At 42.2% G+C, this 72,089-nt stretch overlaps 1 protein-coding gene across 1 annotated transcript; it reads right to left on the reverse strand.

Moving 5' to 3' along the window:
• Positions 1-4,276: 4,276 nt before the first annotated feature.
• Positions 4,277-29,116, reverse strand: syap1 (synapse associated protein 1). Its single transcript, XM_060832959.1, has 9 exons — positions 28,864-29,116; positions 18,666-18,784; positions 17,184-17,250; positions 16,162-16,235; positions 12,506-12,645; positions 11,270-11,418; positions 9,732-9,790; positions 9,448-9,589; positions 4,277-5,888 (listed from the first exon to the last, which is right to left on the reverse strand). The coding sequence occupies exons 1-9, from the start codon at positions 29,036-29,038 to the stop codon at positions 5,764-5,766; spliced, it is 1,050 nt and encodes a 349-aa protein (XP_060688942.1). The 5' UTR covers positions 29,039-29,116; the 3' UTR covers positions 4,277-5,763.
• Between the last annotated feature and the right edge of the window lie 42,973 nt (positions 29,117-72,089).

The raw sequence follows: 72,089 nt of genomic DNA on the forward strand, positions 1-72,089 counted from the left end.
AAATTGTAATGGAAAAAAAATCGTTTAAAATAATATCAAATTAGTCCCTCTTAGCATGAATGTCATGTTGAAATGAAGGTCACATTCATGCAGTAAGACATGCACAGTCAGACTGCACCAGAGTGAGAAAAAACTGGGTGAGTGCTTGGGGAATTTGCTTAAAAATGGGAATTTGGTATATGGAGGAAAAAGGTGCTTTCAGTAAGGTTTATTGCAAGAAGTTAAACTCTGAGTGGAGAGTTCAGTGAAGGGATGGGGAAAGAGGTATTTCTTTACAAACAATTACTGTTTGATACTGTCTCAAAAATAAAAATAGTAAGAAAGTAAGACTACGAGAGTTCGGCCAAGAGTAATGCCAATCCTAAGGATGGGTGGGGACTTGCAGAAAATTCATGTGACCTTATGAAGCATGTACAGGAAGTGTTCACTGGCTGCATAAAGGTGAGCTCTGGGTTTCAAACTGAAGCAGCATTTGGAGTGACTGTGCTAGATCAGCAAGGCAGAGAACTACATGGACAGCACATTCAGAGAGAGGTAGGAAATCACACCACAGGATAGAGACATTCAGGCAGATAAAGTGACCCAGACAGGTGTGCACAAATTCCCTAAGGTCCTGCTCACTAACTAGTGTTCTGTTCTGGATAGTGAAAGTGGCAAGAGATCTTCAGATGGGTGCAGAAAGAACCAAGGTAGTGGCACCATGGACGGCCCATCTCTACTGGAGAGAAGAGCGAGCAATAGGAAAGCAGTAGTGATCAGGGATTTTTTTTAGTTTGGGGAAAGAGACAGATATGTCTGTGGCTGTATGCCTGACTCCAGGGTCGTGTACTGCATCCCTGGTGCCAGGGTCAAATTCAAGAATGTCGGAAAGAGATGAAACTCATTCTTTGGGGGATTTGGTGAGGTTAAGGGAGGTGTGGGTGCAGTGAAAAGTTGAGCTGCCAGTGGTTATGGTCCACATTCATACCAATGCATTCTTGCAGACAGAAATTGAAAGATAATTAACAGCACCATGTCACAAATAATAACTTCCTACAAATGAGTACAGAAGTAGGTGGATAAGACAGATGGACATAGGATGGAATGGAGGGAAGGCTTTAGTTCTTAGGACAAGCCTGGGGAGGGGAGGCGGGAGTGGGGTAGACTGCATCGGAACAGAACAAGTACTGAGTTCTTTGCGGGGCATCTTGCTCGTGCTGTCGATAATGGACAGTTGATTAGGTTTAAACTAATTTGGTAGTGACGAGAACCAGGAGAGGATATTGGAGAATAATTTGATCATGCAGAACTGTAAGTGTTAGAATAGAGATTAGTGAGTTAAATAGGTGGAGTTTTAGAAAAGAAATCTAGTCTACATCATTGTTACACTGCACATATGTGAATACACTGAGTACAGTCAACAACAGTGGAGAGTCACAGGGTCCAGGCTGTTATGTGGATACAATGTTGGACCTTAAACAGACTCTTGGCTCAGGAAGGACAGAATCGGGTGTGAAATTTTCCTGGTTACAATGTGTTCAGACAAGATAGGAAAGAAAAATGTGTTTGTCAGTATTAGTCAAAGAGAATATTGTTTAAAAAAAAGAATTTCCTACAGTAGTATGTGTTCCAGCCCAATTAAAAAAAAGGAGATACTGCTATACCTGATTCCTGGGATTGAGGCGAGCCAAGTAGAGCATGTGTCAACCATGGAGTATTTAAGGAACAATAACGATTGTATCATGAGGCTTAGGGTCATGGTGGAAAAAGGACAAAGACAATCCTGAGTACGAATAATTAATTGGGGGACAACAGAACTGGGCCTGATATCAGAGTCGGCATGAAAAAAAATGTAGCTGAAAAGGAGATGGTTTGGTATAGGCAAGGTATATTTTTTAAAATTGGAAAGGCATGGCAACAAACCCAGAGCTCCCTGGGTGAAAACTGAGAGATTAACATAAAAAAAAAGTGCACTTATGACATGTCAAGTAGAAAATACATTGGAGAACCGAGGTTAAAAATAGGTTCAGAAGGGAGTTATAAAAGCAAATTAGTGCCACACAGAGGGTCTTTGTAAAAGGACAAGCAGATAACTAAAGGCATTCTGAAGTTTTTCAAAGGCACAAAAACATTAAAATGGTGGTAAAATAAGGGATCAGATTTGGGAACAGAAAAAAAAAAGGGCTTACACATATGGAGGGAGGGAGCATGTTTTACATGTGAAATGAATACTTTTCATCTGTCTTTGCTCATGAAGGAGATGCTTCCCAGGTCATAGTGAAAGGAACACAGCTACTTGAAGGACTTAAAATTGATAAGGGGTGCTATTGCATGGGTGGTTGATAGTTACAGGTTAACAAGGTACTTTGACTGGATGAAACCATCCAAGAGTATTGAAAGAAATGGTGGTGGAAATTTCAGAGATGCTGATAATAATCTTCTAACCTTTCTTCCATTCGGCTGGTACAAGAGGACTGGAAAATAGCTCATGACAAAGATCAAAGATCAGTCAGTTTAACTTCAGTGGTGAAAAAATTTCTTGAAACAATTATTTGGTATAGAAATAATAGTCACACAGAATTAATTAAAAGCGGCCAGCACAGACATCAACAGAATATAATGTTTAAGTATCTTGGAGTTATTTGAAGAGCCATAATCTGTAGTAGTAGGCCATTTGGCTTATTGTGTCTCCTCTGCCATGTGATGAAATCCTCAACTTCACTTTCCTGCCTTTTGCCCATAACTCTTAATTCCCTTACTGAATGTAAAAACTGTATCTCAGTCTCCAGCTTCATTGGTCTTAGGCAAATAACAGAGTGCTGGTGAGTATAATATCATTGATGTCATGTACAAGGACTTCCTAGAAGGCACTTGAAGTGCCACATATTTATGAGAGAGGTTTATCTTATGAAATGAATGGCACAGTAACACCAAAGATACCAAAGAGGCTGGTGGAAGGTTTGCAGTGGAGATCCCCATTGATCGATTTTAGGATCCTTACTTTCCCTGATATAAATTTTAATGGTCTTGATCCATGGGACAATTTCCAAGTTTTCAGATGATGCAAAACTTGGAAACACTAAAACTGTGAGAAAGACTGTAAAATTGAAAGGACATAGATAGGTTGGAGGAGTAGATGGACAGATGGCAAATGAAGGGTGGCGTGGTGGCTCAGTGGTTAGCACTGTTGCCTCACTGTGCCAGGGATAAGGGTTCGATTTAAGCCTCGGATAATTGTCTGTGTGGAGTTTGCACATTCTCCCAGTGTCTGCTTGGGTTTCCTCCAGGTGCTCCGGTTTCCTCCCTTAATCCAAAGATGTGCAGGTTAGGTGAATTGGCCACACTAAATTACCCATAGTGTTCAGGGATGTGTAGATTAGGTGGATTAGCCAGGGGTAAATACAGGTTAGGGGAATGGGTCTGGATGGGTTAACTCTTTGGAGGATCGGTATGAACTTGTTGGGCCAAATAGCCTGTTTCCACACTGTAGGAATTTTAAGTTGAGAAGCACGAGATGATACATTTCAGTGAAAATAAAATGGAGATAAAGCATAAAATAAGCTGAGGGGTGTGCGAGATCAGAAAATACCGGAGTGTGTATATGTACAAGTCATACACTGAGCTGTTAATAAAGCATATAGTGTCTTAAGCTTTATTAATAGGGACATAGAGTAAAAGTGTAGGGAGATTCTGCCGAACCCAAATACAACACTTTAGTTCTGGGCACCACATTTCTGGAAAGATGTCAAATGTATTGGAGATAGTGCGGGAAAGCTTAACAAGAGTGCTCTAGGGATCAGAAACTCTAGGGAACTGCTTACTTTGGACAGGAGATCTGAAAATTTTCAAAATGGTGAGGGAGCTGGACAGAATAGAAAGTAAAAAGATCATAAACAGATAAATAATGAGAAAGTACAAATAAAAGGTAATTTTCAGAAGTAGTAAGTGGGACAGGATTTTTTTTGACATAGAAAGTAGTTTGGGTCTGGAACAGCTAGAAATTTGGAGGAGGCAGATTCAATTAGGACATTTAAGAAGGCATCAGATAATTATTTAATGGAAGCAATAGGTATGGGAAAAAGGCAGGAGAATGGCACCAAGTCATAATATTTATTCACAGATCCAGTGAACACAATGGTCCAAATAGCCTCTTTCTGCACTGTAACAATTCTGTGATTAATGTTGGGTTTACACTAATCTTTAAACAATATCTTGGGAAAAACTGCCAAATTTAGAACTATTAATTGATGTTTAAAATAAATCTACCTAAAAGAATTTGTAAGGAAATGTAAACAAATTAATTTTAAGGAGTGTCTAATTTATTAATATTTAAATGATACAAGAGAAATTCGTAAGTTACATTTAGCCTGGAAGAACAACTTTGTACAACTTGAAAACAAATCACATACTTAAGCATTTACTGTATTCCAAGCTGGCATGATAAAGTAAAATTGCAATTCAGTGAAATATCCCAAACTCTCAATTGTTATGAAGAGAGGTATACACAATCCAGACCTAGCAGCAAAGCAAGTATCAATCATTTTAGCAGCTTCAAGGGCCCCTGTATTCCAATCCATTTTGTAACAACTGGGAAGATCTAGCCTGACAATTTGTAGAACCTTTGTCACCTATGATTAAAAGGAGAGGCTGTTATTCCCAATCATAACAAGACATAAACTTCAAGATTTTGAATAAACATCAGTTTAAAACAGGGCAACAGATGAGAGTTTATGGGTAAATGGACATAGGAAATTTGGTCTGTGTGGTCTTTGGGAAAATAGATTGGTGAAAAATGTTTCTTTTTATCATTTTAATCAGCATCCAGAATCAGTACTGATACATAAATCTTAGATTTGTTTCACAAAAATATAAACAAACAAGAAAAATTTATAAACACATCTAAATTTCCAGACTACCAAGTGTAATTAGTGCTTTTGGCAAATACGAAATGACAAACATTTGTACAATTTTCATTGCTAATGAATTTTTAAAAAGCTATTTCTTATTCAAACCCTATTCCTGCAAAACCCAATAAAATCAGGTAGCTATTACTAACAAGATTTCGGAGATAAACATGAGGAATGTGAAAAGGTTGTTTTATCAATATATGCATTTTTTAAATAAAAGACTTTGGCTTCTTGTGCTCACAACTAATAGTAGGAACAGATAAGGGCTGATTCCAAATTATTTAAAAATTAGCAAACAATCTGGATTATGTTTAATCTAGTCTGATTATTCTTTTGTTATAAGTTTTGTGTGTAAAACATATGTGTTCACCTATTCATGTTAGGTGATCCTAAATAATTTAGTATAGTTGAATTCTGTCTATAACTAGCCTGAAAAGCTTTTGTCAGTACTTTATTACATGATGACATTTCAAAAGAAAGTAGTGAAACCTAAGGTGTGCATCAGAATTTATTTGGACTAGACAGATATTTCCATGTTCAACCGTAAGCAATTGGTACACCTGCATGACTGCTTGTAGGTATAAACAGAGAATATATAAACCCTTAATCATTGGTACACCTGTATGACTAGTAGGTATAATGGACAATATATAAATCCTGGTACTGGAAATCTAACCTTGCTAGCCCACCTGCTTTGATCGAAAAGAAGTAAATTACTCCAAAGTACAGAGGAAACATACAGCAAGGCACTTTTTTTTTCAGAATTATTCCTACAAACGTATCTTCTCAGACAACAGTGAGTGAAGAGAACAAGGTTCATGTCAGTCATGCTAGTTAGGTGCTGGGGTAAGTAATAGAGCGCAGCACAACCTTCAATTCAACCATCCGCTTGTAACAATTCTTCAATTTCCTTATCCCAGTTTTCATCTGTTTTTTCTCCCTCAACCACCACCTCGTAATCTTGAAGTTCTTGCTGCAGTTCATCTTCCCAGTCAGCAGGTGCTGTTGGAGAAAGTTTAAGCAGGTTTATTTTCACTTTTCTTCATTTGATCAAAAGATGCATTTATAGTTGAAGTGCAGAAAACAGAAGGAGAAATGGCCTTTTGCCCCTTAAAGCTTGCTCTACCATTCAATACGGCCCCTGGATCATCAAACTCAATTCCTACTTTCTCCCCATACCCTATGATCTCTTTAGTCGCAAAAACAATGTCCAACTTTGTCATGAACACATTCCGTGTTTTGTGGTTTTAGCCACTTTCTGCGCCAGAGGATTCCACTGGCTCATCACTCTCTGGGTAAAGAAATTACTCATCTCAGTCCTAAATAGTTTATCCCATATACTTAGGCTGCGGCCCTCGATTCTGAACTCCCTGGTCATCAGGAACATCCTTCCTACATTTAACCTGTCTAGCTCTGTTAGAATTTTATATGATTCTATAAGATTTTTAAAAAATATTGTACAGGTAGTTCTCCTATGACACGATGGTCGCGTACTTGTGTGACCTTGCATAATTGAAAAATCATGCTTTAGAAACAGCACTTGAGTGTTGGTGATGTAATCGCATTAGAGCCAGCATGTTTTAAAAGCTTGCACTTTAGAAAGTGTCCCCAATTCGTCAATCGTGTTACAGCAAATTCGCATAAATGAAACGTGTTATAGCAGAATAACCCTGTAATCCTATATACGTCAGTCATTACTTGCAAATAAAAATCACGTATGTCCATTAAATGAGAAAGAGTGTCTACATACAGCATAATCAAATTGAGTGTTTCACTGCACAATCAAGCTAATCTCAAGGTTCAGTGTGCTTTTTTGCTGGGAGAAATTTAGAGAATAGTTTTAAAGTAAATGCTGATAGAACATAGGACAATACAGCGCAGAACAGGCCCTTCAGCCCTCGATGTTGCCCTGTGAACTATTCTCAGCTCCTCCCCCTACACTATCCCACAATCATCCATATGCTTATCTAAGGATTGTTTAAGTCTCCCTAATGTGGCTGAGTTGACTACATTAGCAGGTAGGCCATTCCCCACCCTTATCACTCTCTGCGTAAAGAATCTGCCTCTGACGTCTGTCTTAAATCTATCACCCCTCATTTTGTAGTTATGCCCCCTCATACAAGCTGACATCATCATCCTAGGAAAAAGTCTTTCACTGTCTACCTTATCTAATCCTCTGATCATCTTGTATGTGTCTATCAAATCCCCTCTACCTCCTTCTCTCCAATGAGAACAGAACCAAGTCTCTCAGCCTTCCCTCATAAGATCTTCCCTCCAGACCAGGCAATATCCTGGTAAATCTCCTCTACATCTTTTCCAATGCTTCCACATCCTTCCTGTAATGGGGCAACCAGAACTGTACTCAATATTCCAAGTGTGGCCGCACCAGCGCTTTGTATAGTTGCAGCATGAAAATCATGTGAGGCTATATTTTGTGTGTTCGAAACTATTAAGATGTGAAATTGTCAAGTACTTAACAGGCAGTTTAAATCTTTTTGAAATTCATGCAACATTCAATATTCATGATTATTGCAACAGAAACATTTTTTAAGTCATCAAATGAAACTGGCCAGGTTTTCTATGTCATGTCACCACAGAATGAACTCGGCAAAAATATCCAACAAGGAAAGGATTGTGCTCAGCTGTGACAATCTTATTAATTGTACTCAATGATCAGTCAATATTTTTAAAAGGTGATGGTTGTACTGAAGCAGGGAAATACATCCAAAGAAAGGGAAGAAAGAAAAAAAATCAGCCCAGGGTAATTTTGAGGATGAACACTACATTCATACAGGAGTGCTAAGGCTGACACATCCTGCAGTTGGAAACATAGTTAGGTGTCTAACTCCACTCAGTACTGCTCCTCTGCTGGGTGCTGGAATTGAGTGATGACAGAGGTATAGCAGCAGATGAATTCACTCCTGAATGAGTTAGTGAGAATATAAAAGTAGCACCTAAAACAAAGAAAACATGTCGCTCAAGAAATTCTCCAGGGTCCTCGAAAACAAAAAAGTGTGCCCTGCGGTGATCAGGTATTGATATATTTTAAACACAGGCCAGAAATCCCACCTGACATGGTTGCCTTTAGGAATTTATTCCTGATTTCTGACATACCATATGTTGATGCTCCGTTTAGTTTTGCCACACAGATGCGTTTTGTTTTAAACAATATGCCTTATGTCCAGAAAAGTGAAAGAAGCATTGCATTTAAATAACATGTTCATAGCAATGTTCTTTCTACGTTGCGCAGCCCATTCCAGCATTCTGTGCTCAGCAACAGGTGTGCTGAAGGGACTGTAGCATTGATTTCCAGTGCTGATGTCACTGCTGTGCTCAAACCTCAGTGGTCCATGCAGAAGAAAAAGAAATTAGAGGGAATTCTCAGGATGTCCCCAAGTGCTTGATAGCCAAGGAAGTGTTTCATGAAGTGTAGTCACTATTGCAATGTAAGAAATACTGAAACACAGAGAAACATTTATATATTGGAAAACGTGACACAGGGACTAATTGGTTGGACTCAGAAAGAGTTAGCACAAATACAATAAAAGCATTACTTTGTTGAGCCAGTTCAACTCGGGCACTTTACATTTGCTTTCATCTGCATTTACAAAATGCAACTGAGTTGGGCAACTGCCAACTCAAGGGCTTATGCTCGAAACGTCGAATTCTCTATTCCTGAGATGCTGCCTGGCCTGCTGTGCTTTGACCAGCAACACATTTGCAGCTGTGATCTCCAGCATCTGCAGACCTCATTTTTTACATATGAAAATAGACTCAACTCTCAAGTGTAGTCGTGACCATAAGCAGCTACGGGCCACACATACCAGACAGCGTATTCCGCTCTGTATATGAGCTGTGAGATTCAGAAAAGGAACTCTGGCTAATTGCCTCTTTACTATGGAGGAGGCATTTAGAACAACTGCAGTAATGTGTCAGTTAAGATGAGCTAACTCAGCACTGATCAGGAGTAAAATGTTCTGGGCTACATTGCACAGTTGCTTGATTGCCTTTTGAGATAATTGTCCTTTTTAATCCAATAAGCAGCACTGCATTGGGTGGTCAAAAAGATTTATTTAAATATTTTTCTCTACATTGACATTTAGTTTTAATCAAAATTTGTGACAATGTAGTTACAAGGTTACTGAAATGGAATAAAATTTGATTAACATCTGCAGAATGAACCGAATTAAAGTCACAATCCAAAACTGTATGCCAAAAAAGTATCAAATCAAAATCTTACATTAAAGTTTAATGAATGCTTTGAGGTCAAAGGGAACTGTAAAGCAACTAAAATATGTAATAATTAAAATAGTAAAAATAATTGATAATAAATACTCAGATAATATAAAAAGGTGACTTTAAAAAATGTTGCATTCAAGATTAATAAATACTTTAATGTAGAGGTTCAGCCAGTATACATAAACGTTAAATTTGTAGTGCTAAAGAAAATGCATACATTTCAGATAAAACTGCATTTAATGTTGTAATTTTTAGGGAAAAAAATAAAGCAAAAGGATGTTTCAGCTCAGGTAACATTTGAAAGTGTGATTATTATTCTTACCTTCTTTTGCAACATCCTCTTTTTTATCTAACACCAATTGCTCAATTTCTTTCCGCAGATCCTCTTGATTCAGACTGCTTGCATCGTATGCATCGCTAATAAACTCTGTAGCGCCTGGACTTGTGGAAATTTCCTCTTCCTCCTAAAAGATCACAAAGGCACAGAATGATTGGTGAAGTTTTCTCAGAGGTTGCAAAGCCAAAACTCAGAATTTGCCATACGTTACACCTTACATTATCATGCAAAGTCTAAGAATAATGTATGCTAGTCAAAACAAAAATTACCTCACATGATTTTGCATGAGTTTGGATAGGAAAAGGTGGTGTTTTTGACCTTGTTGGTTCTGAAAGGTACAAAACAGGTGAAATTCTGGTTATGAACAAGAATCATCCTTGGTACTTGTAGATCCAGAAGTATTTATTTATCCACAGACCGTCAGTGCAATCCTCACATTTTCCTCATCAGTGTCAAATGTAAAGGAATATCCTGCAATATTTCTATTATTTTTGGATCAGAATATGTGCAGTGAAGCCTGAAATTAAATGGTGATATCACAGAGTACACTGCAGCATTGTTATCTTGTAAACAGTTTGCAAATGATGGTCAGAATACTGGTAAATCAACCAATCTCAAGCACAAAATAAAACTGTTTTTTATATTATGAGATCCTTGATTAGATTTCAGTATTAGATTAGATTAGATTACTTACAGTGTGGAAACAGACCCTTTGGCCCATCAAGTCCACGCCGACCTGCCCAGACCCATTCCCCTACATTTACCCCTTCACCTAGCACTACAGGCAATTTAGCATGGTCAATTCACCTAACCTGCACACTTTTGGACTGTGGGATGAAACCGGAGCACCCGGAGGAAACCCACGCAGACACGGGGAGAATGTGCAAACTCCACACAGTCAGTCGCCTGAGGCGGAAATTGAACCTGGGTCTCTGGCGCTGTGAGGCAGCAGTGCTAACCACTGTGCCACTGAGAGTTCACTCTCATGAGATGAGAAATCCAGAGAACATTACATTTGCTCCAAGTGACAGTATAGATTGATTCTTGATGTTGTCACACCAGTATATTTTTATCACATTAACAACATTGTTAAATAATTCAAGTCATGTGCTCAGAGTATCTTCATCCTTTTTTAAATCCCAGCAGATAAGTAGAACAAAGGCATCCAGGTGATGCGAGTCAAAGAAAAAAATCTATTTGAAGAGCATCTGATGTTGCCACAATTGGCATGCTTCACAGCCAGCTTCAGGCTATTCATTTTTCTGTCAGGACTCCCAGCTGGGGGAAATTAAGTCAGCATAGCCAGAAAATAGAATAATGCATGCAATTTTTAACTGTTTACAAATAAGGTGGCTTACTACAAGCAGAGGAGGGAGCATTCGGTAAAGTGTAGCTCTTTGCCATGCTTTCAACACAATATTATTACAATTTGGTAGCTCTTTTTTGGGGACTTTCTCTACCTGATTGAAGCTCTGTAACTGTCAAACTGAAAATAGAAAGCTTTTCATTCAGAACATTTAACACTGAAAAACTTCAGGCCACTCGACATATATATGACAAATCTACAACATTCTTAATAACCTAAAACATTCTAAAAGCAATTAGTCTTATTCACCAAGACTAATGGATCCTTTTAAAAGATAACTTTTAGGATTTGTATTCATATTTCTACAAAAACTGATCAGTTCTTCATTGGACCAGGTTTAGTTGAAATTCGTCTGTTAGATTTTGAGATAAAGCACTATCAACATCCTCTGTGGCAGAGGTAATCAGTTTAGCTGGATTCTACACAAACATATGCATTTACCTGTTAAAAGGACATCATTTGGACTGCTATCTTCTCTGACCTCTTGGTCAACTGTTTGTTGTTGAGCAGCTAGGGCAGTAAGCTGTGCTGATTGTTTGATAAGCGATACCCTGTAGAAATAATTCCTCCAGAACACTTCTTCCTTTACACTGGACAGGGAACAGGAGATCAATACTCATAGAACTAATTAATTTTTATACAGATTTAGTATATGTAATCAAAATATTGCATAGAAAACAGTAGAATACAATACACAGAACCAAGATGAAATTGAGCAGGACAACTCTACCTGGTTACAGTATAAGTTTTTATCCACAACACTATCTGGTTGTAGTATAAGAATTTTGAAATAAAAATGGATTGTGCGGCGGAACATCTTGCTCGAGTTATGACAAGGAAATTATCTTGATCATCTCAGAAATATACTGAATTTCACATTTCATAATACCTGAAAACATGGGAGAATGCACTCTTGCAATTCTATCAAAAGTTTCCATTCATATTCCAAAATTAGAGCTACAATTGTTCAGTGTGGGAAGGACTCACTTGCTCCTGTTCTGTAATAACTGAGGAAGTCTTTAAGGCAATGAATCAAGAAATCTTTACCTTCCTGATTTATCAGCATTGGGATTGGAAGGGAGGGAGAGAGAGAATCTGCCTTCATACAACATCTCCAAAAATGCTTCACAGCCTATTAAGTACTGTTGATATAATGCATGGAATCATGGAAGCCAATGTACTGCAAAAATGTCCCACTAACCACAATCAGGTGAATAAACAGATGGCTTATTTTTGTGATGTTGTTTGAAACATAAATTAATGTTAGGGGGAGGAGAGAAATACTGGTCTTCTGTAATGATTTGTCTATGCTTTCCATTCTTTCCCATACAGCCTAGCTGAAATGCATGCCCAGACATCACGTTCCACACTGCTATAGAATTGGCTTTACTTGTTAACTTCTTTATTGCCAGTATGCCATTTTTCTGTTTGGAAATCTAAACAATAGCAATGGAAACATCCATTCACCTCTATGCAACTACTTTCTAAATAAAATAGATAAAGTGTAGCAATATAGATGGGATAGTGCTGAGTGTTCCAATTCTGAAAACATTTTACATTCAAAGGAACACGCTCATTTAACAGAAGTGAACAAATTAATTCAGTACATTTTGTGTCAGTTGATTTGTTATTAAAATAATTCTGAAAGCATACAAAATTGTGAAATTTATGACTTACAACTTTGGAACAAGATCAAATCGCATTCTGTTAAGAAGTTCATCTTCCTGGAGCATGACAACAGCAACAGGGTACATCTGATCAAAATCAAAATTAAACTGGACTCCTGCTGGTGGATCCCGCAAAAAATTTCTCCTTTCCTGAAAACGAAGAATTTCAGTTTACCTTCAAACAGAATTCACAAAACACTGACTCATGTAGAACATATGTTAAGTAGGACACTATTCATTCACAGATGATGAAGCTGGAGAAGGCTGGTCTGGTGATAAGTGCATACTTCACATGAAAGGAAGAGGAATGTAGGTACAGAATTTGGGAAGGAGGACTGTGAGGTTCTTGAGCAGATTGACAGAGTGAGGTGGTATTGGATTTGATGATTTTAAAAGTGGACAAATCTCCTGATCTGGATGAATTGTATTCCAGGCTGCTGGGAAATGAGAAAAGAAGTTACAGGGCCTCTAAACAAATTTTTAATCCCTCTCTGGTCAGAGGACTGGATGAAGGACTGGATAATGTGGTCCTACTTTTCATGAATGGCGGTGGAGATAAACCAGATACAGACACTGAGTCTCATTCCAGTGCAGGGAAGTTACTGGAGAAAATTCTAAAGCATAAATTAAACCCTCACTTGGACAGACAAGGTTTGATCATAGATGGTCAGCATGGCTTTATCAGAGGGGAGTCATGCCTAACAAATTTAATTGAATTCTGAGAGCGAGTGACCTGGTGTGTAAATGAAGGTAGTATAATTGATGTAGTTTATGTGGATTTCAGCAAAAATTTGACAAGGTCCCACAAAGGAATCTGATAGAGCTAAAAGCACATAGGATCCAGGATAACTTGGCAAGTTGGATTCAAAATTAGCTTACTTAGGTTTGGAGACAGAGGCTGGTGGTACAAGGTTGTTCATGTGACAGGAGGCATGTCCAGTGGAGTACCACAAGTGTCATTGCTGCGTCCCTTATTGTTGATGATAAATATAAATGACATGGAATACATCACAGGGGGTGGGGAATAATAAGCAAGTTTGCCGATGACAAAGATTGGTCAGGTAGATGACAGTGAGGAAACAGGTCTCAGGTTACAGGAGATTATAAATGGCTTGGTTCGATAGGCAGACGGAATTTAACCCTAAAAGATGTGAGGCTATGACTTCCAAAGTGCATCACAAGGTAAGGGTGTACTCAATGAACACCAGGAAGCTCAGAGGAACAGAGAAATTTTGGGGTGCTAGTCCACAGACACCTGTAAGCAGTAGGACAGGTAAAGGCAACATATGAAACTCTTGCCTTTATCAGTTGTGGCATAGATTATAAGAGCAGGGAGATGACGTTACAGCTGTACAAAAATTTGGTTACACTACAGCTGAAGCACTGTGTGACCAATCACACGAAGGATGTGATTGCAATGGAAGAGATGCTGTGAAGCTTCACCAGGACGTTCCCTGGGATGGAGAATTTTAGATATTAAGTCAGAGTCATACAGCATGGAACCACACCCTTTACTCCAACTTGTCCATCCTGACCAGATATCCTCCACTGATCTAGTCCTATTTGCCAGCATTTTGTCCCCTATTCCTCTAAACCCTTCTTATTCATGTACCCAAGCAGATGCTTTTTAAATGTTGTAATTGTATATCCACTGCTGGCAGCTCGATCCATACGCGTACCACCCTGTGTGAAAAAGTTGATCCTCAGGCCCCTTTTAAATCTTTCCCCTCTCAGCTTAAACCTATGACCTCTGCGTTTGGATTCCTCCACTCTGGGAAAAAGACTTTGGCTATTCACCTTTTCCATGCCTCTCTTGATTTTATAACTGTCTACAAGTGAGGTCATCCCTCAGCCTCCGACACCCAGGGAAAACACTCAGCCTATTCAATGTCTCCCTATAGCTCAAACTCTCCAACCTCAGCAACATTCTTGCAATTTTTTCTCAACTCTTTCAAATTTAACAATGTGTATTTCCTTCAGTAGGGTGACCAGAATTGGAAGTGGATTCCAAAAGTGGCCTCATCAATGTTCTGTACAGCCACAACATGACCTCCCAACCCCTATACTCAATACACTGACCTATAAATGCAAGCGCGCCAACTGTCTTCTTCACCACCCTGTCCACCTGCAACTCTATTTTTAAGGAACTCTGCATAAACACCCATAGGTCTCTTTGTTTGGCGACACTCCCCAGGGCCCTACCGTTAACTGTGTAAGTCCTGCCCTGGCTTGCCTTAACAAAATGCAACACCTCACATTTATCAAAAGTAAACTTCATCTGTCACTCCTTAGCCCAATGGCCCATCTGACCAAGGTCCCAGTGTAATTGGAGATAACCTTTGTCACTGTTTACTACACAAATAATTTTGGTGTCATATATAAACTTACTAACCATGTGTCCTTTTTAAAAAGAGGAGGCTGCGAGGTGACCTGATGAAGTATAAAAGATTATGAGGGACATGTACAGGGTGGATAGCAAGCAGCTGTTCTCTTTAGCTTAAGGGCCAATAATTAGTGGGCAAAATGTTAAGGTGAAAGGCAGAGGATTTAAAGGGGATTTGTGGAAAACATATTTCACGCAGAGAGTGGTGAGAATCTAGAATTGCTGTTGAGATGGGAAAGCTCAACTTTTTTAGATGTTACCCGGAAGAGCACTTGAAATGTCATCACATTCGAGGCTACTGGCCATGTGCAGGCAAGTGGGACTGATGTAGATTTGTGGCAGTTTCAATGGGCTGATAGGCCTCTTCTATACTTATAATTCTTTGGTTGTTATACCTCAAACATGAAACTGTGAAACAGGCAGAATAAAATCCCTGTTGCTGGTTTCAAAATGGACAGAAACAATTAACATTTATCTTCCTACATTTGATTTTTCATGGCAAGAATGTAGAATTCATTTTACGTTTTGGGTCCTCGTCAGGAATCTGGCAGCAAAGACATGAAAGGAGAAAGAACCATAAAGCAAAGTGGCAGGAGGAGAGTTGTCACGTTATGTAGGGAATGAAATGGCCGGTTGAAAGGTTCACGCCTCTCACAATGCCACTTTACAATTCCTAGATATTATTTTGAAATATATAGAACACCCAGCAGCCGAACAAAATTGGAAGCCAAAAATACCATTCCTGAAATTTCCTTCATCAGTTCATGGTCTCCCTGTCCTCTAGATATGACAGCTCGGGGGGGCGGGGGGGGGGGGGGGGGGCAGCCTACCTTTCAGGATCAATGTTGCAATTCAATCACACCCCTTATTTTACATAAACATACAAGGTTATCATTCCATGGAGAGAGGTCTACTGACAAACTATGGCTTAAACCACTCCATGGCTCTAGTTGATGAGCATGTTAATATGTTTCTTGTTATATCAGAGGTGAGTGCCTGGTGACCACTATGATGACTGCAACAAAAGCAACATTTGGAGCAAATTAACAGTACAAAATTGACGCAAGATGTTGCAATTTATAGCAGATCACTGATCTCACTATGACGAGGAAAGTCTGGACCATTTAAAAACAAATTTCAGGCTGGGAGTTTGTCATTCTCACATTTTAACATTAACGAGCAAGCTTAATTTTTAATGGTACATTAGTTCCAGTCACTGTCTAACCTTTGCACAATTCCAAAATAAAATCATTTTGAAATATTAAATAGAAAAGCAGACATACCGCTGATAAGGCTAAGATTTGTTGCTGAATAGCTTCTTCTTCACTGTATCCAACCCAAGGAGGTACTGCTGCATCTGGAAAAAAATCGTTTACAAAGAAAGTTTTTATCTTTTTATAAAAAGCACACCACCCCAGTCCCTAGATACTGATAGAGTGTTTATGGCATACATTCCACTCTAAATAAAATTTTAGTTTGCTAAGTGTAAGCATTTTAGGCTGCATTAGAGTACAACTTTAGCATTATGCAATACAAGCAACGCAGAGCAGTGTTCCCAAAGTATCAGATCAACTATTCCTCCTCCCACCAAGAACGATACCAAAGTGCATGACAATTTCTCCTCTTCTCCATAACTGCAGTGCAACGACATACTAGATATCTACCTCCAACTATTACACATTACATAAAATCTCACATTCTTTGGTCCCTGAAGTAATGCAGATGTATAATACTATAAAAACAACCGTTAGATTTATCAATCATAAATCAGTTTATATAGTGTCATGCATTGTGTTAAATGGTTATTTAATTGTTATAAAACAGTCTGACCTCAAATCTATTGTTAAATAAGTGATCTACTGGTACTTATTAAAATTTGTTTCTACTTTCACTGTTCAGTTTATTTTACTGCCAACATCTCATATAGACTTTTCATCCTGGTATGAAATGGCATCCATTTTTTGTTTGCATTGTAAATCCTGTCCATTTGGCTATTAGTAAATGCAATGCAGAGCAAATGCCATAGGTATTTAATATAACTACAGAAAGTACACAGCATGTGAGATCACCTGGCTAGCAACAGACAATGAGGTTAAGCTTTATTTAAGCACATGTTCATTTTTCCCCTCTGTGTAAAACCTAAGGACGTAATGACTTTGATCAACTTATCAATTAATGACATCCATCACAAAACTTGGAATTTGGAAAGACCATAGAAGATAGACCATATTAGGGAACACTTAAGCTTTCTGAGCATATATTGAGGTACACAAAAGTAATCTATACTATCATAAATAGACAGTACCTGTTTTCTTTGTCAGCTTTTCTTGCACAAACTTGTCTTGTTCTTTTTTGAAATCGCCAATAATGGTCTAAAATATGGAAATAGAATGTGCTTACACCCATGCTACTTAGGGACAAACTTATGACTTGAAGATAGTTATCAATAGCTGATTTAAAATTCATTTCCTGATCACAGAAGTGTTTGTTCACTTACAGATGCAAAAGTTTATGTGCTGCATAAATATCCACCTAAATACAAATGAAAATAAATAAATATTTAAAAATAATGTCTGAAATGATAGCGATTCACCTCGAGAAAATAGTTAAATCAATATTTGGTACCAGAGACTGATTGAAAAGCAACAATTCAGATTGTTCATATCGTAAACTCAGTGAAGATTCTGCTTACATCAAATGTTGGAATATAGATGCAGTAATTGCCAGAAAATCAGTGTCCAATACAATTTTTTATTCTTTGTTATAGTTTTAGGTTAATTTGAGTGTTCCAATTTTAAACTAGCATTTGTACCATTTTGATTTAAGAAAAGTAACCAGATGTTCACAGGAAAGTATATTATTTAGAAAATATTATGGAGTGGAGTTTCTGCTAATGGTTAACCAGCTCACTGAAAAGGTCCAGAAAATACAAACACAAATCAGTTACTATAATCTTTAACGCTAATGTGAGCATCGGTTGATACCAAGGAGCATGTGCATGAGCAGTGATCTCTCTCTGACATTGTAACTGTCTATAATCATCAATTAACTAGATGACCAATTTTAATACAACAGTATATCATGCACGAGAAATAAATAATTAAACAAAGTAGAACAGTCGAGCTTTTCTTTTAATTTTGAAGAATCAGCTTAATATTGTGCACATGTGCGTTTGGGGATTATTGGTGCAGGAGTGTGAAGAAAAATCCTTAAATATCATTCCATCTCACCCAGAAAATTGGCCATACCTCCAGATCAAAATAATGAAATGGCAAGATTTTGGTGCTGAAACTAGTAAGTGACTCAAAGCTTTTATAATAAAAGCTTCTTCCAGCAATTTAAAATCTGGTTGCTCAAAGGTAGAGGAGTCAACACTTATAGAAATATCTTTTTTGCTGTAACTCCAACTTCAGCAGCATTGAGAAAATGCAATTACAAATACTCTTATTTAAATGTTAATGTAAAGAAACATTAAAAGAAATCACTCCATCAAATTATGCTGGTTCATGGAATATTTCCCATGTGATTATGCAAAAATATTTTATTATCCTTAAACTGTAATTTAAAACAGCTTCATTTACACTCAATTTTCCAATTGCTTCCAAAATAAAAACTCAACACTTATGTTTCTAAGAATTGCTGGACATTATGGACACATTAAATCTTGTGCCTCTCCTTCCATGTGTCACTCCTTCCATGTACCACAGCTGCAACATATCATTATAGCTTCAGCATGTAACATTTATAATATTTGTAATTCAATAGTTTTCTGTGGAAACATACGAACCTTGTCAATCACACCATCAATATTGCCTTCTTCTACAGATTTTTTAATAGTCTGTGCAGTTTCAACCATGGATTCAGATATCTTCTTGGAAGCAGCAGTCGCAAAACTGAACAGATAATCTGTGCAAGAAAAGAAAAGGTCCGATACTATAGTACAACTCTCTAGGTACGTAACCAGTATCCAAACAACCAAAGTTAACAAAATACTTTAAGTAATTCAGAAGGTGTGTAACATTACCTTGATATCTGTGTTTGGCTCAAGGCTTTCGATCAAACTTTCTAAGCACTGAAATCGGCTTTTATTTTTCCGTATCCTTGTGAATTTTACAATTCATATGCTTAGTAAACAAATATCTACACAGCAACATGTGGTTAAATATTCATGTGATATTACAGTCATTAAGTTATTAATCTAGAAAACTGTGTTATGTAATCAAATTGATACTGACAGAACCTAAGTGTCCCCAGAAGATAGTGCTTCTAATTGTAGCGGTCAGCTCTCTTATGACATGGGGCAAGCTACTCAGCATCTCTCTTTTTTCAGAAGCCAATCTGCTGGATAAACCACCGCACTGAAGAAAAGTTAGATGCTTTTAAATCAACTAGTTCAAGTGCGTTAGGACACACCTTTTGAGCAGGTGGAACTTGAACCTAGGCCTTCTGTCCCAGAGGTAGGGACATCATCACTGCACCACAATACCCAAAGAATATAACTACCTTCTTTTTGATCCACCACATCAATTAATCCACTAAACAAGTAACAATTAACAAACGCTATGCATCTGGGTCAGTGTCACAATAAGAAAAAGAAAACAAAAATGGTGAGGAAACAAGGCAGGAAACTAAATCAAAATAGTATCAGAGGTGGAGATATTGCATTCCAGACACTGTAATGGTAGGTTCACTCTAAACGTTTCAAGTGTGGTGGCTGACACCACGTACTTCCAGAGACATCTGGGCATAGGGAAGCCAAGGAAGGGGGACAGATAGTTAGGAAATATGACTTCCGCTATGATCTACAACATGAATTTGTTGATGGCTACCTAAGCCAGGCTCAGGATAAGGCCCACAAGATGGTCCTCTGGCCTGCCTGCATCCCTCAACACCACCTGCACATAATTCCAAGAGAATGGGACTGGGGTGGTGGTGGGTGTTTTCCGGGTGGAATGCTCTTTGGAGAGTCATCGTGGATTTGTTGACATGTTTCCATACTGTAGAGATTTTTTGGAAGAACTGAGGGGATGTAGCTGCCTGCAACCAAAATATACATTGTCCACAGGCATCATAGCACAGCAAAGTAAACAACCAGGCTGTGATTGGGACTGTTGTGACATGTTATATGTTGTGGTAGCAACCACTGACAGTTTGTGGGTGGGCACAGTGCTGTCACCAATTCTCCTTTCTAGTCTTAAATTGACAAGACGAGTTGAGAGACCATTGCTGAAACTTCCATCCGTTATTACACACCTCTACGGCAGCATGGAGTTGAACCATGGCTGTTTAGGCACGAGGTCTGGTGTCTACCAGTGCAAAATGTCCCACACAAATGCCATAACACATCAGAACAGGGTGACTATAATATCTAAAACAAGACCTTAGCATCAGCTGAACCTTCACTCCACAAAGAGAACAGAAACATTTAAAAGAAAGTTGTGTCTTGGACTAAAAGGTTCAGTTCAGGTCTGATTGCCCCAGAATGTGTGTCACAACACCTCGGAACAGGTTAATTAGAAAATATTTACACCCCACGTCTTGCTAATATCCTAGATGCTTGCCAGCATTGGAATGCATTCTGATCTCTTCAGTTTGCTCCATATTTACATTTTTAAACAAACCAAACTGTGTACTTAAAGGGTCACGTGGCACAGTGGTAGCGTCCTTACCTCTGAGCCAGATAGCCTGGCCACAGGTTTCAACTGGTGCAGAGCTTTCTTAAAACAAAACTCTGCATTCTTCAGGCTCTTGTTGTGCAATGTGCGTATTCTTATTTATGGGCAAGTGGATCCATGTATAATTCCATCCTGCCCAGAGATGAGTATGAACAGGTTGATTAAAACTGTCTTATTACTCAACAGTTTCCGCAGAAAACAATGGGTTGAAGTCAGCCTTCCAAATCATTGTCATTTCAGAAAAGAACTGACCTCTTCCTCTGTGCTGCATTGACTTCTGACTGGAAAGGGAACCAGAAGGGAAAGGTGGAAATTGATGTTTGTAGTAGATTATATTACACACACACACAAAATAAAACCCTTGCGAAGCTTAGAGTCTGTGCTGTTTACAACATATTCAATATGTGGATATAATGTGTGAAACAATGAGAAATCTTAGTAGGGGAATCTTTTGCCAGGGAATGGCGTGATCTTTGGGTATTGTAATATTTAGTAAATGGCATACAAATTACCTCAGAATAAAATGTGTTGTCTTGACCTCAGTGCTACAATAATGATGACCCAACACTCCAAGTCAGCATGACAGGCCATGTAGCTCATGCCAAAACTAATAAATTTATTTTGAAACAGAATAGATGAAGATGACAAGTTAACAAGCAACATTATAACGACTCATTATGTTGTAAACTCGCCTGAATCTAGGTGCAATATTACAGATTTAAGTCCTGCACAAAGGCTTGAACTATAAAAATCAAAGCTAGCCAATTTTGACGGTATTAGGCGAGAACTTTCGAAAGCTGATTGGAGGCAGATGTTCGCAGGTAAAGGGACGGCTGGAAAATGGGAAGCCTTCAGAAATGAGATAGCAAGAATCCAGAGAAAGTATATTCCTGTCAGGGTGAAAGGGAAGGTTGGGAGGTATAGGGAATGCTGGATGACTAAAGAAATTGAGGGTTTAGTCAAGAAAAAGAAGGAAGCATATGTCAGGTATAGACAGGATAGATTGAGTGAATCCTTAGAAGAGTATCAAGAAAGTAGGAGTATACTTAAGAGGGAAATCAGGAGGGCAAAAAGGGAACATGAGATAGCTTTGGCAAATAGAATTAAGGAGAAGCCAAACGGTTTTTACAAATATATTAAGGACAAAAGGGTAACTAGGGAGAGAATAGCACCCCTCAAAGATGAGCAAGGCGGCCTTTGTGTGGAGCCACAGAAAACGGGGGAGATACTAAATGAATTTTTTTTAGATTAGATTACTTACAGTGTGGAAACAGGCCCTTCGGCCCAACAAGTCCACACCGACCCGCCGAAGCGCAACCCACCCATACCCCTACATTTACCCCTTATCTAACACTACAGGCAATTTAGCATGGCCAATTCACCTGACCCGCACATCTTTGGACTGTGGGAGGAAACGCAGACACGGGGAGAACTCCACACAGTCACTCGCCTGAGTCGGGAATTGAACCCGGATCTCAGGCGCTGTGAGGCAGCACTGTGCCACCGTGCCGCCCACTAAATATTTGTATCAGTATTTACCGTGGAAAAGGATATGGAAGATATAGACTGTAGGGAAATAGATGGTGACATCTTGCAAAATGATCAGATTACAGAGGAGGACGTGCTGGATGTCTTGAAATGGTTAAAGGTGGATAAATCCCCAGGACCTGATTAGGTGTACCCGAGGACTCTGTGGAAAGCTAGAGAAGTGATTGCTGGGCCTCTTGCTGAGATATTTGTATCATCGATAGTCCCAGGTGAGGTGTCGGAAGACTGGAGCTTGGCTAACGTGGTGCCACTGTTTAAGAAGGGTGCTAAAGACAAGCCAGGGAACTATAGACCAGTGAGCCTGACCTCAGTGGTGGGCAAGTTGTTGGAGGGAATTCTGAGGGACAGGATGTACATGTATTTGGAAAGACAAGAAATGATTAGGGATAGTCAACATGGCTTTGTGTGTGGGAAATCATGTCTCACAACTTGATTGAGTTTTTTGAAGAAGTAACAAAGAGGATTGATGAGGACAGTGCAGTAGATGTGATCTATATGGACTTCAACAAGGTTCCCCACGGGAGACTGATTAGCGAGGTTAGATCTCATAGAATACAGGGAGAACTAGTCATTTGGATACAGAACTGGCTCAAACATAGAAGACGGAGGGTGGTAATGGAGGGCTGTTTTTCAGACTAGAGGCCTGTGACCAGTGGAGTGCCACAAGGATCGCTGCTGGGTCCTCTACTTTTTGTCATTTACAAAAATGATTTGGATGCAAGCATAAGAGGTAAAGTTAGTAAGTTTGCAGATGACACCAAAATTGGAGGTGTAGTAGACAGCGAAGAGGGTTACCTCAGATTACAACAGGATATTGGCCAATGGGCTGAGAAGTGGCAGATGGAGTTTAATTCAGATAAATGCGAGGTGCTGCATTTTGGGAAAGCAAATCTTAGCAGGACTTATACACTTAATGGTAAAGTCCTAGGGAGTGTTGCTGAACAAAGAGATGCTGGAGTGCAGGTTCATAGCTCCTTGAAAGTGGAGTCGCAGATAGATAGGATAGTGAAGGCGGTGTTTGGTATGCTTTCTTTTATTGGTCAGAGTACTGAGTACAGGAGTTGGGTGGTCATGCTGCACCTGTACAGGACACACACCACTGTTGGAATATTATGTTCAATTCTGGTCTCCTTCCTCCAAGGATGTTGCCAGGGTTGGAGGATTTGAGCTATAGGGAGAGGCTGAACAGGCTGAGGGGTGACCTTATAGAGGTTTACAAAATTATGAGGGGCATGGATAGGATAAATAGACAAAGTCTTTTCCCTGGAGTCGGGGAGTCCAGAACTGGACGGCATAGGTTTAGGGTGAGAGGGGAAAGATATAAAAGAGACCCAAGGGGCAACTTTTTCACGCAGAGGGTGGTACATGTATGGAATGAGCTGCCAGATGATGTGGTGGAGGCCGGTACAATTGCAACACTTAAGAGGCATTTGGATGGGTATACGAATAGGAAGGATTTGGAGGGACATGAGCTGGATGATGGCAGGTGGGACTAGATTGGGTTGGGATATCTGGTTGGCATGGACAGGTGTTACTGAAGGGCCTGTTTCCATGCTGTACATCTCCATGACTCTAATTCTTCAAATGTAGTCGTTAGAAAGCTGCACTGTTCAAAGTACTGTTTTTCAAATGAGACATTAAACAGATCTGTTAAACAGGGACATGAAACAAATCTGTCCCCTCAAGTGGATGTAAACACTCCTATTTTTAAGTGATGAGTTATCCCCAGCAACCTGGCTAATATTTCTCCCTTGATCAACATCACAAAAACAGATCATCTTCATATTGATCTTTATAGGACCTCACAGAATGCAAATTGGCTGCCATGAGTCCTGCATTACAATACTGATTCACTTCAAGTGCTTCATTGATTATACATCACTTAGAGATGTCTGGTTGTCATGAAATATGCTAATGTGGTTCTTTGACACCCCTTTCCCTCCCCCCACAAAAGTATATGGCGTCTAGACAACAGGGAATTTCTCAAATATCACATCCTAAGTCAAGTTTTTCAGAATTAAGTTTTTAGATCAATTATATTCGCCAACCAAGATGACCATTTGCAAACTATTGATTAATGAGTGGATCATTTAACATTTCACAGAAATGACAGTCAGCTCTCGCCTAGCCCTGTTAATGGGAGACACATGAATATTATACAAAAGTGGTTACCTGAATCTAAAACAAAATTGGTAAGCTGTAGCTTAAAAATCAAGAGGGACTTTAAGATTCCATAGCCATGAGAAATTCCTGTGGTAACTTAACTTGACTGTCTCCTAATAAAGTCATGTACTTGCTATAATGGACCAAAGTTGTGCAAGAACCCTTGATAGAAAACAATGATCAAAATTAAATGAAGTATCAATTTTTGGCTTAATTTAAAAATTTCAGTATTCAAGCTTAAGATCTGAAATATCTAGATTTCAGTTGCATCAGTGAGTTCCTCACTCTACCAGTACAGGAGACGGCTAACTGTCTTTACTATGCAGTGAAGGGAAAGTTTCAAAGTAATCTCAGACTGTTCCTGAACATATACTGGTAACCAATACTTAGACCAAATCGACTGTCTGTTCTCTGTTCTAAGACTCAAAGTTTTTCAAAAAAATACAGCGTTACAAATATGCCATAACAATAGAAACTGTGGTGAAACCACATCAGTAACTAATTTGAAATATGACAAGGGTTTCTCATTGTCAGGCTGAACTAAGTTCATTGACACTGTTAAGCTGCTGTTTGTGTTTAAAATACAAACAAATTCTCCACAAATTAATTTCAGTTTTTTTTTTGCAAGGATTTTCACTACCACTACTAAGACAAGTCGATTTGCACACTGTTTGGATATATTGATTATATGTTTGTGAAGATGTATAATGCAGTAAGTTAAAAAAGGCTAAAAATAAACAAGGCAAAAAAATGAAATTAATTTGGTACTACAGTAAAGTTACATTAGCAGTGGAGTCACAGTATTCAGAAAGATTTTCAAGATGTAAACAGACACATCTAATTCAAACTAATCTGTTGCAGTGTCTTGCCATCAACTCACATCCAATCATTAGGCTTAACCAAATCATGTCATGCCTGTGCGATGCAAAGTGGTGTTTGAAATCCAACATTCTGGGAGTCTTTAAAAGTGCCTGCTTGTAATTCTGTTCAAATTCTTATCCACGTGTTAGTGACCCACAAACTAGATTCCTCCTTCCTAACCACAGAAATTCTGAGCCTGGACTAAAGCTCATGAGAGAGAAGTTCAGTGACACATTGCATATGATCTAAAATTAAATTTGATGCAAAACCAAAAGGAACATTCAAATGATGTTCCCAGTGGTGTAAGTGCAGTGTGTCTTCAATAGATTTCACAACTGTAGGAAATAATTTCACAACTCAAAATAATTATTCCATCTACAGAGGAACCTCGATTTATCCGAATGACACGGGCGGTGAGTATTTTGTTCAGATAATCGAATGCTGGGTAACAGTTTAGCCAAGCATCTGGACCTTGCAATCTTATTGGATAATCCAATATTCAGACGATCGAATTTCAGATAATCGAGGGTCCTCTGTATATTCACTGAGGTTCACACCCACTGAGGTCACCAACACATGCAACTGGTGAAGATCTCAGTAGCTTCAGTAATTAACATCGGGCAGTCAGAGATAAGTCTAAATGCACAAACCATACCACCTTTCAATAATGAATATAGACTTTACATTTTGGCATCAAGTAGATGTTTGTCAGCATTGCCAAGCTAATCATTTGCTCAGACAATAGAACAGCATATTTCATCGGATTGTTAAATGAACTAGTCCTGTAGTCTGTGGGCAGGGAATGTAAACTTAATATAGAGAACACAAACTCTATTAGGTATTTGAGCCACTTGAGCATTGTCCAATGTAATCCGGGTCAGATGTTACAAACATCCAAGGAAGAAGGTCTGAGAGGTGAGATACGTTTTAAAAAATAGTAGAAAGTTCATTGTTTATTGGAAAAGTCGGAACAATTACAAGCAATTCCACTTTATTGGATGCAGGTATGTACTTTTCTCGTGGCAATATTTTGAACAGCAAGGGAGTTATCTCTGATATCTCTATTAATATTTATCTCCCAGTGTTAAAAGAAAAGCTGCTCATCATCATATTGCTGTTGGTGGGAGTTTGCTGTGCACATACTGACTGCCATATTTCCTGCATTATGACAATTTTAAAAACTACTGGAAGGGCCAAAAGGCACTTGGCGTCACCCAGCAGTTGTTAAAAGAACAATGTAGAAACAAGACTTTCTTTCAGAGTTTTTAAACTGCAGTTGGCCTGTCATTGATACATAATCTCCATTGATGACCCAAGACATTTGGGGACATTCCAGTCACATTCAAAAGACAACTTTAGGTTTGTGCTCCAAAACTTGCCGAATCCTTAAACAACTGTTCCAGTACAGATACAACAATGGCTTCTACCCAAAAATATGGAAAATCGCCCCAGTTCATCCTGTACATAAAAAGCAGGACAATCCAACCTGGCCAATTACCACACCAGTGTATGCTTGATCATCAGTAAAGTAATCGAGGAGAAAGTGAGGTCTGCAGATGCTAGAGTATCAGAGCTGAAAATGTGTTGCTGGAAAAGCGCAGCAGGTCAGGCAGCATCCAAGGAACAGGAAATTCGATGCTTCGGGCATAAGCCCTTCATCAGGAATGAGGAAAGTGTGTCCAGCAGGCTAAGATAAAAGGTAGGGAGGAGGGACTTGGGGGAGAGGCGATGGAGATGTGATAGGTGGAAGGAGGTTAAGGTGAGGGTGATAGGCCGGAGTGGGGTGGGGGCAGAGGGGTCAGGAAGAAGATTGCAGGTTAGGAAGGCGGTGCTGACTTCGAGGGATTCGACTTAGACAAGGTGGGGGGAGGGGAAATGAGGAAACTGGAGAAATCTGAGTTCATCCCTGAGTTCAAAACCAACTTTCTGTTGGTTGGAGTCATACCTAGTTCAAAAGAAAATGTTTGCAATTTTTGGAGGTCTGTCACCTCAGCTGCAGGGCATCACTACTGGCATTCCTCAGGTTAGTGGCCAACTATCTTTAGCTGCTTCATCAATAACTTTCTCTCCACAATAAGGTCAGGAGGAGGAGATGCTCGCTGATGATTGCACAATGTTCAGAATGATCTTGACGATATCCAGGCTTAGGCCCACAAGTGGCAAGTAACATTCATACTGCACAAATGCTAGGCAATGATCATCTCCAACAAGAAACAGACTCACTAACACCCCATAACATTTCAATGGTGTTACAATCACTGAATCCTCATTATCAAGACCCTGGGGAGATACCATTGACCAGAAACTGAATCAGACCTGCCAACTAATTCAGAACTATGAGAGCAGGTCAGAGGCTAAAAATATTGCAATAGTAACTTACTTCCTGACTTCCCAAAGCCTGTCCAGCATCGGTTGCACAGTGGCTCAGCAGTTAGTACTGTTGCTTCACAGCATGAGGGACCTGGGGTGGATTCCAGCCTTGTGCGACTGTCTGTGTGGAGTTTGCACATTTTCCACGTGTCTGTATGGGTTTCCTCTGGGTGCTCGTTTCTTCCCACAGTTACAAAGTTAGGTGAATTGGTCATGCTAAATTGCCCATAGTATTCAGGGATGTATAGGCTAGGTGCATAGTCAGGGGTAAATGTAGGGTAGGAGAATGGGTTTGGGTGGGTTACTCTTTGGAGGGTTAGTTTGGACTTGTTGGACTAAAGGTCCTGTTTCCACACTGTAGTGATTCTAATTTTAATTCTAAAGGGCACAAGCCAGGACTGTGATGGAATATTCCCGCACTTGCCTGGATGAGTGCAGTTCCAAAAACACTGAAAACAACCTGACATGGTACAGGGCAATGCAGCCTGCTTGACTGGCATCACATCAACTCTGTCTGCCACCAATGCTCAGTAACACTATTTATGAGATGCACTGCAGAAATTCACCAAAAATCCTTCGACACTAACTTCCAAACTCACAATCACTTCCACTCAGGAGGACAAAGACAGCAGATCCATGGAAAAACCAACACGTGCAGATTCCCCTCCAATCCACCCACCATCCTGACCTGGAAATATGTTGCTGTTCACGGTTGCTGGATCAAAATCCTTGAATTCCCTCCCTGAGGCCATTACAGGTCCACCTATAGCGCTTGGATTGCAAATGCTTCGAAAATAGAGCCACCTTTCTCAAGGGCAACTAGAGACAGGCAATAAATGCTAGCCATGCTCACAACCCATGAAAGAATGAAACCAAACCACTCTCGGGTAGTGTATTGCATGAGAGAGTTACCCGAGTCCACCTGCAGCCACAGAGAGCTGGCTGCTGGATGGTCAACCAAGGGCTGACAACATCTGCACTGTTTATTCTGGGACCTGGTTCACTCTCCATCCAAGGGATGCACTGGGAGCAGCTCAATATGTGAGTGAGAGATGCACAGATCTGTATGGAATAATGATAATTCGGAGCTGTGTATGTAAATGTGGAAATATGAATGGCATTACCTAATGTACAGTGTATCAAATTATTCTATGCATATTTTATGAATAAAGTATATTTTTGAAATAAAAAAAAATGCACTGGGAGCAGGGCGTGTAAACACTGATACCTGCCTGGCCTGCCAGCATCCAGAGACTAGACAGTGACTCCCATCCCTCCGCCCCGGTGATACTGCAGGGGGGGGGCGGGTGCGGCCGCTATTTGTAGCTGCTGTCCGCCCTTCCTCCGTGGAGAGCCGCCCGCACTCACCTCCCAGCCCCTTGGCCTGCCTCAGCGTCTCGGGAGACCCATCTCCGCTGACCGCTCCACCTCCTCCCCCGCCGGCGCCGTTGCCCTGATCCGGCGACCTGTCCTCCGGCCTATACTCGGCCGCCGGCTCCTTGGCCGCGTCCAGGCCGAACCAACTGCCGACCGCTCGGAACATCCCGATCTGCGGTGGCGCAGCGATACGGAAACACCTGCGACCCCAACCGGCCGCCAACCGTTACCGCGCATGCGCCCCACCGCATATCTGCCAAGATGGCCGCAAGGGACGCCACTGAGACACGGATGGCAATACGCATGCTCCACACTGCCTGACGGGGGTCGCAGCCGATCCACGGACGACACTGCGCATGTGCCGATATGTTCAGCGCGTCCACGGCTGTGAAATGGACGACACTGCGCATGTGCTGATATGTCCCGTGAAGACACTGCCGGGGTAAGGACGACAATGCACATGTGCTAATATGTCCAGTAGAGACACGGCCGGGACAATGACGGCACTGCGCATGCGTTACTATGTCCCGCGGTGACGCTACAGGGACACGGACGTCACCACGCACGCTCCAATATGTCCAATGGTTCCCCCCCACACCAGGAAAAGTGGACGGCAAAGCGCATGCGCGTGTCCTGTCCAGCTGTATCCCTGCTGAGACACTGCATTTGTGTGTGCGTTGATTTATCGGGAGGGACCACTGGTGGCGCTGCTGTGACCCATTATAGCGCATGCGCTCTCCTGTTCAGCCCTGATCTCAGGTGGCGGTGCGAAGTTTTAAACCTGGGAGAAGGTGAAGGTGACACCTAGTGGGCGGGGAAAGGTGAACTCTTCAGATTAATGAATAAATTAATCAGCATAAGTACATTTAGCCTGAAATAACAGAAAATGTTCTATTAACTGATACCGCAAGTACCAACTACCATTATGATCAGATAATTCTCTTGTTAATCACAAAAAGAACTTGCGCTGTTATAAGCGAGTGTACAAAGTTAAAAGTCACACAACACCAGGTTATAGTCCAACAGATCTATCTGGAAGCACTAACTTTCGGAGCCCCACTCAACAACCACCTGATGAAGGAGCAGCGCTCCAAAACTTGGTGCTTCCAAATAAACCGGTTGGACTGTAACCTGATGCTGTGTGATTTTTAACTTTGTACATCCCTGTCCAACACTGGCATTTCAAAATCGTAGGCGAGTGGGCTTTTCTTTCTAATTGTGTAATTATGCTCTCTGCGTTGTACTGAGAGTCATTGAGCACGGAAACAGACCTTTTGGTCCAACCAGTCTATGTCAAATATAATCCCAAACTAAACTAGTTCCACCTGCCTGCTCCTGGCTTATACCCTTCTTAACCTTCACTATTCATGTATTCATTCAAATTACTTTTAAACATTGTAATTGTACCTGTATCCACCACTTCCTCAGGAAGTGCATGCCACCTGTGAACCACTCTCTGTGTAAAAAAAAGCCTCATTTCTTTTATTAACTCTCTCTCACATTAAACCTTAAACCTCTCATGTTAAAAATATGCCCCTTAATCCTGAAATTCCCCAACTTGGGGAAAAGACATCTACCATCAACTCTATCTATATCTTGTTATTTTATAAACTTCTATCAAGCCACCTCTCAACCTCCTAAGCTCCAGTGAAAAAATCCCAGCCTATCCAGCCTTTCTTCATAACTCAAACTTTCCATACCCAGCAACATCCTGGTAAACCTCTTCTGAACCCACCTCCAGCTTGATAATATCTTTCCTATAACTGGGCACAATATTCCAGAAAAGGCCTCACCAGTGTTCAGGTTATGATAGATTAGATTCCAGTGTGGAAACAGGCCCTTCAGCCAAACAAGTCCACACCAACCCTCCGAAGAGCAACCCACTCCACTGAATGATCCAGCTAACACTACAGGCAATTTAGAATGATCAATTCACCTAACCTGCACATCTTTGGACTGTGGGAGGAAACCCACACAGGGAGAATGTGCAAACTCCAACAGACAGTTGCCTGAGGTGGGAATTGAACCCAGGTCTCTAGCACAGCGAGGTAGCAGTGCTAACCACTGAGCCACCATGCCACTCAACGTTCTATCCATCCTCAATATAATGTCTGAAATCCTGTATTCAAAGAACTGAGCAATGATGACAAGCGTGCCAAATACCTTTTTAACCATCCTGTCTATATGTGTATTGGAAAAATAATCCTGCATTGATTAGGGAATTTAAATTCTATAAATAAACTGGGTAAATATCCACTCCACCCTCCTCCCTGACCTTTACCTTCATCCCCTCCCCCACTCACCTATTGTACTCTATGCTACTTTCTCCCCATCCCCACCCTCCTCTAGCTTATCTCTCCACCCTTCAAGCTCTCTGCCTTTATTCCTGATGAAGGGCTTTTGCCTGAAACGTCGATTTTACTGCTCCTCGGATGCTGCCTGAACTGCTGTGCTCTTCCAGCACCACTAATCCAGAATCAGTAAATAAACTGTTGAGTGACTATGCTCTTAAGCTAAGAAACTGTTTAAACACAAAGGGAAAATGCTGTGCAACTTTAATTCAGAAATTAACACAGAAAATGCTGCAAATGTTTCATGGGTCTGGCAGCATCTGTGAAGGGAGAAACAAAGTTAATTTAGTTAAAAAGTTTAAAAAGTACTCATGTGTTGCTAAGGTAAAGTGTTTCAATTGGTATGTCTTTTGTATTGTGTGATTGATTAAATGTTTACTGTTAGTTAGTTAGTTGAATAAGACCATAGAGAAGTACTAGAAATTATTTAACTCATAAATTTGTATAAATTAGTTAAATAAGTAGAGATGGCTGGACAGGTGATGTGACGAAGCTGTATGATGTGGGAGCTGACTGATCCCATTGTGAACGGCAGTGACCACATCTGCAGCAAGTGTTGCTTGCTGGAAGAACTCCGGATCAGAATTGATGATCTGGAATCTGAGCTTCAAAAACTGCGGCACATTCGGGAGGGGGAGAGTTACCTGGACGCTTTGTTTCAGGAGACTGGTAGATTAAGTAATTCAAATTCAGTTAGTGATCAGGGACAATAGGGTGTGATTGGAAGAGAGGCAGGAAGGGGGATTCTAAGTTTGGGAGTGGAAGAGCCGCAGCCCTTGACCTTGTCCAACAGGTCTGAAATGTTTGCTCCCTGCAAGGATGAGGAAAAGGGCTGTGGACAGGATGAGCCAGATGACCATGGCACCATGGTGCAGAAGGCCACTCAAGATGGAGGAGCAAAAAGGCAAGTAGTTGTTATAAGGGACTCTATAATTAGGGTGACAGGTAGAATCCTTTGTGAGGAGAAAGTGAGTACTGCAGATGCTGGAGATCAGAGCTGAAAATGTATTGCTGGAAAAGCGCAGCAGGTCAGGCAGCATCCAAAGAGCAGGAGAATCGAAGTTTCGGGCTTAAGCCCTTCATCAGTTTCCTGAAGAAGGGCTCATGCCCGAAACGTCGATTCTCCTGCTCTTTGGATGCTGCTTGACCTGCTGCGCTTTTCCAGCAACACATTTTCAGCTAGAATCCTTTGTGAGCCAGTTTGGGAGACACAGATGGTGTGTTGCTTGCCTGGTGCCTGGGTGCAGGATATCTCTGACTGGCTTGAAAGGATATTGGAGTGGGAGGGAGAAGATCCAATTATTTTGGTCCATGTTGGCACTAACAACATAGGCAAGGCTAAGAAGGAGGACCTGTTTGGGGAATATCAAGCACCAGGAAGGAAAATGAAGAACAGGTACTCAGGGATCATAATCTCTGGATTACTGCCCGAGCCACATGCCAATTGGCATAAGGATAAGAAAATTAAGGAAGTAGACACGTGGCTAAGAGATTGTTTTGGGAAAGAGGGATTCTATTTCATGGGACATTGGCATCAGGTTTGGAACTGGGGGGAACCAGACTTACGGGACAGTCTCCACCTGAACCAATCTGGAACCAGCGAAAAGGATAAATAGGACTTTAAACTTGTGAGTCGGGGTGATGAGAAAGGGAAAGCGACAGGAAATATGGAGTCAAGTAAAAAGATAAGCAGCAGGTTAGCATGTGTGCAGGGTTTAAGTTCAAGGCAGACTAGGAATGAAGCAAAAAGGAATGACAACTTAGGACGTAATACTAGGGATGTTGGAAATCATGGGGATAAGAAAATTGGCATTAAGGTGCTTTACCTGCATGCTCGTAGTATTCGTAACAAAGTAGATGAATTAACAGCACAAATCATCATGAATGATTATGATGTGGTAGGCATCACAGCGGCGTGATTGCAAGGGATTCAGGATTGGCAGTTAACTATCCAAGGATTTACAACTTATTAAAAAGACGGAGATGGGCAGAAGGGGCGGGGTTGCCTTGTTAGTTAAGAATTAAGTTAAATTTATGGCACTGAATGACAGAGGGTCAGATGATGTTGAGTCTGTGTGGGTGAAGTTGAGGAACCATAAAGGCAAAAAAACCATAATGGGAGTTATGTACAGACCTCCTAACTGTGGTCAGGACCAGGGTGCAAGATGTACCGGAAAATAGATAGGGCATGCCAGAAAGGCAAGGTCACGATGATCATGGGGGACTTCAATATGCAGATGGCTGACAAATGAAGTCAGGAAATGTATCAAAAAGAAGAGAGAGCCTATAAAGTGGCCAAGAGCACTGGGAAGTCAGAAGATTGGGAAGACTATAAAACCAAACAGAGGATAACAAAGAGAGAAATAAGGAAGTAGAGGATCAAATATGAACGTAGACTAGCCAGTAATATTAGAAATGGTAGTAAAAGTTTCTTACAATACAGAAGAAACAAACAAGAGGCAAAAGTAAATATTGGTCCGCTCCAAATTGATGCAGGAAGGCTAGTGCTGGGAGATAAGGAAATAGCTGAAGAACCAATTAAGTACTTTGCGTCCATCTTCACAGACATGAATAATATTCCAACAATTAAGGAGAGTCGGGGGCAGAGTTGAGTATGGTAGTTATTACAAAAGAGAAAATGCAAGAAAGGCTAAAAGATCTAAAAATTGATAAATCTCCTGGTCTCAATGGGCTACATCCTAGAGTTCTGAGGGAAGTGGCTGAGGAAATAACGGAGGCTTTAGTTGTGATCTTTCAAAAGTCACTGGAGTCAGGGAAAGTCCCAGATGGTTGGAAAATTGCTGTTGTAACCCCCTTGTTCAAGAAAGATGGAAAATTACAGGCCAATTAACTTAACCTCGATTGTTGGTAAAATTCTAGACTCCATCATTAAGGAAGAAATTTCTAAATTCTTGGAAGTGCAGGATCGGACTAGAACAAGTCAGCATGGATTTTAGTAAGGGGAGGTCATGCCAGACAAACCTGTTAAAATTGTTTGAAGAGGTAACAAGGAGGTTAGACCAGGGAAAGCCAGCGGATGTTATCTACCTAGACTTCCACGGAAAGCTGCTGGGTAAGACAAGGGCCTATGGTGTTTGAGGTGAGCTACTGGCATGGATTGAGGATTGGCTGTCTGGCAGAAGGCAAAGAGTTGGGATAAAAAGTTATTTTTTGGAATGGCAGCTAGTGACAAGTGGTGTCCCGCAGGGTTCAGTGTTGAGACTGCAGCTGTTCACTTTATATATTAATAATCTGGATGAAGGGACTGGGGACATTATGTTGAAGTTTGCCAACGATACAAAGTTAGGTGGACAGGCACGTATGACTGTGGAGCTGGGGACACTGCAGAAAGATTTAGACAGTTTAGGAGAGTGGTCCAGGAAATGGCTGATGAAATTCAATGTGAGCAAATGTGAGGTCTTGCACTTTGGAAAAAAGAACACAGGCTTGGACTATTTTCTGAATGGCAAGAAAATTAATAAAGTCCAAAGTACAAAGGGATCTGCGAGTGCTAGTCCAGGATTCGCTAAAGGTTAGCTTGCAAGTTGAGTCCGTGATTAAGAAAGCGAATGTAATGTCATTTATCTCAGGAGGGTTGGAATATAAAGGCAGTGATGTGCTTCTGAGACTTTATAAAGTTCTAGTTAGGCCCCATTTGAAGTACTGTGCCCAATTTTTGGCCCCACACCTCAGGAAGGACATACTGGCACTGCAGCGTGTCCAGCGGAGATTCACATGGATGATCCCTGGAATGGTAGGCCTAACATACAATGACTGGCTGAGGATCCTGGGATAATATTCATTAGTGTTGAGATGGTTGAAGGGATATCTAATAGAAACTTACAAGATAATGCATGGCTTAGCAAGGATGGATGCTGGGAAGTTGTTTTGGTTAGGTGAGGAGACTAGGACTCAAGGGCACAGCCTTAGAATTAGAGGGGGTCAATTTAGAACGGAAATGCGGAGACATTTCTTCAGCCAGAGAGTGATGGGCCTGTGAGATTCATTGCCATGGAGTGCAGTGGTGGCTGGGACGTTAAATGTCTTCAAGGCAGAGGTTGATAAATTCTTGATCTCGCAAGGGATTAAGGGCAATGGGGAGAGTGCGGGTAAGTGGGGTCGAAACGCCCATTAGCCATGATTAAATGGTAGAGTGGACTCGATGGGCTGAATGGGCCATTACTTCTACTCCTATGTCCTATGGTCTTAATATTTCAGGCTTGCGACCTTTTCATAAGAACTGGAAAAATCTAGAACTATAGGTTTTCATCAACTGAAAGGGGGGTGGGATAAGGGCAAGATGGAGGGTCTATGGTGAAGTGGAAAATAAGTTACAAAATCTCGTGATTTCATAGTGCAAGGGAACCGGTGAATGGATTAATAGATGTGTTACCATTTTTTCTGATGAGCTTTCTGAGTGTTCAACTTGTAAACTTGGATGAGAGGCCTTGCAGAGAAAAGAAAGAGACAGAGAAAGGGGTGTAGTATTTGGCAAATTACCTCTCAAAATCTGTGTTCAAGTCGAATATCTTTATTACACCTGCAAACTGACACATGTGACCTCCCTGGAGACATTTTGTAGATGCAGCGACACCAGCTGATCAGCTTGTGTTCTTTGCAAAGATAACACTTTCCCTGCTGCAGCCTGTCTCCTTTGTTTGTCAAAGTATTTCTTTGAAAATGTGCGTGATATAATTTGTGTGATTTATACATATCGCTATAACATTAATATTAGAGTTTGAGCTAATGGTTTTGGTTTGTAAAGGAGGCTGTTTGATGATTAATTTGTTCGTATTTCTGGGAATGTTATTTTTAAAAATGAGGAGGGGGGGTAGTCCCTGGGGTGATATTGGGAATTTATTTGCACTGGGAGAGCTTTTGGATTAGAGTACTTACAGTATGGAAACAGTCCCTTCGGCCCAACAAGTCCACACCGACCCGCAACCCACCCAGACCCATTCTCCTACATTTACTCCTTCACCTAACACTACGGGCAATTTAACATGGCCAATTCACCTAACCTACACCTTTTTTGGATTGTGGGAGGTAACCCACACAGACAATGTGCAAACTCCACACAGAGAGTCTCCTGAGGCGGGAATTGAACCTGGGTCTCTGGCGCTGTGAGGCAGCAGTGCTAACCACCATGTCACTGTGCCACCCATACCTGTCTGGAGTAGACAGAGTAAGTGTTGAAGAGCATTAGCTTTCTATGTAGAAGGATCAAGAGGCTTTATTCCTTAAGGAAAACCTCAGATCTTGTAAAGCTTTGGTTTTGTAGTTTGCAGATGTTCTAGTGGCAACTGAATGCATGAAATAGGTCAGAAAACTCACGAGCAGAAATAAACAGTTTTAGATTAGATTCCCTACAGTGTGGAAACAGGCCCTTCAGCCCAACAATTCCACACTGACCCTCCAAAGAGTAACCCACCTAGACTCATTTCCCCCTGACTAACGCACCTAACATTATGGTTTATTTAGCATGGCCAATTCACCTGGCTGGTACATTTTTTGGAGCGTGGGAGGAAACCCATAGGGAGATGTGCAAACTTCACATAGTCGCCCAAGGTGGGAATCGAACCTATGTCCAGGCACTATGAGGCAGCAGTGCTAACCACTATGCCACTCAGTTAAGTTAATGCTACAGGCATGACAGAGAAAGGTATTACTCTCGTGTATGAGTACTGCAAAGTAATGCTGGGATAGAAGGGATTAGATTTTTACTGTGTGTTTCGAACCCTTTCAAATTACATTATATATAAATAGCTTGGTTTGTTATACTTTGTCTTTTATTTTGCATAACAACCTCAGTTTCCTTGCGAAAACCAAATCTGTAGCATTGCGTGCTTAGGTTCGGTGAAAGACCACCTCACAAAATTAAAGACGGCAATAAAATATGATCTATCAAGCCAAAGTTCAGTCTGGGTATTGACTAGTTCATAGTAATGTGAGAAAGTGAGCACTGCAGATGCTGGAGATCTGAGTTAAAGAGTGTGTTGCTGGAAAAGCACAGCGGGTCAGGCAGCATCCAAGGAGCAGGAGAATCGACATTTCGAGCATAAGCACTTCAAGAATGAAATTTTGCTTGAAACGTCGATTCTCCTCTCCTCGGATGCTGCCTGACCTGCTGTGCTTTTCCAGCAACACAGTCTTGGCCATAATAGTATCAGCTGGGATCATAACAGATGTATGTTCACTCAATGATATCCCAAATTAATATTTCACCTGGATGACAGGCACAAAATCAAACCAGAGCTGTTGGGTACTGCAGAACACTATGATCACAGGTGAAAGGCTACCATTTATGATAGAGTCATAGAGTCAAACAGCATGTGAACAGACCCTTCGGTCCAACTCATCTGCACTGACCAGACATCCCAATCTGACCTGGACAAATTTGCCAGCAGCTTATCTCTCCACGCTTCAGGCTGTCTGCCTGTATTCCTGATGAAGGGCTTTTGCCCGAACCATCAATTTTGCTGCTCCTCGGATGCTGCCTGAACTGTTGTGCTCTTCCAGCACCACTAATCCAAAATTTGGCCTATATCCTTCTAAACCGTTCTCATTCATGTACCAATCCAGATGCCTTTTAAATGTTGTAATTGTACTTGTTTCCACCACTTCCTCTGGGAGCTTATTCCATACACACAACACTCTCTGCATGAAAAGGTTAAAAGATTAATTCTTTGAAGAGGTGACAAGTAGGTTAGACCAGGGAAACACAGTGGATGTGGTCTACCTAGACTTCCAAAAGGCCTTTGATAAGATGCCACATGGGAGGCTGCTGAGCAAGGTGAAGGCCCATAGTGTTCGGGGTGAGCTACTGGTATGGATTGAGAATTGGCTGTCTGACAGAAGGCAGAGAGTTGGGATAAAAGGTTCTTTTTTGGAATGGCAGCTGGTGACAAGCGGTTCAGTGTTGGGGCCGCAGCTGTTCACATTATATATTAATGATCTGGATGAAGGGACTGGGGCATTCTAGCGAAGTTTGCTGATGATACGAAGTTAGATGGACAGGCAGGTAGTACTGAGGAAGTGGGGAAGCTGCAGTAGGATCTAGACAGTTTGGGAGAGTGGTCCAGAAAATGGCTGATGCAATTCAATGTGAGCAAATGCGAGGAACTTTGCACTTTGGAAAAAAGAATAAAAGCGTAGACTACTTTCTAAACGGTGAGAAAATTTGTAAAGCCAAAGTACAAAGGAATCTGGGAGTGCTCGTTGAGGATTCTCTAAAGGTAAACATGCAGGTTGAGTCCATGATTAAGAAAGCAAATGCAATGTTGTCATTTATCTCAAGAGGGTTGGAATATAAAAGCACCGTTGTGCTACTGAGACTTTATAAAGCTCTGGTTAGGCCCCATTTGGAGTACTGTGTCCAGTTTTGGTCCCCACACCTCAGGAAGGACATACTGGCACTGCAGCATGTCCAGCGGAGATTCACACGGATGATCCCTGGAATAGCTGGTCTAACATACGAGAAACGGCTGAGGATCCTGGGATTGTATTCACTGGAGTTTAGACGATTAAATAGAAACTTACAAGATAATACATGGCTTGGAAAGGGTGGACGCTAGGCAATTGTTTCTGTTAGGCGAGAAGACTAGGACCCGTGGATACAGCATTAGAATTAGAGGGGATCAATTCAGAACAGAAATGCGGAGACATTTCTTCAGCCAGAGAGTGGTGGGCCTGTGGAATTCATTGTCGCAAGGTGCAGTGGAGGCCAGGACGCTAAATGTCTTCAAGGCAGAGATTGATAAATGCTTGATGTCACAAGGAATTAAGGGCTACGGGAAGAATGCGGGTAAGTGAGTTGAAATGCCCATCAGCCATGATTGAATGGCGGAGTGGACTCAATGGGCTGAATGGCCTTACTTCCACTCCCAGGTCTTATGGTCTTATGGTATCAGGTATTTTTAAAATCTTTTCCCCTCACCTTAAATCTATGTCCTTTAGCTTTGGACCTACCCCGGAAAAAAGACCTTGGCTATTCACCCGATCCATATCTCTCATGATTTTAGAATCCTCTATAATGTTACCCCTCAGCCTCTGATGCTCCATGGAAAAAAGCCCCAGCCTATTCAGCCTCTCCCTATAGCTTAAGCTCTCCAGTCCCGGCAACATCTTTGTAAATCCTCTTTTCACTCTCTCAACTTTAGCAACATCCTTCCCATAGAAGAGTGACCAAAATTGTACGTAGTATTCCAAAAGTGCCCTCACAAATGTCCTCTTAGTTTTTGTAATATGATAGATATGGAAGCAGATTTGGTTTGGAACTATGGAATAACCCTTAGAAAGTGGAAAAGCAAACATGTTGCTTGATGTGCCTTCAGGAGGAAGGGTTTGTTTAAGACACGGATGTTTGCATATTTTAAGGATGGAAGTAATTCTGACAGGAACAATTACTAATTTGCTGAGACACAAAGATAGTTATTGTCATTAGTGAGATTGTACGAAGCATGTTCTTACCATCTGGGTATTTTTCTTTGAGGATCCAGGCATTAATTGCACGTTGGTTGTCATTATTTGTTTGGATATACTTAGAATTTTAAAAAAAATGCTCAGTGAAAGTCAGACAGTGAGCTGATTTGGAGTCGAGATAACAAGTATTTTTGTTTTCTGTTTCAGAAAATAGATTAGAAAATTGACAAAATATATTTCTACCAAATTTCGTGAAGTAAGTTTAGAAATTTCATGGCAACTAACAATAGGAAATAAATTCTCACCCAGCCAGTAATACCCACATCTCATGAATGTATAATTTTCTAGGCCAATTTTTTTTTCTAACTAAGATAATCTCATCTCTAGATCTTCCTGTGTGAACAAGAGACTATAACTATAATCAAACAGGAAAGGTATGTCAGCAACATAAATATCAGACACCATCATTGAGTAGCCCAATTCCAAGACATTGTGGGAATAACTCCATTTGATCACCAACCCTAGCCCGCACACGGGAGTTTTCATTCTTGGCTTTGCTGAAGGTACCATTACAGAACCACAACATTCATATGGTTGATCCAATCTGAGTCTCGAGGGAAAGTTACAGTCATCTTGAAGATCCTCCTGTACCTACTGGTGTTTGGCCCAATCAGGCCAATTGGGAGCATTCAGGAGGTCTTCCCTCCAGGTAGATTTGGAATCCAGTGTGAGAAATGGGTCGCCAGATTAGGTTATATGATCGGTAAAGATCACACCATGCTATTCAAACACAGAGTACCAGAGAAACCCAGCAGGTTGGCAGCATTTGTGGTGAGAGAAACAGAGTTAACGTCTCAAGCTGGATGTAACTGGTTCTGATGGAGACTCGTATCTGATTCGAAGCATGAACTCTGTTGCAATTTCCACAGCTACCTGCAGGACCTCCTGAGTTTCTCTGGTGCTCTGCATTTGGTTCAGAATTCAAGCATCTGCAGCACATCACTTTCATACGTTATGCTATTTGACTAGTTAACTGACCAATTGAATCTCAACATAACGATTGGAAGATTCAGCACTGTCTTTTGAATTCTGCAGCACTTGCAGACTTTTGAATGAACAGAATTCATTATCTCCTTTGGCCTTGAATATGTCTGTAATATACAGAGCAGAGATAAGACAGTAAACTGAAGACAAATTCAGAAAGTAAACCTGTATTGTTGTAGAGTAAAGGATTATTTCTACCATTTTGCTCCAGGAATAGCTATTGAACATGTGCCTACAGCACAATATCATTGTGATGTCTGATCACATGGAACTGGAGTCTGGGTCTATTGGGTTCCAGAAGATGTCCTCTCTTGCTATCCCTTGTGTATATTGTAATGTTTGATAGAGCCTGCTAATGCTCATTTAATGGAGTGTTGTGCTGATCATACTACATGGTAATCAGACCCATGGAACTGGAACCATATGGCAAGGGGCTCACCAGAATGAAGTCCAGAGACATACACAGTGCTGTGGACGAAGGGCAAGGCCGGCCCAGTAACCTGGCCCCAGGACTGGAGGGAAAGCCTGAAGAGAGGCTTTGCAGCAACAAGAAGCAGCAACTAAAGGACTTCTAGACCCATCTGAGAACTGCAGCAGTGGAGCACAAGCCCATGCAAAGATAACAGTGGGAGAAAGCCCACAGTAGTCAGCAACAAAAAAGTAAATCAGTCGTAGCGAGTAATAAATCTTTACACGGAAAAGCAAAGCTTAGAGTGCAGCATCCAAAGGTCAAACAGATAAAAGTTGAACAAGATTTGGAGCAGTGTAACTACCTCAAAGAGGCTTCTGACCTAATCCCCCCGTTACGAGCAGTTACGTAATCCTAAGCAAATCTCTAAGCTAAGTAAAAAAAGCTCTCAGAAGGTTTCCAAAAGTCTTATGCAGCAACTCATACAATTCACACAAATAACAGATTATATATTGATGGAGGATTAGATTTCTCTCTTTTTATATTCCATGTACAAAGATCATTGTGAACAATGAGCTTTGAAAACCTTTCTGCTGTAATTGTGAGTAATGATCTTATGTTTGACAAAGAAATTCTTGAGAACAAAAACCTTTATGTTTGCAGAAGACTGTCATGGGGCAAAAATCCCTTGGAAATGATGGAGACGCAGAATGAGGATAATCTTTGAAAAAAATGGATTAGGAAAGCAAGGGCGAAGGCAATCATTTTGCCACCCAGCCTGTGGATCCCAGAGCTATGCAGTAACTCCTGAAAGGTCTATCGCTTATTGACAATTACGCATTTCTAGTTTTTTGACAGAAATTTCTGGAAATGTTCTTGTCTGCAGAAAAGTTGCTGTTCTATTTCTCCCCTCTGCTCACCTTTTCAGATGGAATATATACATCCAATACATCTCCAAGAGAGTTGAGAATATGTTTGGAGATTAATGACTTGGTGAAATAGAGTGTGGCAGGAGGAAATGACGCAGCGTTGAATTTAAATGTTAATGATTAAAAAGGGTGATGTAAAAGAACTGGGGGAAAGGGGGGGGGGGTGCAGGTAGATGATGTGATGTGAATTAAAGGGTTAACTGTAATTCCAAGAAGAGCTACTGAATATGTGAATAAGAAGCTATGTCATAGTGTTGCGATTTCAGAAGATGTCTTCCTTCTCAACCTCTATATACATCACTATTTTAATAAAGCCTGGTAGCGTTCACTTTAGTAGGTGTATAAAGCTAGTCTTACTATAGATGCCCTGATAAATGGGAGGGGCGATGCAATATGTGGAAACAAAACTGTTAGCTGCAGTAGAATTCAAGCAAGACATGCATCAAAATCACACACTGTGTATTCCACATTCCACATAAACACCTCAAATGTATTCACTGAATAATTGCTGAAGGAGTTGTGGTCAGTTGGTCTCCCTCCTAACTTATATTAAGTATTTTTTTTAATTTCAAAAATACACTTTATACATAAAATATTTTGATGATCTGTACAATTGGTCATGCATACATATGAATACATTCTATTTCTTTGCATACCGAGATTGGAATTAATCATTTATATATACAGGTCTGTACGTTTACCATCCATATATCCATATATTTAGCTGAGCCTTCAGCGGAGCTCACTTATAGCATGGGTCCCCTGTTCTTCTTTGGCAGGCAGATGTTACACGGTGGTCTTTCCCCACTGCATCTTGGCAGCAGCTGCCCCAAGCTTCAGCGCGTCCCTCAACACATAGTCCTGGACCTTGGAATGTGCCAGTCTGCAACACTCAGTCAGGGTCAACTCCTACAGCTTTAGGATCAACAGGTTTCGGACGTCCCAGAGAGTGTCCTTCACCGAGTTGATGACCTTCCAGGCACAGTTGATGTTCGTCTCGGTGTGCGAGCCGGGGAACAGACCGTTGAGCATGGAGTCCCGCGTCATGGCGCTGCTCGGGACGAACCTCGACAAACACCACTGCATTCCTCTCCAGACTTCTTCTGTATAGGCACATTCCTATGCAGAAGGAGGTGTGTGACAGTCTTGTCCTCCCTGCAGCCGCTTCAAGGGCAGCGTGCAGTGCGGGAGAGAGTCCGGGCGTGCATAACAGATTTCACAGGCAGAGCCGTTCACACCACCAACCAAGCCATGTCTTGATGCTTGTTGGAAAGTTCTGGCAATGAGGCATTCTGCCAAATGGCTTTGACAGTCTGCCCAGGGAACCACTCGATAGGATCCGCCCTCTCCTTTTCCTGAAGGGTCTCAAGGACACTATGTGCTGACCACTTCCTGATGGACTTGTGGTCAAAGGTGTTTTTCTTCATAAACATCTCCACGAAGGACAGGTGGTACGGAACGGTCCAACTACTCGGAGCGTTCCTCGGCAGCGAGGCCAGGCCTATCGTTCGCAACACCAGGGACAGGTAGAACCTCAGTACGTAGTGACACTTGGTGTTTGCGTACCGGGGATCCATGCACAGCTTGATGCAGCCACACACCATCTTTATACATCGAGTCCCTTCGGACCCTGACCATCTTTGATCTCCATATAAATTAGAAGATGGCCTGGGTGACTGCAGCGGCACAGGTTCTGGGAATAGGGCAGACCTGTCCCACGTATAATAGCAATGACAGTGCCTCACACCTGATGACCAAGTTTTTTCCCGCGATGGAGAGCGACCGTAGCTTCCATCTGCCCAGTTTCTGCCTCACTTTGCTGATACGCTCCTCCGAAGACTTGGCGCATGCCCCAGCTCCCCCGAACCAAATACCCAGCACCTTCAGGTGGTCGGTCCTGACGGTGAAGGGGATCGAGGATTGGTTGGCCCAGTTCCCGAAGAGCATGGCCTCGCTCTTGCTTCGGTTTACCTTGGCCTCCGAGGCCCGTTTGAACTGGTCACATATGCACATGAGTCTGTGCACGGACAGCGGATCCGAGCAGAAAATGGTGACATCATCCATGTACAGGGAGGCCTTAACCTGCAGGCCCCCGCTGCCAGGAATAGTCGCCCCTCTCAGGCTCGCATCCTTCCTGATGGACTCGGCAAATGGCTCTATGCAGCACACAAACAAGGTAGGAGAGAGAGCGCAGCCCTGCCTGACTCCAGATCTGACAGGGAAGCTATCTGATTCCCACCCATTGATTGAGACTGCACTGACAATGTTGGTGTAGAGCAGTCTGATCCAATTGCAGATTCCCTCCCCAAAGCCCATTTTGGAGAGAACATCTCTCATATACCTGTGTGATATCCTGTCAAAAGCTTTCTCCTTGTCCAGGCTGATCAGGCAGGTGTCCAGCCCCCCTGTCCTGTAAGTAGGCGATCGTATCCCTGAGGAGTGCGAGACTCCCAGCGATCTTCCTGCCTGGCACAGCACAGGTTTGGTCAGGGTGAATCTCCGACCCCTGAGCAGACCTGACCCGGTTGGCGATTACCTTTGACAGAATTTTGTATTCCGCATTCAACAGTGAGATTGGTCTCCAATTTTTGAGTTCCTCCCTCTCCCCCTTCCGCTTGTAGGTGAGGGTAATGACGCCTTTCCTCATGGATTCACTCATGGTACCTGCCCGAAGCATACTGACATACACCTCCAGCAGGTCCTGGCCAATCAAGTCCCACAGAGCGGAAGAGAGCTCGACCGGTAAGCCGTCGCTTCCGGGAGTTTTATTCTTTTCGAAGGACTCGAGGGCCTTGGTCAGCTCGTCCAGAGATAGCGGCTGGTCCAGCCTCTCCCGTGTTCTGTTGTCCGTGATAGAGGGCAGGAACGACTGGGAGGCCGCGCTGTCGGTCGGCTTCGCGTCATACAGACTGGCATAGAAGGATTTACTGATCCTCATGACATCAGCCTGAGATGATGTAATCGAGCCGTCTTCTTCCTTCAGGCTGCTGAGCACAGAGCTCTCTTTGTGCACCTTCTGGAAGAAGAAACGTGAGCACGTCTCGTCCTGCTCCACCGAGCTGACCCTGGACCAGAAGATTATCTTGGAGGCCTCTGAGGCAAAGAGCGAGGCTTGCTGGCCCTTCACCTCCTTGAAGTCCTCCATGACATTGAACCCCATCGTCTGCAGCAGGAGCAGGTTCTTTCCTGGAGCTGGGACAGTTTTCCCCGCCTCTCTCTCGCCTCCTGAACATCTTTGAGGATGAAGAACCTCTTGATGTTCCCTTTTACTGTTTTCCATCAGTCCGCTGGGGACTCAAAGAGGGGCTTCACGATTCTCCAACCTGCGTAGTCCCTTTTGAGCTCCTCAATGTTTCCTGGGTTCAACAGCTTTGTGTTCAGCTTCCACATTCCCTTACCCGCCCACTGCTCGTCCTGTAGGTGACAGTCGGCCAGCAGGAGGCAGTGGTCAGAGAAGAACACCGGCTTGACGTCGGTGGATCTGACCAAGAGAGTTTGGGACACAAACAGGTAATCTATCCTTGAGCGGATAGACCCGTCTACCCGTGACCAAGTGTATCTATGCTGTGGGGGGTGCTGAAGACGTCGTGCAGCTTGGCATCTTTTACCGTGTCCATCAGGGCTCTGGACGTGGCGTCCAGTTTACTGTCCCCCCCGCCGGATCGTCCATCTGCATCAATGATACATTTGAAGTCTCCGGCCAAATGACCGGCCTGGACATAGCCAGCAACAGTGGAAGCTGCTGCAGGACGGCCAACCGTTCACTCTTACCCACTGGGTCATACACATTAATCAGTCTCAGGGGAACATTCCTGTACATGACGTCGGCGACGAGGAGGCGCCCGCCCACCACCTCCTCAACCTCGGAGATGGTGAAGTTGCTTCCTCGCAACAGGATACCCAGACCGGAGGCGCAGCTATCGTTCCCCCCCGACCAAACTGACTGCCCATGGGCCCACAAGCTCGACCATCTCCTGCAGTTGCTGAGGTGCAGTATCCCACACTCCTGCAGAAACAGGAGGTCGGCTTTAACGTTGGCCGGGAAGGCCATTGTAGAAACACATCGCGTAGCCGATTTGATGCTACGCACATTGATGCTGGCAATTTTAAACCCCATTTTAACAGTTTACGAAGTTAACAGGGTCCATTTACTGCTGGTCTTGCCCCTCTGGGGGAGTTGTGTGCATCCCCATGGTGACGGCAAACTGCTGGACCATCGCAGGGCTGAGGTAGCTATCCGGCTCCATGCTGGAGCCATTTCCCCGCTCTGGTGTCTTCGGGTCGGGCCCAGGGTCCGCACCATCCAGTTCTCCATCTGACAGCGGGACTGTCACAGGACTGCTGCTCCCAGTTACCTGGGGCTGTGGGCCGGTGGGTACCTCTTGGTTCTCACTGGGTGGGGGGAGGCCTTTACCCATCCCCTCAGAGGGATCGTCTTTCCCTGCTTGGGCGGTGTTGCCCTCCTTTCTCCTCACGGTGCTCTATCTCTTCCTCTGGTGACGACCCTCCTTGCGCCAGTCCTCACCGTCGGAAGAACTGTCTGTATCCTCGTCGTATAGGTGTCGCTTCCCCCTTCGCTGGGTGGCTTTGGGGTCCTGGTGAGGTTTCCTCTTCCTGCTTTTGACAGTAATCTAATCCTCTGCCTCCTTTGATCCCTCCTCTTCCATTTCCTACGTCTGTCTTGAAGGAGCTTGGATCGGCTGCTGAATCTCCCCGCTGTCTGCCGTCTGCTCCACTACAGCCTGCCCTTCCTTCTGGGTGCCTCAGACACGGTTCCTGTGCTGTTTTGTGGCACCTTGCTGGTCTTAGTCGGTCCACGGCTCGTGTTGCCACCTCTGGCCATCTGTGCGTAGGTGGCGGCCCCTCGTCTTGGGCAGGCCTTGTCCATGTGGCCCGCCTCTCCGTACAGATTACAGTTCTTGGCCTCCTTACATTCCTTGGTCGGGTGGCCTTTCTGCTTGCAGTTTCAGCACATGGTCACCTTACAATCTGCCGCCATGTGGCCTGACCTCCTGCAGATTCGGCTGCCCTGCATATGTCAGGTAACCTCTGCTTCCTCCGATGGCAAAGCTGGAGGGTGTTTGGAGGATGTTCTCACTGGCATCGACTCTCAGTGTTACCCTGATGACCAAGTTTTTACCTGTGATGGAGAGCAACCGTAGCTTCCATCTGCCCAGTTTGTGTCTCCCTTTCTTGATATGCTCCCCCCAAGACTTGGTGCACGCCCCAGCCCCTCCAACCTAATACCTAGCACTTTCAGGTGGTCAGTCCTGACGGTGAAGGGGATGAAGGATTGGTCGGCCCAGTTCCCGAAGAGCATGGACTCACTCTTGCCTCGGTTTATCTTGACCCCCGAGGCCTGTTCGAACTGGTCACATTTGCAAGTGTCTGTGCACGGACAGTGGATCATGTTTTTTTTATTTCAAAAATATACTTTATTCATAAAATAATTTGATGGTCTGTACAGTTGGTCATACCATACATACGTAAACATTTACTTACAGAGATCAGAATTTATCATTTTTATATACAGGTCTGTACTTTTTTCAGTCATACGCCCATATATTGAGCTGAGGCGTCAGCAGAGCCCAAATGACTGCGTGGGCCCCCTGATCTTCTTTAGACAGGCAGATGTTAAACGGTGGTCTTTCCCCACCGCGCCTTGGCAGCAGCTGCCCCAAGCTTCAGCGTGACCCTCAAAACGTAGTCCTGGACCATGGAATGTGCCAGTCAGCAACACTCAGTTGGGGTCAACTCCTTCAGCTGGAAGATCAACAGATTTCGGACCACCCAGAGAGCGTCCTTCACCGAGTTGATGATCCTCCAGGCGCAATTGATGTTCGTCTCGGTGTGTGTCCCGGGGAACAGACCGTAAAACATGGAGTCCCGCATCATGGCGCTGCTCGGGACGAACCTCGACAAACACCACTGCATTCCTCTCCAGACTTCTTCTGCATAGGCACATTCCTATGCAGAAGGAGGTGTGTGACAGTCTTGTCCTCCCCGCAGCCGCTTCGAGGGCAGGGGGCGGTGCGGCTGAGAGTCCGGACGTGCATAACGGATCTCAGCACCAGCCAAGCCACGTCTTGGTGCTTGTTGGAAAGTTCTGGTGATGGGGCATTCTGCCAAATGGCTTTGACAATCTGCTCAGGGAACCGCTCGATAGGATCCGCCCTCTCCTTTTTCCAAAGGGTCTCGAGGACACTACGTGCTGACCACTTCCTGGTGGACTGGAAAAGTTTATGAAGAAAAACACCTTTGACCACAAGTCCATCAGGAAGTGGTCAGCACGAACTGTCCTCGAGACCCTTCGGGAAAAGGAAAGGGCGGATCCTGTCGAGCAGTTCCCTGGGCAGACTGTCAAAGCCATTTGGCAGAATGCCTCATCACCAGAACTTTCCAACAAGCACCAAGACGTGGATCATGTTTTATTATCCAGCCATTCTGAATAGCAATGCAAGAGACCATGAGCAGCTTTGCATTCCCAGAGGACCCAGTTAGGTGCTTACCCATTATAGTGAGAGAACCTTGCATGAATCATAACAATCTGTTTATCGAAACTAAGAGCGAGGAGTTGAATCCATTGTCAAAACATCTCTCCTTTCTGCCCCACTACTCTTGAACCCGAAGGCAGTAAATGTGTAGGTGATGTAGAAGTAGCTCCATCACATAGATCAGTCAAATTTTGCCTGTCAGGAACTCGAGAACTAACTGCAATCAGGTACTTAGAAGTCCGAATCAGAGTCTTGTACCAGTAGATGACACTGTTGACTGTTTTTTCACTACAGGTGCAAGTGAAGCTTTAAAATGAGCAGTTTTTACTTTGTTCCAGTAATCCCAAAATGATTTTGAATCAATATATATAAATATGAATAAAATAGATTCAAAGCACATGAATATTAATACCTTCCACTTCAATGCATTCTAATGGTGACGGGGCTAAGTTCAAGTGAGTAAGTTTTAACATTAAGTCACATTGACGGGAATTTTTATAGCAACATATGGAATGCATTGCGAAGCAGCTCTGTTCTTTAGATTTGGGTTAGGTTGTAAGTTTGCTCACTGAGCTGGCGGATTTGTTCTCAGACCTTTTGTCACCATGCTAGGTAACATCATCAGTGAGCCTCTGGTGAAGTGTTGGCATTCTGCCCCACTTGCTATTTATGTGTCTTGGTTTGTTATGGTGGGTGAAGTCATTTCCGTTTCTGTTTCTGGGAGGTTGGTAAATGGGGTCCAAATTTATATGTTTGTTAATGGTGTTCTGGTTTGAATACCCGTGTGTGTCTTTGTTTAGCCTGTCCCAGGATGGATGTATTGTCCCAGTCAAACTGGTGTCCCTCCTCCAATGATAGTTGGCCATGTCTTTTGGTGGCTAGTTGGTGCTCATGTAGCCTAGTGGCTAGTTTCCTGCCCGTTTGTCCAATATACAATGTTTGTTGCAGTCCTTGCAGGGTATTTGGTATATAACGTTCATTCTGCTGGCGATGGGTACGGGATCCTTTTAAGTCATCAATAGCTGTTTTAGTGTGATGATAGGTTTGTGGGCTACCATGGTGCTTAGGTGCTGGAGTAGTCTGGTCATCATCTCTGAAATGTCTTTGATGCACGGTAGGGTGGCTAGACTCTCTGGGTGTGTTGTGTCCTCTTTGGATCTGTTGTGCAGGAACTGATGAACAGGGCTTATCAGGTTAGGTTTATTCCTGAATACATTGTACAGGTGTTTCTCCTCGGCTTCTTATAGTTCCTGGGTGCTGCAGTGTGGTGTGGCTCATTTAAAGAATGTCCTGATACAGCTCCGTTTGTGGGTGTCCTTTGTAATTAATTTCAAATTCATTTTGCAGGTTTTTTACTTTCAGTTTGCAGATATCATTGCGATCATTTCATTTAATTGTATTTCTTGTTTTACATGGTGCTGGTCCATGGCTGAGGGATGATGCAAATGAATGAAATGTCAAAATTTAATGCTGTTTGCCTTTCATGTGTTTACATGTTACAATCCATTAAGGTTTCTTGCAGAGTCCAACTCTTTTCACACCAATAAAGTTTTAAAGTTAATTTTAATGAAATGTTTGTTCCGTATGTTGAACGTAGAGCCCTAAATCGTTTAGTACTTTTTATCTTTAACACTTTCAAGACCTATGTTACCATGCAATTTATGAATTTTGAATATTTTAATAACCTACAGTGATATTTCAAGCTTTGACATTAGTCATTGCTAACAATTATAGGTTACAGAGCCTCAGCGTTGTGTCAATGAGTGACTGCTTTTAAAATAGGATCCATAATTTAATATTGATAGTATCACCTTCTGCACCACCTCTTATAAAACTTTTAACACAATGGGATTCTATCATTATCCATGTTTGTTGACTACATCCTGCTCCACCTTGCCACCACCACCTCCTTCAACCCTTCCACTGTATCTAATTTGCCAATCTAGTATAAGATGAGCAAAAATGTCCTTGAATTAAATTTTGGGAAGACAATGTTTTTATCACAAACTCCATTCCCTGAACTCTATCCTCTCCTTGGGAACTGCATGAGTCTAAACCAAACCGTTTGCAACCTCAATGTTCTGCCTGATCATGAGCTGTCCTGATCTCCCATGTATGCCCTGTGCCACGAGCAGAATCTACTTAAACCTGCATGATATTGCCCTTCTTTGGCCCTGCTTCAAACTCTCTTATTATTGAAAAGCTCATTTAAGCTTTTGTTGTCTCCAGCCTCAACTATTGCGAAACAATCCTGACTGACCTTCCCACATGCTTCATCTCAATCAACGCTCCTGCCACACCCTGACCTGTACCATATCCCGATTCAAACCAAGCCTCATTTACCTTTCACCACTGCGGTCGCTGGTCAATGTTGGGCCTCAGTCTAGCAATTTCTCATTTTATATGTTAGTATTCAGTCAGATCTTTCCATTGCGATGCGCACCCTATCCTGGCCAAGCCTCTGAACTTGTCCTACCCCTACATCCCTCCAAGACTTCCACATTCCTTAATTTCATCACACCAATGGCTGGAGCTCACAGACACCTGCTATTGCTGTGCTCCTGTCAGGTTGCTTTGCACATAAGGATGCGTACCAGTCTCATGCATTAGCACAGAGTTTGTGCCTTTGTTTTGTTTTTGTGTTTTGTCTGTAGAACAGCCTGGACCTGGACCACTATCTCATTGCAGGCTGGCTGTGTCTGGTCTTGTGAGCTTCATTGTCATGAGGATAGCACTCCTCTTCACCATTTCCCCTGCCAGCACCTCCCAGGTCTCTTTCTGAGGGACGCCAGCTTCCCTTCCTCAAGACCTGATGTTGAAGCACCAGTGTGTGAGAGGGGGCTTACATCTGAACTGCTGTCCGGCATGATGCCAGCGCTGTGAGTGGTGCAAGAGTCCTGTCGTGGTGAACACTTGCACCTCTGCTGCTGCACGATTGTGCAGGGAGAGCGCTAGAGAACCCAATATGATCATTCATAAGCAGAGCAGCAAAAGGTTGTGTGAGTAAAGATACCATGAGCCATGACTGCAACAAATAGGAAGATTCAGCCCTGTGTTTTCAATCCTGATCAAAATAAAACTGGGCCAAAACGATTTGAAAAGAGCAAGCTAGGGTGGATTTGTCGTTGATAAATTGCAATTTTAAATTATTTATAAAACATAAATATGATTGAAACACTGACTGCTGATCTTACGATGTTGCAGGCTGCTGTCCCAGAAAGTGAGGAACCTTTTAACATCTTCAGGTTGGTCACTTTCTGACACATTCTGTCAATTCAGTTGTTGCCTTTCCCAATATTGCCTGACTAAACTGCGAAACACATATAAGCAATTTTGGAAGAAATATACTCTCTCGTTCATTGAAATTCCAGGCAAATATTGCTAAATGCTTACTTGATTTATTGGTGATTTGACAGGTTGACTTTACTTAAGAGTTGTCTGCCTTCAATGCAGTCAGCCTTGTACAAGGATGTCTGTGCGTTGGTGGGTATTGGTCACAGACTATACTGGGACTTGATCTTCACTAAAGCTAAACTCATTAAAGCAGCAAATTCTTCTGTGCTTTGGCTGGAATTTTTTTTATAAAATAAATTGTGCTGTCGAAGAAATAATGAAATTAAGACAAAACAAAAAAAAAGTTGATTTTAGAAATATGTTTTACTTTGAATGCAAATGAAGGCAAACATTTTTGTGTGTGACTCCAGACCCACAGCAATGTAGTTGATTCTTAATTGCCCTCTGGGCAATTAGGGATGGGCAATAAATGCTGGCCCAGCCAACACCACCCTCATACTTTTACCTCTTGAACTCTGTGGTTTAAGGAAACAACTGGTGAATTATTTATATGAGCTTTGTATCATGAGCAATTAAATTTAAAGCATTATATAATTTATCTTGTGGCATGTAGTAGACTTATGCCATTTGACGAACTCTAAATACAGCTTGTGGCTTTCCCCTTGCCTGAAGCTTTTGCTGCTGGTTACTTGATGTAATTCACACTTTAGTCAAATTCAGACAAGCTTGTGCCGAAAGTTGCAGGATTTTAAGTGGAAATTATATTCAGTGCAAATACAATGTCTGAGAATTTTTGTGCCTGTTCAGTAGGCCACTGTGCTAGGATCCAATCGTGTCCCTGTCCTCAGATTGAATTAATAACTATGAGGAGTTGTTTCTAATTGCACTTGTTTGCTGGTCTTCCAGGTTCTTCTTAAACTAAGAGATTCTCCTGTGCACAAGGACACTAATAGGTATGTTTGAAAATGTTTGAACTTTTTTTATTTGCTAAGAAGTGGACTTTTGTTTATCAGTGCCACGGGAAAACGATTTACATAGATATCTGTAAAGTGTGTTTCAGCTTGTTAAAGTGCTGGAGGAGACACTGATTCAAGTGCTTTACATGGGTTCAACCAACTTTCAGCTGCTTCAATCCACTTCAAATTGTCACTTTTAAGTATGTCAGTGATTATTTTTTCAAAGCAATAACTTTCACCAAAATATTACACCTTAAAATGTAATATTAAAATGCCTGATTGTCATGGTTTGTGGTAGCTTTCCTATCCTATCCTACAAACCTATCCTTTCTTTCGAGAACTAACACTTATTGGACAGGTTCCGCCCTGCCCACTCCTTTTCTGACTATTCTTGCCGCTTCATTGAATACGTTTATTTTGTTTTACAATAAATTTTTGTGTTTATTAAAGAACCTATTTGATCCACCCTTTTACTTTGAGTCTAATACAGTGAAAGCATATGATTGCACATATGGGAAATAGGTAAAACAATTAAGCTTATTTTGTGACCCATGGAGTAATTGGTTAGAGAAGGGAAACAGTGCACCCTTCCAGCTTCGGCCATGACAGTATACCCAGGATGGTAAAAGGAAACGTCTTATTTGGGTCCTACAGTCCCAGATTCCAACTCCATGTGATCTTACATCAGTGGGTATCCAAAGAGACATGGGGTTCAGGTGCACAAATCTTTAAAATGTCACAAACCATTGTAGAAAATAATCAAGAGAGCTAATGGAATGCTGACCTTTATGCCTACAGAAGAGGAGTATGTTGCAGTTGTATGAAACCCTGGTTACAGCCGACTTGGAGTCCTGGAGGAGATCTTGGCACCACATCTGAGGAAGGATATGGTGGCCTTGGAGGGAGTACAGTGTGTGTTTATAAGGATGAAACTTGAACTTCAGGGGTTAAGAGAGATTATGAAGAGAGATTACACAAGTTAGGACTGTTTTCTCTAGAATTTAGAAGGTTAAGGGGTGATCTACTCAAAGTCTTCATGGCATTAACAAGAAAAGATAAGGTAAATAAAGATAAACTATTTCCACTGGTTGAGGATTCTTGAATCAAAGGCACAGTCTGAGAATTAATGCCAGACCATTCAGGAGAGACATTAGGGAGCACTTCTACACACAAAGGGTGGTAGAGGTTTTTGAACTGCCTTCCAAAAACGGCAGTTGATGCTAGATCTGTCATTAATTTTAAATCTGAGATTGATAAGTTTTTGTTTAGCTAAGGCTTTAAAGGCCAAAAGCAGATCATAGAGTCATAGAGATGTACAGCACAGAAACAGACCCTTTGGTCCAACTCATCCATGCTGACCAGATATCCTAATCTAAACCTTTCCTATTCATATAGCCATCTAGATACCTTTTAAATGCTGCAATTGTACCAGTCTCCACCACTCCCTCTGGCAGCTCTTTCTATACACGCACCACCCTCTGTGTTAAAAGGTTGCCTCTGAGGTCCCTTTAAATCCTTTTTATATCTTTCCTCTCTCACCCCAAACCAATGCCTTCTAGTTCTGGACTCCCCCACCCCAGGGAAAAGACCTTGTCTTTTATCCTATCCATGCCCCTCATGATTTTATAAACCTCTATAAGGTCACCTCTCAGCCTCTGACACTCCAGTGAAAAGAGCCCCAGACTATTCAACCCCTCGTTATAGCCTGGCACATCCTTGTAAATCTTTTCTGAACCTTTTCAAGTTTCAAAACATCCTTCCGATAGGAAGGAGACCAGAATTGCACATCACAGGATCCGTGGGAAATATGTATCTGTGTGAGGGTAGTCGGTTTTGTTCATGGCTCTGTCAGGCACTTTCTGCTTCTTGGAATTGGAGTTAACAGAAAGGAAGAAAAGTGTTTTTTCTTTCAAGGCTGTCAGGTTTGGAATGACAAGACACACCACTTCACCTGGAACTAGAAGCAAAATATCAGTGGAACAGGACTTGTGACAAATAGTTAAGCAGAGGAAAAGGAATGTTTTAATAATTCATTCAGTCAAACCAAGCACAGATAGGGTACACATGGTTTGTTATTTTTATAAATGTTTTTGAGAAAAGAGAAGACTGAAAGGTATAAGTTAAATTTAATTGTATATTCAGTTAGTGTCTATCAAGTCATTTATTAGAACCTGCACTTTCAACTTTAAAAAGCTTGGAGAAATGTGCTGCATGTGTTAACCAGAAGTGTGATTTTAGCTAAGGTTGCAATTTGAATGGAAGATGAACTCTTATTTAAGTAATTTCTTTTTATTCATATAGTAACTCAAAATGGTGCTGGATTGTGGTGACAGAACACTTTTCACTGTCTCTTAACAACATATTTGACAATAAATCATTCTTTTATTGATTCGTACATACATATGATTTGTGTTGTCACATACCTGGGTTTCTGGGTCATTTTTCTTTAACATACAGTTAGGTTTGTGTAATGCATGCAGTCCATTCTTTTTCAGCTTTTTACTAGCACTAATCAACAAACAGACGGGATTTCTAAATGAGGCTGTCAACATTTCTGGATTAGCAAGGCAGAAATCCTCCAGGTAATGAGGGTTATTTCCCAAACACAACTGCAAGGACCAAAATCAAACATTGCTGGAAAAGTTCAGCAGGTCTGGCAGCATCTGCAAAGAGAAATCAGAGACAACGTTTTGTGTCCAGTGACACTTCCTCAGAACTCAGAACAAAATGTTAACTCTGATTACTCTCCACAGATGCTGCTAGATCTGCTGAGCTTTTCCAGCAATTTCTGTTTTTGTTTTTGATTTCCAGCATCCGCAGTTCTTTTGGTTTTTACTACTGCGAGGAGGCCGGGAGGAAATTCATGGGAGAAACAGAATCTACAATTTGAAATGACCCTGCTTGTGGTGTGGCCTTGGGCAATTTTTCCCGACATGTGAACATTCCGCAAGGTTCTACTCTGCCTGTCTTTGATTGAGAAATGGAGGGCAGAATTAACTGCTGCTTTGAACAGTGTAGGCAATGACAAGCAAGTTAGGAAAATGTGACAAGGATGAAAAATCAGATTCCTGACATGAGGTAAAAAATTTTGCAAATTTGATTTCAACCCCCTTTGGGGTCTGAAGGGTAAGTTCTGAATCTTCCTACTGAGTGGTGACTACCTTATTTCCATGTGTTTGTACCTTGGTATTAGTTAATCTAATTTCTTTGCAGTTCACAGTTCTCCCCCACTTCTGAGAAACTATGTGTATTTCCTGACATAAAATGGTTACCCAGCGACAAAGTGTATCACTTGCTTCTCAGGCCCTTCACCTAGCATCACCATTCTCTGTTTGAAAGCACCATGACCAACATCTCCCATCAATTGTCCAAGCAAGTGGGCATTGCCAAGCCTCCGGCCTCACCACATGGCTGCTTTTGGACCAACTATGACTTCACTTTAGCCATTACCCATGATTCCCTGAATAATTAGAAATCTGTTGCTGTCAGCTTTAATGACCAAGCCTCGATAGTCCTCTGCCACAAAGAATTCCACAGATTCGCCACCTTCTAATAGAGAAACAAATCCTCATCTCTGTTGTAAGTGGGTGATTCCTTACTCTGAACCACCTCATATTATTTTTTCTCCCGTTCTTGTTGTCGCTAATCCAGTGCAGACCTAATCTTTTTTTTCCACTGGCTATTGACTGCCATCATGGGATTGATCACTTGATTATTTGTTATTTGATCGATGCTGCCACAATCAAACTTTGAAGGTGGGGTCTTGCAGTGCAGCGGTGCTGTTCCTACCTCTGAGCCAACAGGCCTGGGTTCAGGTCCCACATGTTCCAGAGGTGTGTAATACCATCTCTGAACAGGTGGATTAGGAAACATCAAATCTCGAGGAATGCATACAGTTGACTACCCTCTGTGTAGAACAAGACCTGACATTAAACATAAAATTCACTTCTGTCAGTTTGGGCATTTAATTTAACAAGGGGCAGGTTTTCAACTTGAAGAAATGAATTTCAGTCAGATTAAATAATACAGAATGATACAAATGGGAGTAATACATAGATTGACAGTTTTATGTAAAGCAGTAAATGGTGGTTAATGCAGATTTAAGGCCTGTACATCTCACATCACCTGGGAAAAAGTAAGAATCTACTGACATCCTGCAGCTTTTATTGCTGATATGTGTTTCACCAGACTCATTCTTCTCACCACTATTGTAATATTTTAGGCCACATTTCCTGTGAACTAAAGCCAGACATTCGGTAAGAGTTGTTGCTGACAGCTGGCCTTGAGATCAGTCCTTGGAGATGGATTGGAGATAGTTCTGCTCTGATTGCAACTCCTGTTATTTAATGGAAATCATTCCTATTCCTCCTGGCTCCACAAGATGGCGATCTTCACAATTTTTTTGTTTATTGGAACGATCAACATTTCCGCAAAGCTGTGTCGATGTATGGTTCCAAAGCTGTTTGTGAGATATCTTCCTTGTGATTTAACCTGTGACTGTGCAAAAAAAAAGGAAGGACCACAGATTTGGAAAAACAAACTGGACATGCACGATGACATTTTAAAAGTGGAACATTAGTACAAAGTTAAAAACCACACAACACTCAGCTATAGTCCAACATGTTTATTGGAAAGTACAAGCTTTTGGAGTGCTGCTCCTTCATCAGTTACCTAGGGGGGCAGTGCTCCTAGATCTTGTACTTTCCAATAAACCTGTTGGGCTATAACCTGGTGTTGTATGATTTTTAACTTCACCCACGTTGTCCAACACGAACATCTCCATGTCAGTGTTAGTACAGGCACTGGTTCAGCCTTTGTGCAACTAAGATAGTTAATGAAATATAAAATCTTTTGTCATTAATTGCCTGAAAGAGGTACAAATGAACATTGTATAATGAAGTGAAACATGCTGCGGTTAGTTTCTTCAACAGTGTATATTTTGTTTTTAACAGACTTGATTTGTGAATTTCAGTCTAAGGTATCTTTTTTTCAGTTAACTGATTGAAGGAAAAGCCAAGACCTTGTTTCGAACCAGCATGCTTATTAAAATGAGGGCTTACTATTTGGCCCTTAAGCAATACATTGTTAACACTTACTGGGAGTAAGTTTGACTTTGAATAACAATGTGAGATAGGCAAATTCAGATCGGTTACTTGTTATACCTTGTTCTGCAATTTCTTTTCCATTGATATCGATATAAATCAGGAGTTGATCCATTATCAGTTGATTTACACCATTGTACAAAGTCAGAATCACCATGATAATGCTAAAACAAATCACATCCGAGTTAATTGGTTTCAGGAGGACCAGTCTTTGGAGCTGAGCACAAGCGAGTTAAACCCAAAAAAAAATTATTTTATGTTTATGAAGGGTTCTACTTTCTTTAGCCACTGCCAAATAATCCTACCCAGACAAACCTATCTTCAGCTTAAGATCTTAACTCAGAGAAGGTTTAGATCAGCAAGGATTTTAATCAATTGTACCAACTATTTACTGATCCCAGATGAAAAGTTTTCCTCCTAGAAGTTTTCAAATCTGTAAAATTATCATGGAGTAGAATATATCTACAGGCATATTATCAGAAATAACTTTTTAAAAATTAACCAATTTCGATACCTAGAATGCCAACTTCAACAAAATTCTCAATCTAGGTTGGGCCCATGAGGATACAATGATGTAACAACAATTCTTGTATAATTGCTGATAAATATTTATTTTAGGAATCAATTAGAGTCACAGAGATGTACAGTATGGTCCAACCTGCCCATGCCGACCAGATATCCCCACCCAATCTAGTCCCACCTGCCATCACCCGGCCCATATCCCTCCAAACCCTTCCTATTCATATACCCATCCAGATGCCTTTTAAATGTTGCAATTGTACCAGCCTCCACCCCTTCCTCTGGCAGGTCATTCCGCACACATACTAACATCTACGTGAAAACATTGCCCCTTAGGTCTCTTTTATATATTTCCTCTCTCACCCTAAACCTACGCCTTCTAGTTCTGGACTCCCCGACCCCATGGAAAAGATTTTGTCTATTTACGCTATCCATGCCCCTCATGACTTTGTAAACCTCTGTAAGGTCACCCCTCAGCCTCCAACGCTCCAAGGAAAACAGCCCCAGCCTGTTTAACCTCTCCCTATAGCTCAAATCCTTCAATTCTGGTAACATTCTCGTATATCTTTCCTGAATTCTTTTAGGTTTCAGAACACCTTTCCGATAGGAAGGAGACCAGAATTGCATGTAATATTCCAGCAGTGGCCTAACCAATGTCCTGTACAGCCGTAACATGACTTCCCAATTCCTGTACTCAATATTCTGACCAATAAAGGAAAGCATACTAAACGCCTTCTTCACTATACTATTTACCTGTGACTCCACTTTCAAGGAGCTATGAATCTGCACTCCAAAGTCTCTTTGTTCAGCAACACTCCCTACGACCTTACCATTAAGTGTATAAGTCCTGCTAAGATTTGTTTTCGCGAAATGCAACACCTCGCATTTATCTAAATTAAACTCCATCTGCCACTTCTCAGCCGATTGGCCCATCTGGCTAAGATCCCGTTATAATCGACGCAACCTTTTACGCTGTCCACTACACCTCCAATTTTGGTGTCGTCTGCAAACTTACTAACTATATCTCTTATGCTCGCATCCAAGTCATTTAAATAAATGATGAAAAGTAGTGGACCTAGCGCCGATCCTTGTGGTAGTCCACTGGTCACAGGCCTCCTGTCTGAAAAACAACCCTCTACCTTTGAGCCAGTTCTGTATCCAAATGGCTAATTCTCCCTGTATTCTATGAGATCTAACTTTGCTAATCAGTCTCCCATGGGGAACCTTGTCGAATGCCTTCCTGAAGTCCATATGGAACACATCTACTGCTCTGCCCTCTCAATCCTCTTTGTTACTTCTTCAAAAAGCTCAATCAAGTTTGTGAGACATAATTTCCCACGCACAAAGCCATGTTGACTACCGCTAATCAGTCCTTGCCTTTCCAAATACATGTACATCCTGTCCCTCAGGATTCCCTCCAACAATTTGCACCACCAACGTCAGGCTCACTAGTCTATATTTCCCTGGCTTGTCCTTTCCACCCTTCTTTAACAGTGGCACCACGTTAACCAACATCCAGTCTTCTTTCACCTCTCTTGTGACTATCGATGATACAAATATCTCAGTAAGGGCCCAGCAGTCACTTCCCTAGCTTCCCACAGAGTTTTAGAGTTCTAGGACCTGATCAAGTCCTGGTTATGTGTTTGAAGCCTTCCAGCACTTCCTCCTTTGTCATGTGGACATTTTTCAAGATGTCACCATCTCTTTCCCCACATTCTATATCTTCCATGTCCTTTTGCACAGTAAATACTGTCACAAAATATTTGTTTAGTATCTCCCCATCTCCTGTGGCTCAACATAAAAGGAGGCCTATTCTTTCCCTAGTTACTCTTTTGTCCTTAATGTATTTGTAAAGACCTTTTGGATTCTACTTAACTCTATTTGCCAAAGCATGTCATTTCCTCTGTTTGCCCTCCTGATTTCCCTCTTAAGTATACTCCTACTGCCTTTATACTCTTCTGAGGATTCACTCAATTTATCTTATCTATACCTGACATATGCTTCCTTCTTTTTTTTAACCAAAGCCTCAATTTCTTTAGTCATCCGGCATTCCCTATACCTACCAGCCTTTCCTTTCATTCTAACAGGAATATACTTTCTCTGGGCTCTAATTATCTCATTTCTGAAGGCTTCCAATTTTCTAGCCATCTCTTTACCTGCGAACTTCTGCCTCCAATCAGCTTTTGAAAGTTCTTGCCTAATACCGTCAAAATTGGCCTTCCTCCAATTTAGAACTCCAGCTTTTAGATCTGGTCTATCCTTTTCCATCACTATTTTAAAACCATTAGAATTATGGTTACTGGCCCCAAAATGCTCCTCCATTGATACCTAAGTCATCTGCACTGCCTTATTTTCCAAGAATAGGTCAAGTTTTGCACTTTCTCTCGTAGGTACATCCACATACTGATTCAAAACATTTTCTTGTACACACTTTACAATTTCCTCTTCATCTAAACCCTTCACACTATGGCAGTCCCAGTCTATGTTTGGAAAGTTAAAATCCCCAACCATAACCCCACCCTATTATTCTTACAGATAACTGAGATCTCCTTACAAATTTGTTTCTCAATTTCCCTCTGACTATTAGGGGGTCTATATTACAGTCCCAAGTAGGTGATCATTCCTTTCTTATTGCTCAGTTACACAGAAATACCTTCCCTGGATATACTTCCGGAAATATCTCCCCCAGTACAGCTGTAATGCTATCCCTTATCAAAAACACCTCACTCCCTCCTCTCTTGCCTCCCTTTCTACCCTTCCTGTAGCATTTGTATCCTGGAACATTAAGCTGCCAGTCCTGCCCATCCCTGAGCCATGTTTCTGTAATTGCTATCATATCCCAGTCCCATGTTCCGAGCCATGCCCTGGGTTCATTTGCCTTCCCTGTTTGGCCTCTTTCATTGAAATAAATGCAGTTTAATTTATCAGTTCATTTATCTTGTTCTCTGCTTTGTCCCTGCCTGCTCTGACTGTTTGACTCACTTTTGTTCTCCACTGTGCCAGTGTCAGATTGATCTCTTTCCTCACTATCTCCCTGGGACCTTCCTCCACTGTACTAGGTTAAATCCTCCCGAGCAGCTCTGGCAAATCTCCCTGCCAGTGTATTAGTCCCTTTCTAATTTAGGTGCAATCCGTCCTTATTCAGGTTACTTTTACCCCAGAAGAGCTTCCAATGATCCAAGAATGTGAATCTTTTTCCCATACACCAGCTCCTCAGCCATGCATTCATTTGCTGTATCTTCCTATTCCTGCTCTCAGTAGCTCATAGCACTGGGAGTAATTCATAGAGTGAGTCAGGGGGTATGCTGAGTTGAAGGTGTGAGTTTATTCTCAATCCTTTGTTAGTTACAGTTTAGGAACAGCTGAAAACCTTTGACACAAAGATAACGTAAAAGATTATTGATGAATAAAAATAAGTTTTTTTCTAATACTTGTTTATGGTAAAATTACTAAATCCAGAACCAGCAATCCTATCCTTAGAAATTCAAATCATCTTTGTCTTTTTCTTGCATAAGCATTGAAAGGTATAAATGTTAAGAAATATCATTACTTCATGTTTATTGGTTTCTCTTAATCGGATATTTCGAAACATGTTTGTTTGTGACATTGCCACAGATTGTTGAGGAATAATAAGCTAAAAAATAAGTAATTGAAGATGTTGCTACTGTAAAAGACCACAAAGGGGAGCAAAGAGACCATATTGGAAAATAGTCTCATGCGCTTCTTACTTCCATTTGCAGTGAGAAGTTCCTTTTGCATACTGTTCAGCAATTTTCCAAAATGCTGTTTTTGCTTGAACAGATGAGAACTTTGTCATATCCACTCTATTCTGAACAATTTACAATGATTTACCCACTGTAAACATTAGGAATGGGAATTGAGGTTTCAATCTCAAGGATTACACACAGTCTTCCGATGTTGAGGAAACAAAAATATAATACTGTGTGCTTACATAAGTTGTGATGTGTAAAGTTTTAATATTATTAATCTTCTACCACTGTCGCGAAGCCTAGAAAGAAAACCAACTTTACATATTTTTCTCTGAATGAGGATAATTTCTCTTTAGTCCAGTACAAATCTTCAACAACCTGTTATTCTACTGGATAATCAAGTTATTGTTCCTTAAGCACTGTATGTCAATATGTATCTAAAGATTTGCTGTGACTGACATAGTAGGAGTTGATGTTTCCAGTTCTTTCTGTTGACTCAAACTGAGTTAAATCTGTTCTGTATTTCAACAAATTGTTGCCCTTAATAATTGCCAAATGTCAGGAATGAATGTATCAAAATCTGAATAGCCAGAGAAATGTTGTGCTCAGTCTGTTGCTGTTTTGATAATTCAAATTTACACTAAGCATTTCATACATTTGGAACTGTCTACTGTTGAATTTGAAGTGCATGTTATGTGATCAATGTATATTCTTGGCATTGAAAGGTCTCAAATTGCTATCCTGAAAAGGGGTTACACTTGAAACATTGACTTCTCCACCTCCTGATACTGTCTGGCTTGCTGTGTTCTTTCAGCTTCCTGCTTGTCGACCTGGCATAATGCAGGGCAGGTAAATGTTTAATTGATGCAGTTTTTTCTTCCTTCATGTTGTGTTACCCCAGTGTAGTACACAGTAGCTTACTTTCCATCTTCCCCTTTGGCATGTGCTTTGAAGGCTGCTGCAATGCAAGCAAGGCAGCCTGTTCAGGAAAATGTCTCGCCTCCTTATGGAGAACGGCAGAAACCAGGAAGTCCGTGCTACTGTTTTGAAATGGTTTAATAGCTAGCAAGAAAAAAAATCCTTCAGACCTGTGAACATTTAAATGGCAAATCAGATGCCATTGCCCATTGTTTTGGTGTAAGTATACATTTCAGATCACCATGTCTATAGAATCATTATACTTTTGATGAGAAGAAAGTGTTTTAATATCTCAGGCTTGTGTTGCTAGCCTCCCTTATACAAGATATATAATTCTGTTTCTCAGCCTGTTTCCTTTACCTTATTCATATTTATCTCCTTCAAGTGTCTCCTTAATTCTTTCCTAAATATTATGATTGTCTCAGCTTCCATAGTCACTTTGGAGCAACATTTCATATTTTCATAATCTTTAAGCAAGAGGAATTCCAAGCAAAATCTTTGCTTTGAATATTAATTCTACATGTGTTCATCTTTCCTAGTAACCAGGGGAAATAATCCTCCACTACTTAGTCATTTAATCATTTCATAATTTTAAACACTTTTGTTTATATTCACTGCTTTAACCCTCTGTGCTCTGTAAATGCAGCCAGATGTTTGATTTAAATTCTCATATTAGATCCTCATATTATGCCAGTGAATCTATACTGGAGATTTTACATGGCTTTAATATCCTTATCTGCAAATGAATTTGAAGAACAGTTCAAGATGCTTTGGCTACAGGCTAATCAAGCTTCACAATTGTATTCCCGGTTTGTATTCCACGCTATTGAACTCCAGACTTCTATTTGCATTTATATGATTTTTTTTTCAAGATGGTAATTCTATACTAGAAGGCTTTTCTAATATTCTACCCCATGGAAAATGTTATCAGTTCTAGTAAATTTTCTTTTTGATCTTTTTCCTAACATTTATGACTTTATATCTGCTTGTGCCATGCATCTCTCCATTCCCCTTAATAAGCTTTTTACGATTTGCAGTCATGAACAGAATCTAGTGAAGACTCTTTATTCAACTTAAATGATGTTGAACTTCACTGACACGGGTGGCGTGGTGGTTCAGTGGTTAGCTCTGTTGCCTCACAGTGTCACAGGCCTGGGTTTGATTCCAGCCTTGGGTGATTCTCTGTGTGGAGTTTGCATGTTCTCCCCGTGTCTGCGTGGATTTCTTCCCACAGTCCAAAATTGTGCAGGTTCGATGAATTGGCAACATAGAACTATAGGGTTATTGGATATGGGTCTGGGTCTGGCTGGGATGCTCTTTGGAGGATTGGCTTTGAATTGGTGAGCTGAATGGCCTGTTTCCACACTGTAGGGATTGTATGATGTTGCAGTGGAATAAATTACATATTTTTCCCTCTGTTTAAGAATACATATGGGGATTAATTAAGCGAATTAGGATAAAGATAAGTGAATATTTTACTGCATCTATTGTCCCCCATTTATTTAAACTCTCAACTCACCTCACTCCCTGTGTGTTTACCAGTGGTGACATGGCCTCGCTGCAGTATATCTCTGCACTCTGCTCCAGCTATCTGCCCTGGATCATGCCCTCCATCTGTCGCCTGCAATACATTTCCTCCTCTTCCACTATCAATGCAGTGTCACAGTGATACTTGACAACTTGCTGGGGTACTGTATGTGATTAATTTCATGAAATAATGTCCATTAAGTTCTTCTGTTTGAAATAGTTAGTAAGTCAGGACAAGGAAAGTGTCAATGTATTGTTGACCCGTTGTTGGTTGCTATGATTAGAGATATAATATATGATCAGAATAAATCATTTTCAGCATGATTTGTCGAGAAGAGAGGCCAATCAGAATTTTTGAAGACATTACAAAACTACATGATAAATTGTTTGCACATATGTGAAAGCAGCATAGGACATAGAAATATTGGAATGAAGAACATGGGTAGGTAATCAGCCCTTCAAGCTCTCTCCTGGCTGATCTTATCTTGGTCTGAACCCCACTCTACTGTCTACTCCCCTTCGCCCTTTATCCCACTTTTCATCAGAAAAATCCAAATCTTTCTTGAACCTGTTGATTGATTCTGCGTCCACTGCACAGATTCACAATCCTCTGCCACTTGGAAAATGCTGGGGAGGCAATGGCCTAGTGGTATTATAAGTAGACTACTAATCCAGAAACTCAGCTAATGTCCAGGGGATCCGGGTTCGATTCCTTCTACAACTAAAAAAATCTGGAATTAAGAATCTACTGATGACTGTTGTCGGAAAACCTATCTTGTCACTAATGTCCTTCAGGGAAGGAAATCTGCCATTGTCTGGCCTACATGTGACTCCAGACTCACGGCAATGTGGTTGACTCTTAATTGCCCTCTAAAATATAGCAAGCTATTAAGTTGCATAAATCACTCCAAAGTCTTAAAGAACTGATTCTAGGTGGATTACCTGGCATCGATCCAAGGACAGAGAAAGACAATGGCAGAAACATTCTTGTCGACCCTGCAAAGTTCTCCTCGCTGGGGGAGGAGGCGGTGTCAATATAGTGCCAATATTGGGAGAACTTCCTGTAGACTAGTCAAGCAACAGCCTGGCATTGTTTGTGAAGAATGATTTGTGAGTATGACTATGTACCCATCCCTTACGGACCATGATCACCATGTCTAGATATGTTCTGTCCCACTGGCAGGACAGACCCAGTAGAAGTGGTGATGCAGTGGTACATAGTTGGGAGGGAGTTAGCCTGGGACTCCTTATTGAGAGTAACCTCCATTGTGTTGTGGGATACTATCACTGTGTTAAATGGGACAAACAGATCTAGCAACTCACGACTGGGATCCGTGAAGTGCTGTGGGCCATCAATAGCAGCAGAATTGTATTCCAGTATTATATGCAACCTCATGGCTTGGCATATCCCCCACTCAACCATTACCATCAAGCCAAGTGATCAACCCTGGTTCAATGGAGATTGCAGGAGGGCATGCCAGGAGCAGCACCAGGCACACCTGAAAGTGAGATATCAACCTGATAAGCTACCAAACAGGACTACTTGCATGTCAAACAGCATACGCAGCAAGTGATAGACACTACTAAGTAACCCAGCAACCAATGAATCAGATCTAAGCTCTGCAGTTCATTAGGTTGAGAATGGAGGTGGACAATTAATCAACTCACTGGAGGAGGAGGCTCTACGAATATTCCAATCCTCCATGATGGAAGAGCCCAGCACATCAGTACAAAAGATAATGCTGGAGCTTTCATGACAAACTTCATTTGGAAGTGCCAAGTGGATGATCCATCTCAGCGTCCTCCAGTGGTCTGCAGCATTTACAGGTGCCAGTCTTCAGCCAATTTGATTCACTCCCATGACATCAAGAAACTGTTTATGATGCTGGATACTGCAAGGCAATGGGTCCTGACAGCATTCTGGCAATAGCACTGAAGACTTGACGTCTGTGCCAACCGTGAGGTGCCACCAGGGCACTCTGGGGCGTAATGGTCGAAATTGGGTCATTTTTGGTGGTCCAAAGTTCAAGTCCCCCATGACGGATCTCACCTGGTGGGTACTGCTTTAAACCCAGTGCGTTTTTCAAAAGCCTGACCTTCACGTGGCAGATTTCTGCTCTTAACAACCGGTCTAAGGCAAACGCCTGTGCAGGTAAACCCTATCCAGGAGATGAGATCCGCCGTCTGTCCCCTTAGGATGCTAGCAGCGAGTGTGTCTATCGATAGCTGTCAGAGATAAAGTGCTTAATAAAAAGAGAAAGGATCCAATCAGTCAAGTGCGGTCAGCGCTGTCTTAATTAATTTCACTAAGCGTCCAGGCTCCGTATGCCACGCTTTTACCTTAACTCAGAAAGCTGCGTCCAGGATCCGAAATCCACGCATAAACTTTACTGAAAAACCCGCGTCCAGGATCCGAAATCCACGCGTAAAACTCAAACTCAAAAACTGCGTCCAGGATCCGAAATCCACGCATTAACTTAACTCAAAAACCGCATCCAGGATCCGAAATCCACGCGTAAAACTCAAACTCAAAAAGCTGCGTCCAGGATCCGAAATCCACGCATTAACTTAACTCAAAAACCGCGTCCAGGATCCGAAATCCACGCGTAAAACTCAAACTCAAAAAGCTGCGTCCAGGATCCGAAATCCACGCATTAACTTAACTCAAAAACCGCATCCAGGATCCGAAATCCACGCGTAAAACTCAAACTCAAAAAGCTGCGTCCAGGATCCGAAATCCACGCATTAACTTAACTCAAAAACCGCGTCCAGGATCCGAAATCCACGCGTAAAACTCAAAGTCAAAAAGCTGCGTCCAGGATCCGAAATCCACGCATTAACTTAACTCAAAAACCGCGTCCAGGATCCGAAATCCACGCGTAAAACTCAAACTCAAAAAAGCTGCGTCCAGGATCCGAAATCCACGCATTAACTTAACTCAAAAACCGCGTCCAGGATCCGAAATCCACGCGTAAAACTCAAACTCAAAAAGCTGCGTCCAGGATCCGAAATCCACGCATTAACTTAACTCAAAAACCGCGTCCAGGATCCGAAATCCACGCGTAAAACTCAAAGTCAAAAAGCTGCGTCCAGGATCCGAAATCCATGCAGTAACTCGACTCAAAAAGCGCGCATTAACTTAAGGCTAGCCATGGATCAATTAATCACTTCAGTACCGCGATAACAGGCAGGTATTAGTGAAGAAGTGAGAAAATAGCTTACCAGTATGGACTCTGCAACGTTGCTGCCAAACTGATTTAAAAGTACTGTTTGTGTTGGTGAGGATCAGGGAGCAGACAAAGACTGACTAACTGAAAAATTTTACCTACTGGAAGCCTTTGCTTTAACAGGCGCTTCCTCACCTTTTAAAAGTTCGGCCGAAAGTTTGTCTGCCCTCCGGTCCGCCAACGTGGCCAACTTGCGGTCGTCTCTTTCCCTTCCCACGTTCAGGCTCACCATCTGTTGAGACGGAAACCGAATGGTCTCGTCTCTACGTGTTCGTTGGAAGGAGAGATCAAACCGGCTAGAGTTTGGAGCAAAAACACCGTTTATTACAGAATCAAAACTGGTACACTATACAACGAATTCAAAAGCATGCAAATTCGTTGGAGAAGGCGTTCTGTCTCTCCCTTCGGATCTGGTGCAGTTATACTTCGCGCTTCCTCGAGTTCCCGGTCAGGTTCCCCTTGTTCGGCTCTTTCATTGGTCGGTTCACCTGTCTGTGAAGGGATTAGTGTCTCTATTGGCTGCCCCGAGATACCTGTCCCACTCCTGCTGTGCCGAACAATGGGTAGACATCCTGGGTTCGGCAGTTTCCGATCTTGTAAATTAAAAGTTTATTGTTGGAAGGATTTCCTCATTGCCATGTGTCTGGCTGTCTGGGCGTTCACAATAGTTCTCCATAGTCGAATATACAGATATTATCATTTAACATAGGACCCGAATGAGTTTGACGTCAGCGGAGGCATTAGCAAGTACTTTATCAATCAAGTGTAGTATCGGTGCGATTTACACTATCCGATAGTTACCGGTTTCCTTTATTAACAATGAGAGTGTAACAGGATGATCTGAAACTGACGGACATGTTCTAATCCCCCAGGAATGTGGCCCCAGGCAGACAGTCCTGCAGTGGCTGGGTTTACTTTACATGGCTGTGTTTTAGCTGGTATCTGACAGTGTCTGCTTTAATAATGGTGCTTCCCTCCCTAGCCCCAATGTAGGTACCCCGATAGCAGATTCTCCCCAACATTCCCTCCCTTGGCCTCGAAAGAGGCCACACCCCCTTATCCCGTAAGGAACGCAACCCCACGAGGCGACCGGTGTCCGGTGTTGTATCGCCCAGACTCACCGGGTCTAAGGAGACAGTCATATGGGGATGAAGGGTGCCCTGAAAAACGCGCCGCTACACAATTAAGCAATAGATGGTCACAGCTGCATGCTAAGCTAAACTAATAGTTGAAGTAATTGAGGCAGTGTCTGCAGAAATAACGAAAAGCACAGGATTAGACAAGTATTGCAATAAGTCATTCAGAGCTGGCGAAATGTACGCGAGTGCGTTAGAATGAGTAAGCCATTTAGCAAACGCAAGTCTGTAGTCCAAGGAGCCGGCAATTGTAAGTAGGTGTTGTAAGTTTGGAAAGGGAGTAGGAACAGCCTGGCACCAGCAGCTAGGTACCCGCTAGAGATGTGAAACCCAATGTGAAACTGTACTGTGCCCCGGCGGTCCCATAGATCAGTATGCTCCAGAGAGCAGCAGTGCTGTTCAACCATCCGACACGGATGCAAGCAGGCAGAAATCTCATCAAATGGAGACGAACGGAGGCCACGCGTTCCGATGTCAATGCGCGACTGTGCCTGTCTTAGGTTGTCCCTCGCCCGAGGGATCTTACCCGTCATTGGCTAACCAGTCGTGCTGCATTGAGTAATAGATGGCGACATCCATTTCACCATCCCAAGGACAGGCATGGGCAGCTCAGTAGCATGGTCAGTGGCCTCCGAGGGTGGCTGAGGGCAGTCAGGAATACTGGACAGTCCGCAAAGGCCGCCTGCGAGAACAGCAGTGTCTCAATTGCCAAGGCACACAGTACATTTCACCCACCCGCTGTTATGGAAGGATCAATTCACATATCCCCAATTTAAACGGGCAAAATAAATAAGTGGGGGCTCTTTGGACAACCAGGCTGCATTTATCGTTCATGAAGATGAAAAGTTAGTCATGAGTACAACAGGATCAGACGAATGCGAAAGAAAGTCATTGAGGGAGCTGACACGCACCGGTGAGATAGGATTTACTACGCCCGAACCGCGAGCTTATGCAAAGGCGGTACTATAGCAATGAAGAAAAGAATTGGGAGGTCCCCACTCGCCAGCCCTTATCACAACCAGCCGTAAGCAAGAAACCCGGTATCATGGCTCACGAGCGGACGTCGCATTACAGCATGTATTGGATGTGTCCCTGTCCGTTTGTAGGAGGTCACACACAGGCCGTCGTGTTGTTGGAGTTGGTGGTGGCGGCGTCTCCCGGTGGAGCTCAACGTATGGGGGTCCGGTTGAAAAGTAATGATACCTCATCACCTTTAAATCAGTGAGATGGGGCTGTGGGAAAGCAGTAAAAAGGAGTCCCCGCATCACCAGGGTGATATATGGCGGGGTCAGTCAGGAACCATGTGACTACTATGGGAAATAAAGTGTTGTGTTGTAAGGGGTCTTTGGGGTGGCATGTCTGGGAGACCGGAATGGACGGGAGGCAGTCCCCAAAGTCAGTACTCCTGAACATGAGGTCTGTGCTCATGTGGAATGTCAAATGCAACCAATAAGAGTGCACTCAACCATCTGTGTAAGAGGAATGGAGAGAGCAGATATAAAGGACAATGGTGAAAATAATGAAGGTAGTCTGAAACCCTTAACCTTTCTTATGAGTTGCGGACCTGTACGTGGCAGTATTCCACAAAAAGGAGTCACATCAAAATAGAGAGAACTCTGTGTGAGGTGGAAGGAGTGGTTTCATGTAAGGGAAAGGGTACAACTTTACACAAAGGTAGGCAGAGGGATTCGTGATCTCAAATCAGAGAAAAAAGGCTCCCCAGCACGGGCTGCCACAAAAAGCCGTCGAGGCAGGGGTAGCCAGATTATACTGTAGGTGTTTTAATGTTCGTCGAATCACGAAGAGGCAGAGGAAAAATGTAAAAACGTAATCATGACACTGGTCCGGTGTCGGTGAGGTAATTGCGGGGAGCAGTCATGCAAACGGTGTCAAGTCGCAATATTCTGACAAAGTTAAAATCAAGTGTGCGCATAGTGTGGAAGACAATTAGTAGGATAATCCGTGTCCATTTGAGCAGCAGCACTACACGGGGGAGATGAAAGTCGGGACACTGATACAAATGCAAGATAGTACGAGTGGCAGTTACGACTCGGTGGGAATGTGTGCTCGCAGCTGCGGGAGCGCAGGCGCCTGTATGTTTTGAAACGCAATGTTCGAAGAGTAAACACATGCGTCCAGAAGTTGTGTCGAAAAAATAGAGTAAGTCCCTCGAGAGGGAAGTGGGATTGGTAATAGTGAGAAGGGAACTATAATAGACTGCATAGGGGAAGGCCTACGGTACGCCTTGATACTGCGCGGTAAGGGGCGCAAGCAATTTCGATTCGCACCCCGGGGAACGGCCCGTGCTGGGGGCGCCCAACCAATGGGGTTGTCGTAGGACAATCGTTCGATGAGGCGCCCAAGGAGACCGTTTAGTATAAAGGTGGAAATGATGAGGATCCCCATCAACTCTGTGGCAACAGGACAACAGAGTAGGTAAATTTCCACCGTGTGGTTAGGGAAGACACAGCGCAGGAGATCCCCCTAACCTCTCAGGGCGTGCAGCGTAAGCCTCAAGGTGGCCGGGACCCCGTCTAGCAGGCAGGGCGGGGATTTTCGCCCCCAGACACTTGGGTATGATATTGGAGCGAACCGCGACTGTGAGGCAGACAGTATTGGTAACATCGGGAAAGGCGCCTATACAATGGAGAAAGACCAATGTAGATAAAAAAGGGGTTGAGTCACCAGCTAGAGGGCACAAACTTATCCTGGCGGCTATTTGCCCGCTCGAAGCGGAGTCTATGATAAACCAGGTGGACCTCCCAAGAGAAGGCCCAATGAAGAGTTTAGACAGCAGAATAAAGTACCAGAAGAGCAAAGATATCAGTGAAACAGAGCCATGTCGGTGTAGAAGGGCAGCAACCCCAACTCTACGTAGAAACCGTGCCAAGGCGGGGTTGCATGATCCCGTCTCTTTCTGCACCTCCCCGTCAGGTCCCGTCTCATCGAGTGACTTTAGGGATATATTAGGTTGCGCTGACCTGGAGCAATGAGAGAAGTGGTGCGTGCGGTGGCCTATGTGTTTCCAGCCAGCTTAGTATAAGAAATGATGATGATTATGGAGAGGGGGACAATGTAAAACTCCGGGCAATTAGGAGATTTGCAGCGGGACGAAATTGGACTGTTTGCCTGAGGGGACTTGTCCCCCCAAACGAGATACAAAACGAGAGGTGCAAGTAT

The sequence above is a fragment of the Hemiscyllium ocellatum genome, chromosome 12 (assembly GCF_020745735.1).
Source record: "Hemiscyllium ocellatum isolate sHemOce1 chromosome 12, sHemOce1.pat.X.cur, whole genome shotgun sequence".
NCBI classification, from domain to species: domain Eukaryota; kingdom Metazoa; phylum Chordata; class Chondrichthyes; order Orectolobiformes; family Hemiscylliidae; genus Hemiscyllium; species Hemiscyllium ocellatum.

Coding starts and splice junctions, on each gene's coding strand:
- syap1 (XM_060832959.1), bottom strand. CDS start 29,038: ATGTTCCGAGCGGTCGGCAGTTGGTTCGGCCTGGACGCGGCCAAGGAG. Junction 11,419..12,505: donor TTTGATCTTGTTCCAAAGTT/GTAAGTCATAAA, acceptor TTCCCTGTCCAG/TGTAAAGGAAGAAGTGTTCT. Junction 9,791..11,269: donor AAATGATGTCCTTTTAACAG/GTAAATGCATAT, acceptor TGTACCTTTCAG/AACCAACAAGGTCAAAAACA.